At 35.8% G+C, this 72,089-nt stretch overlaps 1 protein-coding gene and 1 long non-coding RNA gene across 2 annotated transcripts; both read right to left on the bottom strand.

The window, feature by feature from the left end:
* Positions 1–39,341: 39,341 nt before the first annotated feature.
* Positions 39,342–39,708, bottom strand: LOC149220876 (uncharacterized). Its single transcript, XR_016248776.1, has 2 exons — positions 39,573–39,708; positions 39,342–39,436 (listed from the first exon to the last, which is right to left on the bottom strand). It is a non-coding gene; the product is annotated as an uncharacterized LOC149220876 (long non-coding RNA).
* A 7-nt stretch (positions 39,709–39,715) lies between these two features.
* Positions 39,716–41,402, bottom strand: LOC149220877 (uncharacterized). The gene is made up of 2 exons (XM_089387232.1): positions 39,880–41,402; positions 39,716–39,743 (listed from the first exon to the last, which is right to left on the bottom strand). The coding sequence occupies exons 1-2, from the start codon at positions 41,400–41,402 to the stop codon at positions 39,716–39,718; spliced, it is 1,551 nt and encodes a 516-aa protein (XP_089243358.1).
* Between the last annotated feature and the right edge of the window lie 30,687 nt (positions 41,403–72,089).

Consider the following 72,089-nt stretch of genomic DNA (forward strand, 5'->3'; position numbering starts at 1 on the left):
TGATGGACTATGTACTTACTTGACAAATAGAAAGACGAATGAAGGGCTAAATAATTCTCTCACCGAGAGTCGCGAACTCCGACCACTCCTTAGGTTTGGATCTCCATTGACGCCTTATACTCTCCAAGGTCTTTTGAGAATTGCAGAACTGTCCTCAGACAGGCGGCCCAACAGGCTTCTATATCAAATCAAACAAACTTGTACATCCCAAGTGAACAACATAAAATGAGAGCACAACTAACTGTGTTCTCCTTATAAAATCAAACATGTATTTATAGACCAAAGAAGTCTCTTCGAATCTAATGTCTAGATTCCAAATTTAACCTAAGAATCTATGATGATTGAGGGTCTTGTTGGGACTCGTACCTGCACAGTGTCTACTCAATCTTTCTTTTACAAAAGAAAATCTTTCTTTTTATAAAAGAAAATATTCTTATGTACAAATTTAATCACTATGACTGTAGTCACAGATGCATGGGTCCATTCCATAGTCATTGCAAGTCATATCCGCCTCTACCGCATTTTGTCATTCTAGAGCCTCTAGAATGTATTCGATGTCCATTTCTTCTAGAATAGGGTCCAGTTGAGCATCTTCGTACCAGGGTGGTGCTGGTGCATGAGCATCTTTATCGCTATATGATTGTCCTATTTCTATCTTATCTTTTGCTTTTGCTTTTCCCATCTTTTCATATCTTTCTTTTTTGCATAAAGCATCTGCATGTGCTAGGCTGTCTACTTCAAAGCTTTGAATCCAGCTTTTATCAGCACTTAGATGCCTAACATGATTAACAAGGAATTCGATACCTGTAAGATTAGCAAACTCAATTTTGCAATCTATTGACTGCCTTATCCATTGTATGCATGTCAGATTCAGATTTTTTCTTTGAAGCCAGTGATTATCAAACATTACATGAGTGCAGCTTCCTAAAGTTAACAATATATAGATTAAACACAGAGTGTCATCATCCCAATTTCCTAAACAAATTATTAATGTGATTAAAGATTTGACATTGATAATAAATCTGATTATTTTCTCTTTCCCGATTATTTCTTCTACTTCTTTGATTATTGTTCTTTTATGGGGGCAATGCTTTTTCTGGAAAAGTTATGAACCAGTCTAAAAACTCTTGAATTAATTTTTTATTCTGAACCAATCTGAAAGCTCTTGTTCTTGTATCTGAATTTTCCCAAAGCTGATCAAATGGGTTAAATGAAATATCGTCTGTTAACCCAATGGTTTCCCAAGGTGTAGACTGTAATATTTTAATGACCTTTCAATGCATTGAGATATTCGGGTCTCTTTTTTTAATACATCTACCATCCTTAATGATCCAGTCTGCAAAGGGTTCAATAATATTGAATATAGGGAAATTGTCATCTCCTTTATAGTCATCTCCCCAACTTTGATGAAAATCTTGATTTACTGCTTCCCACAGATTTGAAATTCTTAAGGAAGTGAGCCATCTTGAGATCTCTTCTTGTATCAAAATTTGATCTTCATCTAAAAACTTTGCTGAGTTATAAATTCCCATTCCAAAATCAATACATTCAACTAGTTGGTAGTAGTTTATGGTTTTCAAAACTTTCATGATTTGTGGTGTCCAAGGAATGGACCACATATTGGTGACGGCTCTGAATAAGATTTTGACCTTCATCCCTTCACATGGATAGATTTTTCATAGTTTTCTATTGATGCCCAATTGAGGGCCAATGTTTTTTGTTTTGTATCCTCTGATTTGATTTATCCATTCATTTCTTCTAATTCTCATTCCTACCAGCTTTTTAATTTCGTTTACAAGCGTGGGTAGTTGTTGCTCTAGTTGTTGAAGTTTTTTTGCCAATGTTAACTGGTTGTCCTCTTGGCGCCGAATGAACATTTTGTTCATTTCTATTGTTAGCACATCAGCCAATCAATTTGAGTTTCTTGGTATCCATTGAATTTCGAATTCATATTGTTGGAACCAAATTTGCCATGATAATAGCCTGCCTCTAGCCATTTGCCTTCCAATTTTTGCATTTAGGAAAAATTGAAAATTTTTGGAATCAGTTCTGATGATAAATTTGGTAAGTGCCAGATATAACTCAAATTTCTAGATTCCATTAAATTTGGCCAGGGTTTCTTTTTCTGCTGTGAAATAATTCTTTCGGCTTGAAGAAATCTCACCTGACTTATAGGTGCAAAAATGTTCTTCTTGATTTTCTTCTTTTTCAAGTAATATTACTCCCCAGTATTCGTCTAATGCTTCAGTTTGTAGGATTAATTGCCCTGCACTAGGAGGTTTGAGCTTTGGTAAGCTCTGCGCTTCCTTTTTTAACTTTTCAACAGCTACAGTTGCTACTGCACTCCATCCACCATTCATATTTTTTCTAATGGCCTCTGTTTTTCCAAAAATCTTAGGAATCAATTTATGTACATAATTCAGAATTCCTAGAAATCTTTGGATTTGGTTTTTATCCTGTAATTCATCTAGGAAATTTGTTATTTTCTGAACTATGTGTGGCTGCATCTAGATTTTTCCATCGATTACAATGATTCCTAGAAACTCAATAGTCTCTTTGAACAAATCTATCTTTTTATCGGATAACACAATTCCATGGGCTTCTAATTCCTTGATGAAAATATACAAATGGAGAATGTGTTCATCAATATTCTCACTATGAATTAGAATGTCGTCTATATATACTATTATGAAATCATACCTACTAAGAATGTTGTCCATTCTTCGCTAAAAGAAAGCAGGTGCATTTTTTAGACCGAAAGGAATGACATTCCACTGAAAGAAACCGACCGGGCATGAAAATGCTATTTTGTGTTGATCTTCTAGTCTAATCTGTATCTGACAGTATCCACTCTTCATATGAAACTTTAAGAAGATTTTGGGCTTTTGTATTTTTTGCATTATTATTTCTTGTTGCGGTAGTGGATATTTGAAATCCTTTGTGATTGCATTAAGTGGCTTATAATTGATCACCATTCTTTCTTTTCCTTGAACCACTTCTGCATGATTTCTTACAATGAAAGCAGAGCATTAATATTGAGAGTTTGATTCTTCAATCAAATTAATTTTAAGAAGCTCTTTTACCTGGGCTTTCATTTCTTGTTCATCCTGAGGTGTGCATGGGATAATACCTCCTTGTAATCCATTATCGTGGAGCGTTTCAATGTCCTGCATCGGACTTTATTTATCCCAAAATTCTTGGGGATTACTGGAACAAAAATTGAGTAGTTTCTTTTGAATTTCTTTTTGTTCTTCTGACTAGCCTTCTTCTCTGATAGCTTTATTAAGATGATGTTGTTTCTCTTTTATTTCATAGGCCTATAAAACGTCTTGCCAATCATTTCTATCTTTTTCTGGTTTTCTTACTTTTGGTTTTTTGTTGACTTTTTTGTTCTTTACCTCAGAATTTTCTAAAGAAATTATATTTACACAAACTTCCTTTTTCTTTATATTGCAAATTATTTTGATCTTTAGCTATTGTCATTAGGAGGGCTGATGTTAAGAAGGGAATTCCTAGTATTAGACTGCTTGACTGATCATAATACTGAATTGCTGAGATCTTTATAATGCTCCCTCCCACCTTCATAGGAATATTATCTACATAATGGGTAAAAGTTACATTACCACCAATGGTTTCTAAATTAGTGATATTTCTTAATGGTTTCCATGAGGATTTGAAGAAACTTGTCCTGGCCAAATTATTTGATCCTTCTGAATCAATGAAGGCGTCTACCTCAACCCAATCTTTTCCTAACTGTAATTCTATTGTTATATACAACAAATCATTTGCTTTGACAATTTTCTTCATCAAATTTGTTTCTGCTTCTGAATCATATTGTGGAGTAGATTGAAAGCTTGTAGAATAGCCAATATTTTTCGGTATGGGACATAAACTTGGAGCTTTTGAGTAAATGTCACTCACCTTTTCCTTTCCTTTGATTTTTGTTTGTTTCATAGATTCTTCATTGTCCTCTGATCTTTCTGAGATGTCATCTGTTTCGCTGAACTCTGAAATGCTGGTTTCATCTATGGTTTCTGATTCGTACTCTATCTCACAATCTGAATTAAAACATATATTCATTTTTTGACTTGCCTTGATATCAGCTTCTTCCTCTAAATCTTCAGCTTCAGATAAAACATAAACATCAGAGCATTCATCTTCACTATCAATGATAGACTAATTATCTATGAAATCATCCATTTCCAGACATTTCTTTAATTTAGATGATGTATTTTGAGGACATTTAGTAGCAAAGTGTCCCTTTTTTTACAGATAAAGCATCATCCATCTTTGACTGGAGCATTTCTTCTTTTGATGTATCTATACTTTGGAAATGGTTTTCTTGGATTTGCTACTTTATTTACCCTGTATTTCCCATAGTATATTTTCTTATGATGTCGCTTTTTAAGAGGAGTCCATGGGAGTATTTCTTTACAACAATATTGTGAGGGTTTAGTAGCGTTTTTTTGAGCATTCTTTTTCCAACAGAGATATTTCAATTTTTGTTTACAATGGTTTATCAGATCTACCCAATAAAGAGCCTGCAGATTTTCACCCTTTTCTTCAAGATCTTTCATTACCAAGTCACCTATGTTATGTGGAAGTTTTGACAAAAATGTGACTTTAGTCATTAAATCATTGCTTAATTATGAGGTTATTACTAACCTGAAATATTCTATGGAAAATTGTTCTAAATTCTTTGCATCTTTTAATTCCATTCTGGCTAGATCAACCATAGCCCCTTTTTTTGAATCCTCTAGTTCTATACAGAACTGTGTTCTGAGTAATTGTTCAAAAACTGGCAAACCAGCGTTTATGATTTCTTCTCTTTCATTCTGAGATGGCCCTTGCCACCAAATATAAACTATTCCTGTCATTCTTTTTTTCTTCCAAATTAAAGATTAAAACATTATCTAATTTGGTTGTTATCTGCATTTTCCATAAAGCACCAATCCAAACCTGAATTGAATCTTCAGGGTTATTTGAATGATCTAAATCTAAAATGTATCCATTGTTGTTTGATGCCATTAGATCTTCTTCTACTCTTGGAAATTTTGGTACAGAATGGAAAACGTGTGCTTTGTTTAGACTGGCACAGATAAAGCTTGGAAATTTCTTAGCTGCTTCTTCTAGCTTTATATTCCCTGTTTTGAAATCAAGAAATTTCTTTTCTTCTTTACTTATTTTCTCTCCCTCAGAAAAAGAGAAAATTTTTGTATTTTGTATAGACTCAGAACTTGTAGCTTCTGACTCTTTTTCTTGATAATCTTGCCATGAACCTAAATTTTCAAATTTGTTAAATGCAGATTGTTTCTTCTTTTTAAGTTCTCTTTTCTTTCTTCATTCACTTTTTTCTTGTCCGTCTAAAGTTAAATTGTCTTGGATTAACTTTAGATTCTGTATAATTTCTTCAGTTTCACATCCTAAATCATCTATAGCTACTTCAGCATGATTACACCAATTTGAAAGATGATTTGTCAACTGGTAAGATTCCTCTAAATCTTTTGGGCATGTCACTGCGTTCTCTATTAATGGAGCGCAGTCTGCGCTTGTTTTTTGTTTCTTTGATGTATTATCACTGGAAACGCAGTATTTGGTCTTGGGTGGCCATTTTCCACCTTTGTGAAACCTCTTATTTTGAAACTGCCATTCTTCCACTAGGGGTATAGAGGATGTACTTGTAGTCCTGAGAGCTTTTTGATTTATAGAGTCTGCTAATGACCTATAAACTTTTGGTAAGGACTACTTTTGTTCTTAAAATATTACCCCTTTAAATGTGAATGCTTTAACCATGAAAGGTTTTTCTTCTGAAATGATCAGACGATTGCTGTTTTCATACCTATGTGAATGACTGCTACCGGGTCGACTTGACCTTTCTGAGTCTACCAGGTTTTGTGGGATATACATTGATAACCTAGGTTGTCGAAAAATGGGTCGTTCTATCTGATCTAAGTGTGAAAGAACAATTTGAATCCGTCCTTCTGATGAAACTATCCTCTCCAGACATTTTTCTTTCTTTACTTCCTTGTTGGATGCCTGATACTCGAAGTACCAATTTTCAGGCAGTCCTACTTCCTCATATGTTACTCCTTGGGTGTCCGTTGTTGCTAAACCTATGGTAACACAGTCTTTAAGTATGGACTGTTTCATTTTGGTATGAGTTGTATTTGTCAATTTGAATAAGGCTTGCATAACAATAGACAAATATTATGATTCTGGTAACATCCTTAGATGTTGTACTCCTACCATTAACTTCCATGCATCTTTTAGATACATATCAAACAGGCTCATTGTGTAATTTGGATAGATTGTACCATATTGACAGCCTACAATAAGATTTCTAGTTATAGACCCAATTCTAGCCTATTCATAGTCTAGATGTCTTGAGTTGAAAAGTTTGGCTAAAACTGGAGCATTTATTCCATTTCTAAATAATGGAACCAAACCTAATCTAACGCCTCCAAAATACATATATGCATACTTCTTGGTTTTTACATATTCTTTTAATTTCTCTAACTCTTTATCCTGAAAGTGTTTTAGACCAGCTATTTGAGTTGCTTCCCTTGAGATACGAATCTTCAATTCTACTTCTTTAAGTACGATTTTTTTTATGAGTACAGGTATAGTAGTATCTTTATAGACCTGAGAGCTTGTGAGCTCTGAGGGATTCCATTTGGATGGGTCTATTAAACACTGGTCTTCAACATCATGTTCAGCTTTTCTACTACTTACTTCATCTATACGAGTTCGATTAACCAAAGAAAATGCTTTCATCATTTGATCCATGTTAAACCAGCAACAGAAAGAGGCTCTAACACCAAGAAAGATAATGGACTATATATATATATGACAAAAGTGTTGGATATATATATATCCAATACTTCTGTCAATAATACTATGGTATGAAAGTACCTTTTTCTACAACATGTTATAGAAAAAATCTCATTGCTAATTTCTATCACTCCAAATGTTTCCTTTCCTTGTGATAACGTACTTGGTCAATCCGGCATAGAAGCTCTTTCTGTCTACTGTGCAATCCAATATTCAAGCTTAGACAACTAATTCAAGTGACCCCGATTATCATCTCTGTTACAGTGCTATGTCTGATTTACGGTTTCCAACCATAACTTCTCACTTTGCAGGTAGTGTGAAATATGTTATCACTTGGTGGGTTATTTTGCCTGCTTTCGGATATGCAGGTATCACTTGGTGGGTTATTTTGTCATGCTTTCGGATATCCGGGGCCGGCAGGTTCTACATCGTTATTTGAAACATTCAACTGTAGAATTTCCACATTGTGTACGACCTCGGCCATAACAATCTTTTGCTCACACTAAATGCGCTTCTTGATAATTGAGTTATAGTGTTTGTACTAAGCTTTGTAGGAGCATATAGTTGTATCTTTCATGGTTCGCATACTAGTGTTTGTAATAAGCTTTCTATCAGGATATATTAGCATGGTGAGCATGTTATAGTATTTAAAATAGGCTTTATTCTCTAAGTGTTTGTACACTCCCGATCTTTACTTTTATTTTGTTTCTACAAACACTATATCCATTCTATATTGTTTATCCTTATCGTCTAATCGCATATGTCTTCCTAGAATATTTTTTTATAAATCCGCGCATTATGCCCCAGCCTTGGTGCATACCTCCTCAATAGTCATCTATTTTATTGTGTGGTGCAGATCTCCTGATTTTTTATTTTTTTTTTACACTAATTTATTATAATTACATTGTCCAATTAGTAGTGGGACAATTGTTACTCATTAATGCAAGTTGGCTCATCACTTTTATTTAAAAAAGCCTCTGCCATTTAAAATTATTAGCTCATGATTTTAAAAAACATGCTTTTATTCACAAATACATCCAAGTCTTGACCATTACCCTATTTTCTTAAAATCAACTCTTAACCAAAAAAAAAAAGAATTTTAAAATATATTCTAAATCCTCAACAACAATTTATCTTTTATATATATATATATATATATATATTAATTTATTTTATTAAATTTTTAAAATTAAATTTATTTACTAAAAACCTATTTTAAATGATATATATAACTTTTTAAATAATAATATAACCAGATAACATAAAAATAAATTTTAAATTAGTTAAAGCATTAGATGGTGAAAATTTCACTAATTCACCCATCCCAACAGAAGTTAATACGACCTAAATGAGATGGTATTTTCTTAAAATCAACTCTTAACAAAACAAAAACAATTTTAAAATATATTCTAAATCCTCAACAACAATTTATATTTCTTATATATATATATATATATATATATATATATATATATATATATATATATATATATTTTAATTTATTTTATTAAATTTTTAAAATTAAATTTATTTATTAAAAAACCATTTTAAATAATATATATAATTTTTTAAATAATAATATAATAGTATAACATAAAAATAAATTTGACATAGCCTAAGCCGCATCTACCCACATTATGCAAATAAAATTGCATGTCACACTATGTCTCAAGAATTTTAATATTCCTGCCTAGTAAAACCTTCACAAGTCAAGGTTTAAGCCTCCTTTAATAAATTCTATGCGGAAACATTTGATTTAACTATCCAAAGTCTAGACCTTTATAAACCTTTGAGCAGAACCTTATAAATCCTTCATAATATTTGGTTAATTCTTACTACCCCGCATATTAACCGTACCATGGATTTTAGACCTTGGTTAAAACTCAACTTAAACCATAATACATTAATCTTTCTTATTTCTATTATAATTCCCATATAATAGAAATGTTTCATAAACCACACTTAAACCTTACCTTTCTTGCATTCCACAAACCTTTGCACATATATCGATGCTCTCCTTAGTGCATTCAATGTTGGTCATCGATCTCATTCCCCATTCCAACGGTTATAACGTCACTCGCTAGCCAACTAGCTAGGCCGATCTTCACCGTCGATCAATCCCATTCGATCCAAGGGCTATTGCGCAATCTCGTGTGAAATCTTGCACGACTAATATCAAGTCGGGAGCGTGCGAGAAAAGTGGTTTTCTCTTTCCATCGTGTGCTACGTGTCAACCCCTCAGGTTAATTGTGTGAATTTTAGAAATACCATTTACCAGTTTGAGACAGCGCGAGATACTACTTACCGCTTTCGTAGACCGCTCCATTATTCTTCTATCACATGGCTTAATATGATCTCTTCATTTCATGACTTTATTTTGCGCGACTTAATCCTAGCCATCCATCTCACACAATCTCGTCCGTTGATCTGACTGATCCAATGACTGTACTTTGCTGCTACGTACTTTTGTTTCTTACTGTGTAATAGCCCATTTGGCTTTTTACATGTGTATTTGTTCTCGTCTTACGGTCTTCACTTGTTCTGATCTCGATCTCCACTCTGTTGCTTCATTTCTTCGTGCCTTTACTCTTCCTTCATAAATCCTTATGTTTTAGGAAACCTTGCAGTTATACCTTTGCTGTAACATTGAAGTTTTTCTCCAATATTGTCTGTATGCAAACCCGTAACACTCTTCTCTGCACTTTTTCTCTGATTCTACACACGTGCAAACCTATGTTATGCAAAATTACTCTAATCAACACACAATTTATAATTCAATTAATCAATACACACCACACAACTCATGAATCGAATTTTTTTTTCTTTATAAAAAATTATTTACATAATGAATCTCTCTCTATGGCCTGATTTGTTAATCAGTGGCCTTTTTCCTTTCCTGCCCATACGCTTACAGTCAAACCCTATATAATCTCTGAACTCCAAATCTCTAACTAGCTAACTAACTCTCTAACTAACTAACTAGCTAACTAGTAACTCTCTCTATGCCTTTTAGGCTCACATTTATACAAAAGGTTCTGTAACCCATTTTGGTTCAGATCCTTAATCTTTTGAACTAAGTCCACTTTTGACTCAACTAAGCCCTAAGGATCCTCTCTAGTTCCACAAATCATGAAACCAATTCCTAATCTAATATTTACAATTGATTTTCAAATCTTTCAATCCCTATGGAATCTTAACTAGCTTAAATCTTTCATGTTCTCCAACATTCAACAAAATTTACAATATTCCTCACAATATCTGATTAATTCTTATTCTAAATATCTCTCATAAACTTACTTAAAAACCTTAATAATTACATTAATTTAATACTCAGGAAACCAACTTCCTTGAAACACAAGACCCCCATGTTTACTAAAATACAATGATATTTTTGAGTCAGATGCTCCTGCATCAGACTCCCGAGGTTCAAAACATTCATGATCTCCAGATCAAGTGTTCTGATATGTTGATAGAAAACCTCCAGGGTCCCAAACTTTAGTTTGTAGTTGCATGAATGCTCTGTTCCTTTGTTACTGTTGTATGTTTTTTGTCTTCTGTTTCATCTTCCTCTCCTTTTCAATCAGTTTCAAATTCTGATTGATCATTTGTTGAGTTATGCAATGGGTATGTATTTACTCTTAATTCCATCACCTTTTTCCTCTTTTCTTATCTTTTTCATATCTTGATACGCTAATATATTGATGGATTATGATAAGAAATGAATGAACTACTCTCTATTAAGATTTAGCCACCATAACTAACTCTTATTCCTTTTTATGCAGAGAAATGATGAAAGGAACATTTGTTGTTCCCTACAAATGAAATAGCATAAACCAACAAAGGAAGAATGAGGCACGTCAGTTGCGGTTAGGTCAGAGGACGAATCAGGAGGATCAACGCTAAATATGAAGGGTGTCAGAAGATAGCATTCAGTTGTGAATCCCTTAGGATCTCCCGATCCTGAGGGATCACATTTATCTTTTACCTCTTTCTGACTATAAAAGTAAAAACTGTAGGAGGAAAGGGGATCGACTTTCTATTCATTTCAAATTGTAATTTTATAGTACAGACTCTTGCTTTGGAGGAACATGACCATATTGTAATGAGAATTGAGTTCAATGGTTAATATATAATTTACGTTGTTGTTCATTCGTATTCTCTGAAGTAGCTCAGTAGTATTCGCTGGTGGCTAAGGGCCCGGCCTCTGGTGGATCAAACTGCTATCCTTTGTGTTATATATTTCTAATTCACGCAAGTTTGATTGGTTTGATATTTTTCCCATTTTCTGTGAGTTTATCTTATTTGCTATTTACCAATTTCCTATATTGAAGTTAGTACATTTTCTTTACATGCTTCGCATCATTGTGTGGTTAGTATCTGATTAGCTGAAAGAGTTTGGTTACCGCTACTCAACTCTCGGTTGACATCATTTCCATTTTAATTTCCGGTTTGAGATTTGATTACAGTTTCAATTGAAGATTAAGTCTTGATGTAATATTTCCATTAACAGTTGTAGTTTCTGAGTTGTATCAAAGTTTTATATTTCATTTTGAAGAAACATTACTCTCTGGATTCATAGCATGCACATATTATGTACACTCTTGGAATAAAAGGAATTGCTTGGGTTGATGATCAATGTGAGGTAATTAGGAGTTTTAAAAGACACCTTTTAGCACCCAACATTTTGGTGTCGTTGCCGGGGACAATGTTGCCATTTTACAAAGAGTGATGTATATCTGATAATTGTTGCTAGGAAAGAATTGGGTATTGAAAACGGAAGGTAAGAACCTATGTAACGAGCAAGTAAAGTTCTTGCTCCTCTGCCCACTTTTCAGCACAATTACAAAAAAGTAAAGTAGGTGTTTGATGTTTGTCTGCTGAGAGAGAACTGGGTATTAAAAACAAAAGGTTAGAACCTACATATGGAGCAAGTAAAATGGCTACTCCCCCGCCCACTTTCCAGTAGAATTGCTAGGAATTTAAGATAGAAATAAACATTTGAATTTTTGCATGAATGACTAAGAAGAAAAGACCAGAAAACAATACAATCCCACACCCCAAACCTGAAAAATCTAAGAAACTGGTGACCCTTGGATGATCAACTTTTATCAACGACATCTTAAGAAAAGTTGAATCTCAGCCATCAATAGGTCCCTGAACCGTTGCTTCTAGACATCCTACTGTCTCCCTTCGGGCCACAGGCTCACCATCTGTAGCCTACACTAAGGTCCACAGTAAAACTGAAGGGACTGAATAGAGTTTTCAAGATATTGAAAATTCGCGATCAATTCCCTCACAAGAAGGGAATTCTTGCAACGTCCGTGAAGGAGAAGGAGAAATAGGGGAATCCGAGGTTAAACCAGCAAAACCAAGATCTCCTGAGGTAGTAATTGAGCAAAGGACACCCAGTGTCCCAGATCAAGGGAGTGCTATTAGGATCATTCCCACCTCTTCTAGACATCCTAGGGACAACTCTCTAGCTCCAGAGATCCCAGAAGGATACTGGCATATCTTTGATCCAATGGCCAATAATCCACAAACACCCCAGACCTCTACATTATAGTATCCTATTGTTGACACAGCTGTCAACGCCCCCATGAAAGTTATCCCTCTACAAAATATTCCCACCTTTCATGGACTCACTTTAGAAGATTCGGATGCATTCCTGTTTGAATTTGACATCCTATGTTGGGGTTATGATTACACTACCGAACCCCAGAAACTGAAGTTGTTTCCCTCCACTTTAAAGGGAGTATCCCTTTGTTGGTTTATGGGACTGAGTGGAGGCACCATCAATGATTTGGACCAAATGAAAATTGCCTTCCTTAAAAAATATCAAGATTATTGCATATCTAGAGAACTAAAAGATGAGATACTCCAAATGGTAGCAAGGCCTAGCGAAACTTTGGAAGAGTATGTGGAGCATTTCCAATATAACCTCCAAAGGTCTCCCTATGAAAATTTGCTTAATAATGTGCTAAAAACCACGATGATTAAGGGGATGAAAGACCAGTGGATAGAGACACTAAATATCATGGGTAAAGGTGATATCTATCAAGAAGACTATGCTAACATTATTGATTTTTGTATCAGGTGCTCGAGGGGTAGTACAAGACTGAAACCAACTAAACACGATGCGATCACCAGGGACAACAAAGTCTCTGGCAGAAGCATTACTTGTACTGAAATCGGCAACCTGCTGGAAGATTTCAAAATGGATATCCTGGGAACCTTGACAACACAATTAGACATCATGCAAGCCAAGCAGAAGCAGGTCGAAGTAGAACAGAACCTGGTTATTTTTTTCCCTCGATGCAGGAAGAAACATAGTCATAAAGAATGCCCATTGGATATGGTACAGACCTGTGCCATATGCACTAAAGAACATGCCACAGAAAATTGCCCATTGCTCCCAGGATTAAAAGCGGTCTTCAAGGAGGCAGAGGAAGAAGCGAAACCAGTCTACCTATTAAACCAGCGTCGCTAATGGCAAGCACAACAAACAGGTATGCCTACCGACCCATCTTCATTCTTTTAGCCTTCACAATATAATTCTCAGCAATACATAGGAGCTACATGGCAGAACCAACCACCTTTTCCTAATTGGTCACCACAAGAATTTTCTATGCCACCTTGGTCCAATCAGTCAAATATGAACAATAGTTGGCCAAATTCCTCTTACTTTCCATCATTCTAGCAGAACAATCCATATCCATCTCAATGGTCCCCCTCCACTTCACAAAACCAAAACTGGCAATCAAGCTGGCAAAGACCTACGAACTAGCTAGTAGGGACAGTCCCCCTACCTCAACCTATGCTACCAGCACCTTACACGTTGCATAAGAATCCTCAACCCAATCTACGACCACAACTCCCAGCCCAACCCAACCTAAATCCTAACAACAGACCAGTCCAGTCGGTACAAATTATTGAAGGTCTGGATTCAGAAATCGAGTTGAGATAATGTAATGAACTCAAATTGAAATCTGGATGAATAATCGCACCAGAAGATGATAAAAATATGCAATTGGAAGAACCATTATCTATAGAACAAACACCTCAAAGGGAGAATACAGTCAAGCAAAAAATCCATGAACATACTATCACCTCTTCTTCGCCATTCCTAGAAAGATTGATTATACCTCACCCAATCAAATATCCTGAATTTGATCTCCTAGGAGAATTAAAAAATCTTTGCGTAAAAATACTCCTCCTCCAGGCTAATCAGGAAATTCCAATCTATGCAAAAACCATTAAGGAATTGTGTACCAAAAAGCCTACGAGGAAAATAAAGGTGACACCAGCTGTCCATGTAGTCGGAACTTTTTCTGATTTATTATTAGGTAGATAGATACCGGTGAAGTATGAAGACCCAGAAAACCCTATTGTCACAGTACAAATAAATGGATGCTCCTTTCCCAATGTGTTAGTCGATCTAGGGGCAGCTATTAATATTCTCACAACAACAACCTGTCAGAGACTTGGAATCACAGCCTTAGATCCAACTATGACCTTGCTGGAACTTGCTAGTTGTTCAGTTATTAAACCATAAGGGACATTACAGGATGTAATGGTGTCTGTAGATTCTTGGGAGTACCCAGCAGATTTCTTGATTATTAATCCTAGAAACCAGCTAGATGGACATCCTCTAATATTAGGAAGACCTTGGCTAGCGACCGTAGATGCTTATATAAGCTGTCGAACAGGCAGTATGACTATAGCTAGAGGAAATGATGTGAAGAACCTAGCTTTATACCCTCCAGCTCAGCCAAGCCTAACCATAATAAAAACTAGGAAGCAACCTGTAACATATTTAACCGAAAATATTTGATCACCACTAACTGTAACAGATGCTCTTGAATTTAAGAACCAAATAGAAGATGATATTATTAACACTTACATTAACCACCCAGCTGCTATATCTAATCTAAAATGTCACATGATTGAAGCAGTCCTTGATAATGAAATTGAAGAAGATCCTTTAAAAGATATCAATGACCAAACAATACCAACAACAACTGTCTATAATAGCAAACCTATTGAAATTGAGCCAGGGAAAGTCCTTAACATTAACAAAAACTTGAGTGATGACCAGCAGCAGAAGCTTATTCAAATCCTTAGGAAATATAAAGGGGCTTTCGCTTGGGATTACCCAGATATGAAAGGGATTGACCCCCAATTATGTATGCACCACATCTACACTGAAAAAGATGCGAGACCCATTCGACAACCTTAGCGAAGATTAAACCCTCACCTAAAGGATGTTGTTAAAGACAAACTACAGAAACTGTTAGATGTAAATTTCATCTATCCTATATCTGATAGTAAATGGGTTTCTCCATTAGTTGTGGTTCCTAAAAAGAATGGGAAATGGCATATATGTGTCGATTATAGAGATCTTAACAAAGCAACACAAAAAGATCATTTTCCCCTTCCGTTTATCGACCAGGTTCTAGACACATTGGCAGGTAAAAAATTCTTCTCTTTCCTGGATGGCTTCAGTGGCTACAACCAAATCCAAATTGCCCCTAAAGACCAAGATAAGACTACCTTCACCTACCCCTGGGGGACATTTTCTTACAGGGTATTACCTTTCGGACTGTGCAATGCACCTGCTACATTCCAGAGAGCCATACTCAGTATTTTTACAGACTTGATAAATGAGGGATTAGAGGTGTACATGGACAATTTTACACCCTATGGAGATGACTTCAAGCAGGCATTACAGACACTAGAGAAAGTCTTGGAAAGATGCATTGCTACTAGGCTCTACTTAAGCCATGAGAAATGCCACATGATGATGACAGAAGGCCTAATCCTAGGTCATTACATCTCAGTAGCTGGAATTCAGGTAGATCCAGCAAAAATTCAAGTAATCCTCTTACTACCTACCCCCTGCACTCAAACAGAGGTATGTAGTTTTTTGGAATTTTCTGGATATTATCGGAGACTTATAAAAAACTTCTCCCAAATTGTTGCACCATTGTATGATTTGACATGAAATATCGATTTTATATGGACTGAAAAATGTGACATTTCCTTTGCAGACTTAAAATGGCTAGTATCAACAGCCCTAGTACTATGGGGCCCGAATTGGGATTTACCATTCCAGATTTCATCTGATGCATTAGATAAGGCCATTGGAGCAGTTCTTGGCCAAGAAGAAGATAAGAAACCCTATGCGATATACTACATAAATAAAAACTTAACTCCTGCTGAATTGAATTACACAGTGACCGAGAAAGAGTTTCTAGCTGTAATCTATGCTATTAACAAATTCAGACACCCTATGGTCCTATATACTGATCACTCTACTATCAATTATTTAGCTAATAAACCTATTCTGAATGGAAGAGTGACACGATGGTTAATCCTTTTGTAGGAATTTGACATAACAATCAAGGATCGACCAGGAAAGGAAAATCTGGTGGCAGACTTCCTCTCACGTGTGCCAAGAACAGACAACGCAGTGGCGGTAGAAGACCAGTTCCCCGATGAGAACCTGTTTACTATGACCATGAAAAAACTGTGGTACGCAGATGTCACAAATTACTTAGCAGTGGGAAAACTACCCAAACACATGACACCCAGAGAAAGAAAATTAATAATGCAATGTAGCACTGAGTTCTTTTGGATCGAAGAATACCTCTTTCACATAGGAGTTGATATGCATATCCACAGGTGTATTAGGGAAGATGAAATCTATGATATCCTAAAAGCCTGCCACAATGGACCTTGCAGTGGACACTTTGCAGACCGCAGGACTGGACATAAAATCTTACAGATGGGCTATTATTGGCCCACAATTTTTAAGGATGCCAAGAAATTTGTCCAGGCATGCGACAGCTGCCAAAGAATGGGTCGCCCTGGCCAGTCTGACGAGATCCCCCTACATCCATAGTTAGTCATTGAACCTTTTGAATGTTGGGAGTTAGATTTCGTTGGTCCAATAAATCCCACATCTAATCAAAAGTCATATATACTAGTTGCAACAGAATACGTGACTAAATGGGTGAAGGCAGTAGCATTACCAAGAGCAACAGAGGAAATAGTAATCAACTTTCTTTTCAAAATTTTCGTGCGGTATGGCTTGCCCAAAGAAATAATTACGGATGGAGAGCCACAATTTGTAGGCCATAAGATTGCTGCTACACTAAAAAATCATCACATTTTGCACATAATCACATCTCCATACCACCCGCAAGCAAACGACCAGCTAGAAAGTACCAACAAAGTAATCGAGGCCATTCTAACAAAGACAGTCGCCTCGCATATACGCAACTGGGCTACCCCATTGCCAGAAGCCCTATGGCCATATCGCATGACTTGGATGAATACCACAGGATACTTCCCATATCAGCTGGTGTTTGGTAAGGAACCTATCTTCCCCATTATTGAGGATAGCCCAAGAAGTAGGGTTGGATTTCAATGAAGCACAGATTAACATATTACAACAAATAAATGAATTGGATGAAATCCAGCTATCATATCTTCAACATACTGCACTTATTCAACAACAAAGAGCAAAATGGCATGACACCCTCATCAAGAAAAAGATATTCCATGAAGGCGACTGGGCACTTCTGTACGATTCCAGGTTCTAGGATTTCCCGGGCAAACTCCAAACTAGATGGTTAGGTCCCTACGAGATAAAAGAGGTGCACAATAATGGCACCCTTATATTAGCCACCATTGATGGGTCTAGCTACTCTTTTAAAGCAAATGGTCATCACGTATTCCTCTACCACAAACCGCTTACAAGGCAATCCTTTTGCCAACAAATACGCAAATATTCTACGATACAAATTCTCGCTACAGAAGGCAACTCTTCGACAGCACCAGTCCCATAAAGAATTTATTTTTGAAACTTGTACATACAATTGTTTTTCTTTTTTTTCTATTCGATTGTATTTGCTTAGAATAGTAGAGATGATTGTTTGCCGGTTTTTTCCCTATTTTCCTTTGTTGTTCCCTACAGGGAACAGCTGTTGTTCCGTATAGGGAACAACACTTTTCGTGTGTGTTTTTCTTTGTTGTTCCCTACATGGAATAGTTGTTATTCCCTATAGGGAACAACACTTTTTGCATGTATTTTTCTTTGTTGTTCCTTACAAGGAACAAGTGTTGTTCCCTACTGCTGTTCCCTACAGGGAACAACACTTTTTGCATGTATTTTTCTTTGTTGTTCCCTGCAGGGAACAGTTTTTGTTCCCTATGGGAACAACACTTTTTGGGTGTGTTTTTCTTTGTTGTTCCCTACAGGGAACAGCTATTGTTCCCTACAGGGAACAACTGTTGTTCCCTATAGGGAACAACACTTTTTGCGTGTATTTTTCTTTGTTGTTCCCTACAGGGAATAGCTGTTGTTCCCTATAGGGAACAACACTTTTCACATATTCTTTTCTTTGTTGTTCCCTACAGGGAACAACTACTATTCCCTATAGGGAACAACACTTTTCGTGTGTGTTTTTCTGTAGGGAAAAACACTTTTTGTGTGTGTTTTTCTTTGTTGTTCCCTACAGGGAACAGTTGTAGGGAACAGTTGTTGTTCCCTATAGGGAACAACACTTTTGTGTGTGTTTTCTTTTGTTGTTCCCTTCAGGGAACAACACCTTGTGAGTATTTTTTAGAACACCCTTTCTTCCCCTTGCATGATCATTCCTAGCCCATCCCAGTTCACTCTTTATGATCCTCTTTATGGCATAAAAGTACAATACATATCTAAGGACAACAAGTATGGAGTCTACTGAAGCAGGCGAATATCTTGAATATTATCATCTTTAACAAGATTGCTTTGTGATGATCAAAAAAGAAAGGACACAATTATCTATATCACTTCACTATCCTCATTTCCACTATAAATGAAACTGATTGATTATCTTTACCATGTTGGTTCTCCCCCGTCTTGTATAATTCTCTCTGTTTATTATCAATAAGATTATGGGTATATTTTTTTCTATTGATATGTTCAAACTTCTTCCGCCATCCCTACTCTTAAGGAGTATTGAGCCACCCTCTATATATAAAACGGGAAGTGTTAAATATATATATATATATATATATATATATATATATATATGTATATGTATATGTATATATATGTATATGTATATGTATATATATATATATATATATATGTATATATATATATATATATATATATATAGATACATATATATATATACATATATATATATATATAGATACATATATATATATACATATATATATATATATAGATATACATATATATATATATATACATATATATATATACATATATATACATATATATATATATATATATATATAGATATATATATATAGATATATATATATATATATAGATATATATATATATATGTATATATATATATATATATGTATATATATGTATATATATATATATCTATATATATATATATATATATATATATATATATATAGATATATATATATATAGATATATTCACTAACAATTTTATGATTTTTTCTCCACAGATGGAGGATAGGGGGTCTCATTATGAGCCAACCTACCATGATCATAAGGAAGGAGCGAAGTTGCATTCCCACTATGGCCACCACACTAGGGATATGATTCAATGGATGCATCAAGAAACAAAGTCTTTGGAACAGGAGGTCTCATTACAAGCTGACTTGACCACTTTCGCTACTTCCCAGTGAATGGCAATGTGTTCATCTGGTTACCATGCCAGCACATTGGTCTCTACTATGGACATCATAATGCACTTCCCCAATTATACATAGAGGACCATGGCTCCCAAGGGTTAGAAAGCAACTCTGTCGAGGCTATGGATGCCTGCAGGCAACAAAAGCTCTGCTTATGGTATTGAAGTTTTATTTTCTACATCAATAATTATTACAATGCCCTCTTCTTATTTTTCTATTTTTTTCTACAGAGAGATTATTTCCCTAACTTACCTTGAACCTTTATGCATGAGTTAATCTTTTAAAATCAATCACAACATTTTCAAGTGGAATAACAACGGTAAGGTATCATCTCCTGCATATGTTGTCCTTTTTATTTATCGCATCACCTCATGGCATCTTATCACTTATTAATAATTCTCGTTACACGCCTTGTTTTCATTACTCCAATATCCTTTTATGATCCTTTCATTAATATACATACCCTGCCGCTTTTATTACCCAATCCATCACCCCTGTACTTCGCCGCCAGTGCGTCATCTTTTCATCCATTCAGTCGTAGGTGACCTATCATTTCGAGAGGAGGCAAGGACCTCCAGTATACTCATGCATGTGCTGTCATCTTTTCATTTGATTTTGTAGAATAATACGACATCCCATAATCACAGAGCGTGTGGTATTATAACAATCCTCAATTTAATGGTATTTATGTTTATAAAACATCACCTGATAGAGCCATTACAACCATTTTTTTTCCATCTCTTGGCTCTGCTTGTTGCTGTGCTTTCTCCACTACACTAATCGTTTGCAGAAGTCAAGCATCATGGGAGGAAAAATAGTGCATCGAGAACCTTTAACACTGGCTGTCTTCGATGAAGCTAGGGAAATTCTAGCTCGCGCAGGATGGACAACATATTTTACAAGATTTCAACCCCCTAATGAGGAAATCGCCATTGAATTTTTACAGCATCTACAAAATGGAAAATCCTTGGTGAGAGGTAGACAAATCACCGTAACAGATGTTGTGATAGCAGAAGTGTCTGGGTTGCCGGCAGAAGGACCAGTATGGGCTGACAAGCGATTAAGGCTGCATGACGCTATGGAGATTTTTAGGGACGAAGGACAAGAGCTAATCAAGAAGGGTAAAGGCATTCGGCCATCTTCTCTTGGAGAGCCATGGGGAGAATTGGCATGAATTTTCTAGAACTATATTACCTGCGATGGGCATAGAGACGTGGTAAGGCCGCGACAACTCAAACTTTTAGCAGTTTTAAAACAAAAATGCTTTGTTAATTTGCCTGCACTGTTGAATTCATTATTGCATGACACTGCCAAGAGGCTGAGACGGTCTCAACATCCAGAAACAGTAGTTAGCCACCATTGTCTGATCAGGTTAATAGTTAGTCACAACCTTTCCCAACAACAATCAATCTGGGATGATCTCATATCAGCCCTCGAAAGAGGTGAAAACCTGCCAGCACCTAACCCTGTTCCAAAAAGAAAAAGGACTACCCTTTCAGGAAGCAGATCTCACAAACGCAGACAATCTACAAGGTTGAATTCAGACCAAGGAATGTCTGAAAATCCTCAAGGCAGCGCTAGTCAACCCATAGAATTATCCAGCCCGGTAAATGTACAAGACTTGCAACTAGAGTCAAGAGGACAAGATAACCTTGAACCAGAACCTGAGGAAGGAGCAGGGCATCCTGACAATGAACGAAGAAACAAAGTGGGGCCTCCTCCAACACCAAATATGAGTTCTCAAGATGATCTTTTGCATGATTTTGAGGTAGGGATGGCCCAGGTCCTAGCCAAAATAAACGTTTACATTCAGCCTGAAGAACCGCTTAATCCTAACTTAGGAGAAAACCAATCTCTAGGGGATTTTGGCTATACCAGAATTATGTCTTCCTCAAAAGATACAAACCACGAAGCGGAAACAGATACAGAGGCTATTCAGGAATTAGAGAACCAATCTGGTGACACGCTCCTAGTGGAAAACAGTCATGAAGGTCTAGACACAGAAAACATAGGCCAAGAAGAGGAAGCACACACAGAGGTTATTCGGGACTCTGATAATCAATCTAGAGACACGATATTATTGGAACAAATCCAGGGTGAACAACGAGGCTCTTTAGAGACAGAAGCTATTAACGAGACTATTAGCAGACCAGTTACTCCTCAGATAAGGCACAGAGCCGGAACGAAATTAAAGAAGCTAAGAAAAGAACACTAGAAGCTTCGTAAGATGGTCAAGAGGCTCCGATAAAACAAATCACAATGGGAAAGGTTCCAAACAATACCCTTGAGGTAGTAAATGTGGTCGTGCAAACAGAATTATGTGAAGATAGGGCTACAGGAATTCAAACTAAGCTCATACCTACTCAAACAATTGCCACTCAAGAAGAACTGCATGCAGATTTAGTAGACGTAGCTACTCAGACGGAGGTTTGGACCTCCTACAATAAAGAAGTACAGACAAAAGATATCCCCTCTTATAGAATAGGCACTCAGATGGACATACAACCCAAATACATTATGATGCACCATGACCCCATTCTACTAAATCTTTAGGAGGGATTGGCACAAGCCCGACTTGCGTTGGAACGATTTGAACAAGAGACCATTTCTTGGCAGAAATATCAAGAGTTTTAGAAATAGCTTTGGGAACTAACTATAATAGAGACCAAGACTTTTGACAGGTGTAGAAAGGCGGAAGAAAAAATGGAGAAGATCAAGTTCAAGCTAGACAGAGTCATAAGTCAGACAAACACCATCTGCTCACTGTATTCGGATGTCCTGACATGCAGGTCTCCCGCCACCAATTATGCCTTGTTTCTATTAGAATGGTACCTGTTATTGAAAATCAAAGCCGTAAGAGCTGGTAAACCAATTGAATTAGGGACAATTGAAGATTTTATAAATTGTTGCAAGCAACATGGTGTAAAGGTCCAAAGGCTTCTTTATGAGTTTTATCTGCACAATTTCATATTAGAAAACGAGGTGGAAAAGAACCCTAACCCTTTGTAGGAGATGTTCAATTCCAGGCTTTTATTTTGTTTGTAGTTAACCAACTCAAATGGTTTAAAGCTTATAATGCATTTCAAAGACAGGAACATGGATTGGATCTTTAGGTGAGAAGTGAACCTAAACACCCCTTACAAATTTTTGCCAACCATAAGAGTCTGATGAAATAAGAAGGGGTGATTAAAACTTTAGGGCCCATACATAAGGAGATTGTGCAGAAAGAAACATCATATTTCCTCTCCATTCAAGAAAGATCTCTGACTGCATCTAAGCTCAGATGGACGATCTCCACTGATAATGTGAAAGATAGGGAACCATTTAATTACATAAATTTTAAAGTTGTTGTGGCCTGTATGGTCACCTACAACAATCTTATTTTGAGAGAAGGACCTTATTGGTTAGGATGCCGATTTCGGAGTCCCATTATTTGGTATCCCCCTGAAGGGTATCGGGCTGACTACGAATTGCCTGAAGGACAAGAAGGGCCCACCTTTGCACTCCTAGCTCAACATCATGGTTTTAGACCAATTTTTGACGCTTTCTCTCTAGCCTACTCTTTAACTGCACTGCATAAGAACTATTTACTTTTCATGAGGACATGAAATAGGGTAAGCAGGGGAGTATGTTGAGTTACGCAATGGGTATGTATTTACTCTTAATTCCATCACCTTTTTCCTCTTTTCTTATCTCTTTCATATCTTGATACGCTAACATATTGATGGATTATGATAAGAAACGAATGAACTACTCTCGATTAAGATTTAGCCACCATAACTAACTCTTATTCCTTTTTATGCAGAGAAACGACGAAAGGAACAGTTGTTGTTCCCTAGAGACGGAACAACATAAACCAACAAAGGAAGAATGAGGTGCGTCAATTGTGGTCAGGTCGAAGGACGAATCAGGAGGATCAACGCTAAATATGAAGGGTGTCAGAAGATAGCATTCAGTTGTGAATCCCTTAGGATCTCCTGATCCTAAGGGATCACATTTATCTTTTACCTCTTTCTGACTATAAAAGTAAAAACTGTAGGAGGAAAGGGGATCGACTTTCTATTCATTTCAAATTGTAATTTTACAGTACAGACTCTTGCTTTGGAGGAACACGACCATATTGTAATGAGAATTGAGTTCAATGGTTAATATATAATTTACGTTGTTGTTCATTCGTATTCTCTGAAGTAGCTCAGTAGTATTCTCTGGTGGATCAAACTGCTATCCTTTGTGTTATATATTTCTAATTCACACAAGTTTGATTGGTTTGATATTTTTCCCATTTTCTGTGAGTTTATCTTATTTGCTATTTACCGATTTCCTATATTGAAGTTAGTACATTTTCTTTACATGCTTCACAGCATTGTCATTTGATTCTATTTATGCTTATTGTAGATTAAATTAATTAGCAGTTAAGACAGTGAACCTTATTGATTACAATAAGAGTGTGGTTAGTATCTAATCAGCTGAAAGAGTTTGGTTACCGCTACTGAACTCTCGGTTGACATCATTTCCATTTGAATTTCCAGTTTGAGATCTGATTATGGTTTCAGTTGAAGATTAAGTCTTGATGTAATATTTCCATTAACAGTTGTAGTTTTTGAGTTGTATCAAAGTTTTATATTTCATTTTGAAGAAACATTACTCTCTGGATTCATAGCATGCACATATTGTGTACACTCTTGGAATAAAAGGACTTGCCCGGGTTGATGATTAATGTGAGGTAATTAGGAGTTTTAAAAGACACCTTTTAGCACCCAACATCATTCCTCTTGTTGTTTTCAATCTCCTCCATCTCGACTGATTCATCATTAATTGCCATAATTCTTCAATCTCTATCTCCAACACATCCTTGGGCTGGTACATACTCTGCCATTTACTGCTACCTCTTTCTCTTTTCTTCAGTTTATTGTTGCTTTCCACTAGCTCTTGCATCTTCAAATTCTGCATTTCTTCAAGTTATTTTGTTCCCTAATGTTGAAATTGAGATTTCTCTTCCTCTTTCATGATTATCTCTTTCTGCATCAAATCCTGATTCTCTAGCATTCTTTCCAGCAACATAATATCTCTGTTCCATGGATTAAATACTTCCATAGAAACTTCCTCTTCCATATTTACTTGGCTGATCATCTGTGCCAAATTTTCTCCAGCATCTACAACAAAACCTGCATTAACAAAAAAATAATTAAATTAAAAAAAAAAGGCCTCAGTGCATCTTCTTCCTTTGGCAACATTTCAGTATGTTTCTCTAATTTTTCGTCTTCTATCAACACATCAATATGTTCATTCAACCTCTATAAATAATTCTTTAAAGGACTCTTGAAACTATTAGCAAATCTCTCTTCCACACCATCTGCTTCAATGATGTCTTTCTACTCTTTTCCATTGTAGTGAACTCCTTCCTCTACAATCACATTGTCATACTCTGATTTTTCTAGCAAATATTCCAACAATTCAATTTCTCTTTGACACTTCATAAGTACTTCATCATCACTTATAATTCCTGCATGTGTACACAAATTATCAATTTGAAAATTACAAGGTTCAACAGTGTCAAATGTTGTTTCACATATCAGCTCTTCAAACTGAATCTTGTGTCCTTCTTTCACAAGAAATTGTTCTTGTGTTGTAACAGCTTCAAACATCAATGTATTACTAAATTCTTTCTGCTGCAATAATTCACTACTTTTCCCATTTAAGAGACATTCTCCATCCTTCTTTACTTCAGAGTATTTATCTTCTGAAATATACTCTTCCATACTTTTGGTAGCTTCAAAAGACTACTCATCTTCTACAAAACCTGTAATCACATCAAAGTTATTAGATTCAAAAATACAAGGTTTTATAACCTCCTATTGATCTGAAATTGTCCAACAGTTTAGAAAATCATCAATAATTCTTTCCTCAGCAAAGTAAACTTCTTGCTATCTTGAATTCGTACAATAGTTCATAAGATATTTCACAAATCTCCAGTGTTCATCTTCACCCATAACTTCACCTTGTTCTACTTCACAAATGGAAACTTCCATTCTCAACTCAACTTCTCTAAGTTCTTTAGACTTCAATTTAGCATTCATTACATGTTCAAGTTCATCAGCTCTTCTGCTAACTGAATATTCACCTACTGATTTCTCTTCTCTTGTAGCCTCTGCCACCTTACTTTCTTCCTTATGACACAACCATGCTTCTGGTCATCCTTATTCATCTGCAACATCTTCATCAATATCGCAATACTTATTCATCTGCAACATCTTCATCAATATCTCAATATGAACTGCAATCTCAGCCTTCTCCCTCTCATATTCTTCTTCACTTAATTGTCTCTGTATGCCATTTGCCTTGACATCCTCTTTCTTCACCTTTCTTCTATTTTTGTCTTCCTCAAAACCTTTACTATGACTATTAGTAGTTATTTTCTCCTCTATCTTCATGAGTTCCTCACTCACTTACTATGAGCTGTATTAAAGCCTCTACAATAGCAACTCCTCCCTGTTGTCACTTACCTCACCAAGCTCTCCTTTGTACTCGATCTTCTGGCAAGCACTTGGTTCTCTATTCTCTTGAACCTCTTTGAGCACTTCTCTCTGCTCCTTATAGGCTTCAACTCATCTGCACCTTTCAAGAACACAACTGTCCTCTTGTATTTCAATCACAAATGGAATACTAGGTTTCGGCCACCTCTTCTTTCACTCAGAAATTCTTACCAACTTTCTTAATTACTGCTTCTTTTCTTTTGCTGAGAAACCTTCTTTTATATACAACTTAAATTCTGCAACCACAATCTTCAAACCAAATTAAAACAAAAAAACATATCATCCCACCTTCAAGATATCTGCATGATCTTGTTCTCCTATTCATCTGCATTTCGAATGGATTGTTCTCTATTTCTTTGCATCTGCAAATTCTGCTGCACTTTATCTCTGTGTGCCTACTGTTTGTCAGATTTAAAATTTGATCTCCTCTTGCTTCCTCTCATCACCATTCACCTGTAGACATACCTTCAAAACATAACTCTATTCTAAGTTTTCTCAAAGAATTTTTACACGCAAAATTTCCTTGTTCAACTCTGATACCAAAAATGATGCAGCTTAAGCCGCATCTACCCACATTATGCAAATAAAATTGCATGTCACACTATGTCTTAGGAATTTTAATATTCCTGCCTAGTAAAACCTTCACAAGTCAAGGTTTAAGGCTCCTTTAATAAACTCTATGCGAAAACATTTGATTTAACTATCCAAAGTCTGGACCTTCATAAACTTTTGAGCAGAACCTTATAAATCCTTCATAATCTTTGGTTAATTCTTATTACCCACACATATTAACCATACCATGGATTTTAAACCTTGGTTAAAACTCAATTTAAACCATAAAACATTAATCCTACTTATTTCTATTATAATTCTCATATAATATAAATATTTCATAAACCACACTTAAACCTTACCTTTCTTCTATTCCACAAACCTTTGCACATATATCGATGCTCTCCTTAGTGCATTAAATCTTCGTCGTCGATCTCATTCCTTAATCCGATGGTTATCGAGTCACTCGCTCGCCAACTAGCTTGGCCGATCTTCACCGTTGATCAATCTCTTTCGATCCAACGTCTACTGCGCAATCTCACGTAAAATCTTGCATGTCTGATATCAGGTCAAGAGCATGCGATAAAAGTGGTTTTCTCTTTCCATCGTGTGCTACGTGTCAACCCCTCAGGTTGATCACGTGAATTTTAGAAATACCATTTACCACTTTGAGACCATGCCAGATACTACTTACATCTTTCGTAGACCACTCCATTATTCTACTATCACATGGCTTAATCTGATCTCTTCATTTCTTTATTTTATTTTATGCGACTTAATCCTAGCCATCCATCTCACACAATCTCATCCGTTGATCTGACTAATCCAACAACTGTACTTTGTTGCTACATACTTTTGTTTCTTACTGTGTAATAGCCCATTCGGCTTTCTGCATGTGTATTTGTTCTCGCCTTATGGTCTTCACTTGTTTTGATCTCCATTTCCACTTCATTTCTTCGCACCTTTATGCTTCCTTCATAAATCCTTAGGTTTTAGGAAACCTTGCAGTTATACCTTCGCTGTAACATTGAAGGTTTTCTCTAATATTGTCTGTGTGCAAACACATAACACTCTTCTCTGCACTTCTTCTCTGATTCTACACACCTGCAAACCTATGTTACGCAAAATTACTGTAATCAACACACAGTTTATAATTCAATTAATCAATACACACCACACAACTCATGAATCGAATTCTCTGTCTTTATAAAAAATTATTTACATAATGAATCTCTCTTTCTAGCCTGATTTTCTAATCAGTGGCCTTTTTCCTTTCTTGCCCGTAGGCTTATAGTCAAACCCTATCTAATCTCTAAACTCCAAATCTCTAACTAGCTAACTAACTAACTAGCTAACTAGTAACTCTCTCTATGCCTTTTAGGCTTACATTTATACAAAAGGTTCTGTAACCCATTTCGGTTCAGATCCTTAATCTTTTGAACTAAGTCCACTTTTGACTCAACTAATCCCTAAGTATCCTCTCTAATTCCACAAATCATGAAACTAATTCCTAATCTAAGATTTACAATTGATTTTCAAATCTCTCAATCCCTATGGAATCATAACTAGCCTAAATCTCTCATGTTCTCCAACATTCGAGAACATTTACAATATTCCTCACAATATCTAATTAATTCATATTCTAAATATCTCTGATAAACTTACTTAAAAACATTAATAATTACATTAATTTAATACTCACGAAACCAACTTCCTCAAAACACAAGACTCCTTATGTTTACTAAAATACAATGATATTTATGAGCCAAATGCTCCTGCATCAAAATTTTAAATTAGTTAAAGCATTAGATGTTGAAAATTTCACTAATTCACCCATCCCACCAAAAGTGAATACAACCTAAATGAGATGCTATCATCCTTCATATTCATTACTTTAGTGATCCATTCGCAGGAGATTCTATTTTGACAAATATTTTTGTAAATTTCATCAAATTTGTTTGATTGGTTTTTTTTAATATACTTGTTTGTTAAATATTAAATATTTTTAGCATATACATTTATGTGTGTTTTTAATATAAATATTTGTTAAATAATATTTCAGATTATATGTTATATGATTGAGCTAAATTTAATAAAAAAATTTAATTAAATTAAAGAAAAAGTTTATAAGTTTGGTTGTGTGAAAAATATTTTAGGATTTAGATTTAGTTTGAGTATTAGATAGACAATATAAGAGAGTGTTTTTCATTTTCAATATTCTTAATGCCACTAACTCTTTTGTCCCTTAAGTTTTTGAAATCGATAAATGTTCATTTTATTTTTTACACTAATCTATGTAGAGAAATAATTTGATTTTTTTATTTTCAATATTTCCATTGACCACCTCATAATACCTTAGTTCCTCTTTCTTAATAACTATTATCACCCAATAATTTCTTCTTAAATTTTGATGTAATATAATTTTAATATTATCTTTATTCTGCACAATAATTTCTTCTTCTCTCCCTTAGAGGTCTAGCCAAGATTGGGCATCCTTATATCATCCTTGGTTGAGCTAAAGGTGGTTTTGGATAGAGTTAGAAGCAATTTAATGTAACCTTTTGTAATCCGTGTTGTTTAACCTTTTTCATATACATAATATACCTAGTAGTGGCCATGCTTTCAATGGGAATGACTTTCTTTAATAAGGAAGATATGATAGGGTGTATTTACCCTAGTCTTAAAAAACCACTTTTGGATTTGTTCTATCTTTCTCCACTACTCTCTAGTGATATGGCATCCCTAGGCCTCACATCCATATAAAATAATAGAGGCATTGAAAGTCGAGGAGTGATGCAAGAGCATCACTTCACATTTTCTTTCAAAACCAAGTTTGTAAATATCCTACCGTCGTTTTCTCTTATGTGTCTGTGGTGTGACAACTAATATAATGTGTTTTCTTTCTATGGGTAGACATGTCCCTTTTACGAGATAATTTTATTTTATTTTTTATTTTTTAGTAAGAAAAAAACATTTGTATTATATATAGAAAAATACAGTACATATACTCGATCTGATATATCCCATTTTGGATCAAACTGTTTACATAATGATCCATAAACCAGTCCATATGCAAGTCATCTACTTTGTACATTCGGATATGCTAAGCCAAAATATACCCGGCACTAGATATGAACCATCTAAATTGTTACCAACCATAGATCAATATTAAACAAGAGTCTTTCGTTGCCATATCAACAGAATATAAGCAAAGTACTAAGTACCAAAAAACATAGCATGCAATATCATGAAACTTGCAGCATATCATCATTTTAGTTCTCACAAGAAAACAAAACAACAGTTACTTATATGTGAATCCCTTGTTGTAGTTGTCATTTATCCAGGCAAAGGAAGAATTCCAGCATCCACTTTGTGCACACCCCTCACTATTTCAATATGCATCCCATCCAGCTCATCCTATAACCCCATCTTGGACATGAGATCTGCATTTTGATTATATTCCCATCCAATATGTTGTAATGATGAGTCCCTTAAATTGTTTCATAGGAGCTCAATCTCGCAGTGCCATTCATGTAGCATAGGTTGTTTAATTTTGATATTGCCTCGAATGTGCTCAATGGTGATCATAGAGTCTCTGTATATATGAATACAGGAATGCTTAAAAATGTAGTGAACCATAATAGACCCCATAAGGCCATCACTTCTGCCTTCATATTCGTTCCTCTACCTACCCCCCAATGTACCCAATATTCTGCTTCCTTTGAAATTAGGATCCAAAATCCACATCCGCATATACCTTGTTGCTTCGCCCTGTAAAAAAAAATAGTCGGATACGTAATCTCTGTCCAGGGCCCTTATCAGCAGCGTTTTTAGGACCATTGTCATGAAGAATACCAACCATATACCACCTCTTAATTCTTTCCATCATCAGTTATTCATTTCCCACGACATCCTCAAATATAATTTTATTACATTTGTTCCATATTTCCTAGAAAATAGCAAGGGGTACCATATGCCATGTTGGTTTTTGGTTGCTCCACCAACACAAACAAGCATCTATATTATCAAACTGTATGAAAGGAAATCCCACACAATCAACAATGTTTCTCCAGATCTGAATTGTAACTGGACATGTTAAAAACATATGTACATTATCTTCCCCTGCATGCCTACATAATACACAGTGTGTTGGCCCCTGCTAGGTTCTCTTTTGCAAGTTCCCCCATGTTAGATTCTTATTATGCCATATAAGCTAAAGAAATGCAATAATCTTAACAGGCATCTTGGTTTTCCAATATTTGTAAAACCAACATACCTCATTTGATTGTGCCTCTTGATAGCATAGTGTTTTGTATGCGTCCACCACCACCACGCCTCCAGCATTCATCTTGTCATTCCATGTAATTTGATCTCCGCCAACGTCCCATCATATACTTGTCAGTTTCATAATCTTCTTGATTTGTTCCCATTCTTGTGTCATCCGGTCCGTCAGTCCTAAATCTCTTGCATTTTTCCATATTGGTATATGTCCATTCCATTCTTGGATCACTTGATTCCAGAAAAATAAACCCCTCCTGTTTAATTTATGTTTAAGATCCTCAAATATAAATCCATGCCTTTCGATGCCCATGATATGATCCAGTCCAATAATGACTTGATGTCCTATACCCAGAAGCCAACACAAGTTCTGCAAGAAAATATTTTTAATTTTGCACAAACTACGCCATATTGTCGAGCCCAAGGAGACCCCAATAGTCCCAATGTGCATCCAAGCAGTAAAGTTTTTTTCCTCCAGGTAATGTTTTTCTGATTATGCTGCCTCATATGCCTTCCCCAAAATGGCCCTCCACAACGTCTTCAGCAGCAGTTCCCATCCAAAACGTCTTACCATCCACCCATGCATTTTGGTAAGGAGATTTGTTACAATCTAGCAAGAAGATATTTGTATGTGTGAGACACACCTAACCATATAAATTGTGCCATAAATCGATTCAGATGTTGTATAATGGCTTGGGGGAGATGGTATAAATGAGCCCAATAAACTCCCAATTGTGTGATGACAGATTGGGTGAGGGTTATACGTCCTCCCAAGGAGAGACATCTGAATTCCCATCCAGTAATCTTCTTATAAAATTTATCGACCAACCACATCCAGTCCTGATTTCGATATCGACAGGGTTTGATATGAAATCCTAAATATTTTGTGCCACCTTCTAGGAAATCCGCTCCAATCCCAAAGATATTTTGAATGTATGCAATGTCATCCATGTTGCAAGAGCCATATAATATGGAAGATTTGAGTAAATTCATAATAAGGCCCGATGCATTCTCAAATATTTTGAAGATATGGTATAATACAAACTAGTCAGTGCACTTAATCATCCCCATTATCAATACATCGTCCATAAAGAAGCTATGTGAAATTTTGATGTTTTTTCCCAGGGCCAGTGCCCCAAAATTGTTCGTCTCTACCGCCTTTTTAATCTATAAGATGAGGCTGTCCATCGTTAATATAAAAAGTAAGGGAGAAAGAGAGCACCCTTGCCTGAGCCCCCTCCCAGCACCAAAAAATTGAGTTGGATATCCATTGATCACAACAAAATATCGAACATTCGTGACACATGCCATAATCCATTCTGCGCCTCTGGTTTGTATACCAATTTTATGAAGTATCATCCTTAGATATCCCCAATCAAGACAATCATATGCCTTCTGTAGATCCACTTTCATAACAGCGACATTCAATTTTTTTTCATGAATCATATGAATGCTCTCTAGAGAAATCGCCACTGCATCATGTATCTGATGGTCTTGTAAGAAACCATATTGCTCTAGAGATATAAACTTTGATCATGTGTTCTTAAGCCTGTCGCAATCGTTTTGGAAATAATCTTATAAATAAGATTACATAAAGATATGGGCCTATAATCAACGAAAGAAGCAGGTGTGTCCTTCTTTGGAATAAGAGAAATGTATGTTGAATTGATGTGAGGATGTATATATCCTTTGTCTCTCGTTTCCTCCACCATATCCATCAAATCTCCCTCGAATAGGTCGAAGAAGTGAGTGAAGAGTTCCAACGTCCAGCAATTCGAGCCAAGACTTTTATCACACTTTACAGACTTGAGAACCCCCAAAATTTCATCCCTTGTAGCCACCTTGCATAACTTATTATTATCATCCTCATCGAACATGAGTGGATACTCCTCCACCCCCCACATTTGATCTTTTACATAATCAAGATCCCTGCGTCTGTAAGCCCACTCGAAATGATGAACCGCTTCACTGCAAATCTCCTGTAGTGTCAGGTGTCTGTTACCCTCAACATCTAAAATCTCCCAGATTATGTTAACTTTCCTTCAATGGTTAGCATATCTATGAATTTTTTTTTGTATTTTTATCTCCTTCTCGAATCCATATTTCTCTACTCTTTAAGCGCCAAGTCGCCTCCCTGTTTTGCAGGATTTGTTTTCTCTTATGCTCAAGTGAACGAATTTCATCCCGAACCTCCAGTATGAGTTGATACGTTAACAGAAGTGGTCGGAGAGAAGACACATCCACTGTTATCTCATTCAGTTCTATTTTCTGTTGGGCAATCCGCTTTTTCTCCCATATCTTAACCACCTTCTTAAGGGCCCAAAGATTTTCCAACATACGCATCATGGTAGAAGGGGAAAAAGATATAGCCTTTGCCCAAGTGTCCCACGCCATCTTGCCAAAATCGGGGTCCTCCAACCACACCCGATTGAATTTAAATGGCATCCCAACTCTAATATCCCTGCGGTGCCAGCCGAGAATAATGGGCTGGTGGTCGGATATGTAATTATCCACAATGTCCGATTGGACCACTCCAAGTCTCTCAACAACATGTTCCTGAAGCAGAAAACGATCTAATATTTTAGCAACATAATCATTACCTGATCTCCCATTGTCCCAGGTCGGCGCAATATTGCATGGTCGGATGTCAATGAAGTTATAGTCAATGATGATATCTTTTATCTGGGCACTAACAAGATCTATCCTTCTGTTCCCACCCCACACCTCATCCAAACCAATAATACAGTTCATATCCCCTGCCATGATCAGTGTGGCAATTTCCAACATCTGTGTTGCCACTAACTTCCACCAAAAAGAGTCCCTATCCCTATAGAGGGCATAAATGTTCAGTATGTGGATACACCCTGGCAAACCTCTAATATATCCAGCGAATAGAATACCAGCAAAACGTGAAAAAACCTTCATCCTTACCCATCGAGGATCCCATAAAGCATCTAAGCCCCCTGAAAGGTCATCAGCAACAGTAGCCGCCATATACCAGTCAGGGAGCATCTTCATAAAATATTTGATCACCTGGTGTGCCGGATGCATAATCTCTTGCAGTAGAATAATGAAAGGGTGAGTAGTGAAGAATAGCTCCTTTAGGGCCAAATATTTGTGGGATGGACCCAGTCCCCGAATGTTCATGGACAGAATGTAATTCATGAAGGTCCGGCTATGGGCTTCTTTGCTCTAAGGGCCCAGGGAGAGGAGGACGAAGCAATGGGGACATTTGTCAAGGAATGAGGATCGAAAGAATCAAAAGGGATATTCCAGGGGCGCCCCCTGAAATGTCGACTATCCCGGTTCTTTTTCCGACAAATAATAATATTTGCAGCTGATAAAGTGCTAATGATAAGGGACGTGGAGCCAGGTGGCTTGTGGATAGTAAGCATATGTAAGTCCAATGTCTTTCTTTGTAAGAGAAATTCCAAGTCATTGTCTACCAAGTTAGTAGGCGAGACAGCGGGTGAAATGGGCGAAATAGGTCGGTCTATGGATGGCGGAACCGGGAGAATGGTGCGGTGTGTAATAGAAGTAGAGATATTATGAAATATGAGACATGGAAGGGATGTCACGAGGTGACATATGAGTTGGCATAAAAATAGTAGGGGCCGATTCGGGGCATGATAGAAGAGGGATCCTGTCCGAGAGAGACACGGAAGTCTCCCCAGCATCTAAGGTGCCAGAATCCTCAGATGTCCATGAGGAGGATTGAACCAAAATAGGTACAGACTCAACACAGATCAATGGATGTGAATCAACAACAGGAGAAGTAGGGTTGTAATGAGGATTACCTGTAGGACTCATAGCCATATCCGAATGATCCATCCCGCCACGTCCAGTCATCCGGATAATAGGTAGACCGCGAGCTTTCCCTTTTACATCACATATCTGTCACCTGTGATTCATGCGACGTCCTCCCCTCCTTCACGAACATTGCACCATAAGGTGACGAGTATGATGGCAGATAAGGCAACGAAATGGAATGCCCCAAAAAAATTGTGTGTCCTCCCTTTTAAGTTCAATATGATCCGAGAAGCTACCACTGTAGTCCTTCTCAATCAAAATCCATGCTATTCTCTTATCCTTGGCCCCTAGACACTGTGGGTCGACATATACGAACTGACAAATGGCGTTTCCAATATCCATAAGTACTTGTTTAGTCGTGAATTCAATAGGTAAACATGATAATTTTACCCATATAAGTTTGTTCTTGGGTGTCTCCTTCAGAGGATTGAACCAAACATAGTTGCATGCAAAGCCAAAAAACTATACCCCTTAATCCATGGAATTTTCTTAATTTTGAGTAAATCCTCCTCACTGAAGAAGTGGAAACTATACCAACCTGCCATCCGTCTCACCACCGAAGGCATATACCCCAATAGTAATTTCCACTTCAAAGCAACCCAATTCCGCATCTCTCCCTTACTCAGTGAAATGTCATTTACCCACCAACCCCCGCTCTTGTAAGCTCGTAACTCTATCGATAAGAACTTCGTGGCTGAAACATACCATAAGAGTCAGGGTAGCCATATTAATCGAACGATGATTTATTTTTCTCTGTCTATGACCATCCCCATGTCCATGGACATGCACGCCAAGGGATGCATGTTATCCACCTGGCCTACCCAAAGGAGTCATCTCCGGGCACGAAGTGTGCAAGTCAACTCGCCCCCCATCCCTCTCAGACCTAGTGTCGTGTGGATACTTTGTCTCGGCGTCCATCGTGGCCCGGATGAAAGCCTTCTGTTGATGTAATCGATCCATCGGAAACGACACAAGTGAGAGAATAAATAGCAATAAATGAGTGACAGATAGTTAAACCGCAAACACCTGCGAATCCAGCAGCAAATCCCAACAGAACGTTTTGGGATTGCAGCGATTGATCATAAGATCATGAGTTGCATAAAAACCATACCTACATAACACCCATCGAAGGACCACGCTGGACCAATGCACCTCAAAATAGTATTAAAACTAAAAACAAGTAATAAAAAATATACAATATCATCCGCCGCTGCAACACGTATCTAAACTGAGACCAGGTCCGACAAATCAGGTATCTAAACTGAGACCAGGTCCGGGACAAATCAGTCAGCGGAATATAATAAGATGTAGACCCTTGTCTAATCACTTAATACCCAATCCCACCAAGAATAATTTTACCCATATAAGTTTGTTCTTGGGTGTCTCCTTCAGGGGGATTGAACCCAACATAGCTGCATGCAAAGCCAAGAAACTACACCCCTTAATCCATGGAATTTTCTTAATTTTGAGTAAATCCTCCTAACTGAATAAGTGGAAACTATACCAACCTGCCATCAGTCTCACCACCGAAGGCATATACCCCAATAGTGATTTCCACTTCAAAGCAACCCAATTCCGCATCTCTCCCTTACTCAGTGCAGTGAAATGCCATTTACCCACCAACGCCCGCTCTTGTAACCTGGTAACTCTATCGATAAGAACTTCGTGGCTGAAACATACCATAAGAGTCAGGGTAGCCATATTAATCGAACGATGATTTATTTTTCTCTGTCTATGACCATCCCCATGTCCATGGACATGCACGCCAAGGGATGCATGTTATCCACCTGGCCTACCCAAAGGAGTCATCTCCGGGCACGAAGTGTGCAAGTCAACTCGCCCCCCATCCCTCTCAGACCTAGTGTCATGTGGATACTTTGTCTCGGCGTCCATCGTGGCCCGGATGAAAGCCTTCTGTTGATGTAATGGATCCATCGGAAACGACACAAGTGAGAGAATAAATAGCAATAAATGAGTGACAGATAGTTAAATCGCAAACACCTGCGAATCCAGCAGCAAATCCCAACAGAACGTTTTGGGATTGCAGCGATTGATCATAAGATCATGAGTTGCATAAAAACCATACCTACATAACACCCATCGAGGGACCACGCTGGCCCAATGCACCTCAAAATAGTATTAAAACTAAAAACAAGTAATAAAAAATATACAATATCATCCGCCGGTGCAACACGTATCTAAACCGAGACCAGGTCCGGGACAAATCAGTCAGCGGAATATAATAAGATGTAGACCCTTGTCTAATCACTTAATACCCAATCCCACCAAGAGCGATTTAAATAAATGACAGAGAAGCTGTCAATCGGACTGTCGATAATCTAAAACCGCCCGGGATACAATTGATCAATACATTGGAATAGAAAACCGGTAGGTGCAGAGCCAACGCCGCTGTGAAACAGAAGAAAAAACACTAGCAAAACCAGCAGCTTTTATCCCGCCATATCAAACCCAAGCAGAATTATCTTAGTAATATACCGACAGCGTGGCGCCAAGTCCTTTTGACTCATAATCAGCCTTCGCAACAACAACAACAGCACCACCCCCACATAGTCCACCCGTGTTACACACACGGAAACCAAACTCTTTGCAGGGTCTAGAAATAATGAAAGAGTTAGTCCACCTTCTCCAGAGTGTATAATAATTTTTGGTACTGATACAAGATCCTTCCTTCTGAGAGAAGTGAGGGCATGCCAGAAAGATGAGGTCAGTCCATATTGGCATCTGTCCGCCTGTGACCAGATAAAATATGTGTTCTAATGATACAAAAAATGATGTAGGTTGCAATAAGAAATATCATCAGAATCTGAGAAATCTCAGATCGTACGTAGGAAAGAACGTAATCCAGAAATGTGCCGGGCATATTAGAAGTCACTATAGGCGAAGAGATACCCCATACCCCGATATGCCGCGGTACCCCAAACTATGGCGAGGGAAACAAATCAAGGATGGGAAGTATCTAAGGCCCGCACCGTATGCAGCGCAAACAAAATAAAAAACTACCAGACAGATATATAATATACCTCAATCCCAGCCAAATCCATGTAGTTTTGCCAAAATAGTGCATACCTGATCCTTCTACCATCGGGCAAATACACTACCTCCTGTGACACTCTTTACGACGCCATTGCTTTCTCCAGCTAAGCCTTCGAACGCAAACTTCCTCACATACTGTCCTGCCTGTGATAAAATGGAAGTCCTCTGAATTAGAAAATGTTTGAATAAAATTCGTCGTGTGGCAGTTAAACGGTCTAACAAAGGGCTTCTATAAATAGACCCAGTTGTCGATTTAAAAGAAGTTGTTAGCAACCTTCTTGTGTTCATTGATGGATATTTTCTCTTTTAGGATTTTATAAATATATAGCCGGACGAGCGCGAAGGCCGAAGAAAAAAAAGAGGAACTATTTCTCTCTGCTATGAATGGTTTATCTTGTGTTTTATTATTGTTTAATCTTTGGATTTCGAATTAATTTCTTTGGTCCATTCTTGGCTTGAAAAGCTCTGCTCTGAACACTCTTCAGTGAAGCGAAATGGATGGCATCCTAGTTTCGTAGCAATCACCAAATTCATGGAAATATTTATGCTAGAATAAATCTATGTTTTGTGAGAAAAGGTAAGTTGAAGCGCTGTTGAAGGGAGTTAAAAAAAATTAATTTTAAAGAATAAATACTTGCGGAAGAGTCAAGTTTCATTAATGTGAACATTAATTTTTTTTGTTTCAATCATCACAAGTTGAAGTGATAGAGAAATGTTTCTTGGCCAGTTCTCCGACCTTTCTTCAGCTCCATCGAATTCACAAACAAATCCCAACCCCCGACCTCATGTGTAGGCCCACCAGAAAGTCGATAGTCGGGACTATCAGCATAGAACTTGGTGAGTAGGGGAGTGAGTGACCGGCCCGGACCTCAAGTTGGGTCTGACCCATAGTCAGGAGGGACATTTCTTTGGTGAATAGAAAGAAAGCACTAACCTCGACTTATATTGGGAATCTATGTTACCAGAAACGAGAAACGGGAAACGGAACGGAAAACGAGAACGGTACGAGAAACGAGGTTTGGAGGTTTCGCATATAAGAAACGAGGAGAGAGAAAAACACCATATTAAAGGTGAATAATATAAACAAAGCATTAATCATAAACCTGTAATGTTTCTGCTCATGAAATTGTAAAAAAACAATTGTAAATACTAATTTAGTTTTAAGAAGGAAGTGATAATTTTGTAGATCAAAAAATTTAGCCATCATTAATTCCAAGAAAATAGAAAACATTGATAAGAATAAGAGATTTGAAATATAAATAATTAAATTTGTTCTTTTGAATATATATGTATCTCTAAAGTCACTTCCAACAATTCATATCAAAATGCAAGTAAACTTAATAATCTAGATTTTGAAGCTCATTTTCTGGAATAGTTGTTGAGCTTGAGCCAATTCCAAAAGAATTATTTTGGTCAGTAGACTTCATGGTATCATCAAGCATGTCTTCAGCATTGTCTTGTAGCACCTCAAGTGGAAGCTCATCATTTTCGTCATCTTGTGAACCACCATAATCCCACATTCTCGTGGGTCCAGTTTTGTATTCTAGTTGTTGTCGAGATAACAAACGTAGATTTGAGTGTACAAACACCAAATCTTGTGCCATTTTTGTGCCTAGGCGATTCCTCTTCGTTGAATGGATGAAAGCATATTCACTCCAATTTCTTTCACATGCAGAGGAACTAGTCACCTGTATAATAAAATTAAAATTATGTTAGTCATAGTCAATCAATAAATATTATAAGATAAATAATCCAAAATGAGCTTTAGAATTAATTGTTTAAACAATAAATCAATACATTAAAGGTATTTGTTATTAAGAATACCTGTGAAAGCAAACGGATAGCCAAACGATGAAGCAAGGGGGTCCCTGTACCATATTGTATCCAGAAGTCGATGGGTCCAAGTTGTTGTCTGTTGTATGCACAATCTTCATTTGCAAAGTGGTCTTCTGATCTCAAATACTTTCCTAGCTCAAACCGTAAAGTAGTGCGATCCTGACGATCGTAACACCTACTTATAAAAGTGTTCCAGTTTTGCATAACCTCTACATCTGACGATGGTTTTTTATGAAACCATTTAGGATTGAGTAAAAATGCAATTGAATGAAGAGGGCTATGAAGCATTTTCCACCTTGTCAGACTAAGTTCCCACACTTCATTTCTGGTGTCTTTGTCAATCCTAGAATTTTCATCTTCCATTATGTCATGAATCTTCTCTCTCATTTGATCCATGCTCTCAAAGACATCCCCTAAGCATGGCTGATCACTATCAAATATGCGAAGGGTGGAAACAATAGGTGTAATAAGGGTGACAATATCCTCCACTCTCCTCCAAAAATTCTCTGAAGAAAGACCAATAATGATGTCCTCAACTTTTAGGCCATCCCCAGTATGAGAACCCTTCCACCTTTGCCAATCCATTGATACCACCATCTCTCTCAAAGATTGATGCATTTTAATAAGGCGTTGAAGCATAATGAAAGCAGATGCAAATCTAGTCTCGGCACATCGAAGAAGCTGAAGTTTTGCATATTTCCTATAAATTGCTATGGATGCTGCATGATTAATAATAAAGTGTTGTAGCATCTTTGCTTCAGTTATAGTTTTATCAACCCATGCAATGTTATTAATATCTTTCAGGAGCAAATTCAAGCAATGCACAGAGCAAGGAGTCCAAAAAATTGTTGGATATTCATCCTCAATCAACCCACCAGCAAGGATATTGTTTGAGGCACTATCTGTAACAATTTGGACCACGTTTTCTCTACCAACCTCCTCTATTGCCTCTTTGAGGAGACCTGTTAGATATGGACCATCTTTTGTCTTTCCTGTAGTATCATAGGATTTTAAAAACAAAACTCCTTTTGGGCTCGAAACCAAAATATTGATAAGGGGACGATGGTTAACATCTGTCCAACCATCTGAGACAATGGAGACCCCAGATTCCTTCCAACTATCTCTAATGTCTTGAAGTCTAGCTTCAACCCGAGCCCTCTCTTCAGATAACACGGTTGTCCTCATCTTTTCATAACTAGGAGGCTTGTAACCTTTAGGAGCATTACTAACTAGATCCCTTACCATTTCTTTCCAATAAGAAGACCTACAAACATTAAAAGATATGCCATTTGCAAAAAAAAATCGTCCAATGGATGCATCGAGATTTCCCCTTCCTTTTACATCCCATAAGTTTTGAAGGTGAGAAACAGAAACTTGATGTTGAGAATAAGAGTGTGGACCACCAATTGTCAATCCACTAGGATTGTTGTTAGCTTGAACTAAACCTTCAACAATATGTCTAAGCTTTTCAAGTTCATTAAATTGCTTAATTAGAGAAGCTTTTTCTGTTTTAGGTACACTGTCACATAAAGCTGATTGTTCTTTTTTCCCCATTCCAAGTAAATGCCATCGAACTCTTCCTACATTCCCCGTTTTTTGTTTTTTACAATAAGGGCACAACCAAACCTTTGAACCAGATGATCCACTTGATCCTCCACTATAAGATTGAGTGCATTTCACAGCGGCCCATAACCTTGCCTCAAAGGCTTTTTTTGCTTCTTGATATTCTTTGCTTTGGATTTTTTTGGATGCCTCTATGGAAGATTTCTGTTGGGAAAGGGGCGGTCTACTTTGTGACATTGGTGAACTTTCTTCCATTGCAATGAGAAATGAGTGAAATAAAAAATAAATGATTCTCCTCTGCAACCAATTTTAATCTGCACAATTTATATTTGAAAATTAGTTACAGAAAATAAAATTAAAAAATTGACACCTAATTAGAAAAATATAATTAACTAAAAATTTGAAGAGAAAATCAAAGAAAATTTTGGAAAACTTAAACAAAATAAAATTATTTATCTTTTTTCAAATTTTCAAACATCTAAATCACCTTACTTCGAGCATTGGAGGGACTAGCTCGAGAGAAAAGGACTAGCTCCTGATCTCATTCATTTTACAAAATCCCATGATACATGGCTTCAGCGATATTTTAATAACTTATAACTACTTGTTCCATAACTCACTCTCTCTCTCTAAATATATGTGTGTGTGGGGCTATGCACTAGCAATAATTAGGTATGTTGATTGGTAACATTGAGTTTTCCTATTGATTTTTTCTTTTTACTCAAATACGAGTTGGATATTATATTAAAATAATAGATATTATATAATTTCAAAGTAAAATTCCTAATAATAATTCTCATCACTTTATTTAATTATATTTATTTTAAGTTTTCCAAATTAAAAATCTATTTACAAAACTTCTAAATCTTCACAACATTTGTGAAAATTTTACAAATATAAAATACCATTAAAAAAAACGTAATTGGAAAAAATCTCTAACCTAGTGGAATTTTAAGCATAGCCAAAAAAGTGTTGGGGCAAAATGGTCAACAATAGCCCACAATCTTATAAATAAATTATTTGGTAATTGTGACTATTGATCTTTACTAACTATGATTGATTGAGCTGCTTAGAGTAAGCTTTCACGATTTTTTCATTAACTTCTCACTTAGTTACAAAGAATGAATCTGCCATAGTAAGGTTTGATAATTTTGGTTAATTTTCACTGCCTTACGATTAACGGATCACAATGCAATCCATATTTTGCTTTATATTTTATTTATTGTAAATATAGTAATATTTTTCCCAAAAATTGTGAAAAGACATATTCAGTGACACTTCCAAACAACAATAACAAAATTTTTTACATCTAATATACAAGTAAAAATAAATATGAAACATCACACAAATCCCAATCTTAAAAAAAAAACTATCATAGAAAATTTACTTCATAATCAAAATTCCCCGTCAAATTTATATCAGTTATGGAGAAGTTCACTTGCAATCCTGTTCCGACTTAGATTTCTACGATTTTATTTCTATTTGTTTTCTGTCTCCCGGATAGCTTCTCCATTTTCCTATGTAAAGTCAGATTCGTTGACAATTTCCCATCAACTCCATACCTATTTACATCCTCAGCATTTCGGATTATCTCTGTACATGCTGGAATCTTTGAAGCTTTTCTTGTAATTTCCTAAACAAACGTTCGTCTTTAGCCTCCTTGATGAATTATAAAGAAAAATTCGTGTTATTTGCATGCTTTTATGTGTGAAACTATGTTTGATCTCCAAGTTGAAGGGTTCATTGAAATAATTCATTCTTGTTAAAAATGAATTACATTTCGCAGATTCTCCTGCCAAAAGAGCAACCTTAATACCTTCCATTCTTCTTCAACTGTAATATAATGCTCTTCCAGAGGATCTGTCTCTTATATTTCACTTAAATTGGAAAAAATTTAAGCAGTTTTTTTTTTCAATGTATTGAACCTTCAAGCATTTTATCTAATTTATATAAATAAATTCGATTCTATAGAAATTTATGTGATTTTTCAGATCTTTTTGCATTTCGGTTTACAGAAAACCAATTGAGGAATGTTAACGATTAAATTTTCCAAGAAATTTCTCTGTATCAAGTTTCATTTTAACAGATGTTCTTTTGCATTTTAATTGTGAAGCAGCAGATTGACAATGTCAGGTGCTGCACTAAGGCATCCCTCTTTTGTTGTCTTAAAAACCAAAGATTCAAACATGTCCTTCATGTTGATTATGTCAAGTGACAAATCATCTACAGTATCAACAAGCCTACCAAAACCCTTCGACATCTAACTAGATGTTATTAGACCCTCCTTGGCAACTTATTTCAATAGAGCCAAGATATGTGGCTGTGCACTTCTTCGTTCCATGGATAAAATTAAAACCCTGTTTACAACTTCATGATGAAAGAAAGGAACATTCAAGTCTTTTATACAACGACAACCATTTTGTTTATCACCACTCTCAACATACTCATTCAACAAGTCACTTATCTTCTTTTTTACTTAACTGGCACTAGTTTCGTTGGCTCTGTGGAGAGAGAAGTTGAAATCTCGTTGAGCTCATGAAGACATGTCCCCATTAAACTGCAGGATCAGAATTTGTGCCATAAGTGAACGATGACACAAGCCAACAATTCACTTTTGTGCCCTGGCATATAACATCATATTTTAGGTACAATTGTTGGGCATTCTTCAGTGGTAATGCTAGACCATGTAATGCATTGAATGCTACTTCAAATACTACGGTACAAAACCTTAATCCACAAAAGTACCTCAACAACTGGCATAAATCTGTTGGCTTACCTCCTTTGGGGTATATAATGTTGCGATGGTGGGTGCCAAATAAACAAATGAACATAATCTACACTTCCAAATAAACAACGCAACTCCATAAGACTGGGTATCGAATTAAAATGATATCACTCATAGTATTATGAAGTTGCTCCATATATCGCTCCATATAATCCATAACCAAATAAACAATATTATAACAGTGCTTCCAAATAAGGGTTGTCCATGCTTGTCAGTATTGTTCTCGAGAAGGTTGCGTCCAAAACGTTTTACACTATTTCTGAATTCGAGGCGGATTTCTTCTATCTATATTTACACACAAAATCGACTTTCAACGCCAAAAGTGGCTTTGGAACAAATATAGATTTTGTATCCAATTCAAAAGAGACTCTTATCAGTATTGCGCCCAATACCTTTATATACTAAAATCAAATGAGGAGCCATGCGATACAATTTCGTTTCAATATATGCTTGAAAAATGAATGATCTTTTCTCGAGATCCTTCAAAAACTATGTGAATCTTAAGGAGGATTCCAGAAAGGATTTAGAGGCGGGGTATGATGTGGAAATGGTAGGCATTAACGAAGAAAAAAACCTAGGACAATTCTTTGAGGAAGTTGAGGATGTGAAAAATGATATGGAATCGGTGGAAGGACTGTCAAGGAAGCTGCAAGCTTCACATGAAGAAAGCAAAACCATCCACAACGCGAAAACCATAAAGAATTTGAGAGACACGATGGATAAAGATGTGGAAGCAGTATTAAAAAAATCTAAGTTGATTAAAGGGAAGCTTGAAGCTCTTGATAAGGCCAATATTGCAAGCAGGAGACTACCAGGCTCAGACCTAATGCTCTTGGAGTTTTTTTTCGTTTGTTCCCTGTTTCCCGGATATTGCCAAGCTCGGTACACAAAGGTAAATGTATTGCAACTATTTTTAACATCAGGCATGACATCTCATTAAAAAAACCAGAGATTGAAGTTCTTAGGCAGTACCTTTTGACAATAGAATTGACAATGCTGTTGAAGATAACTCAACGGGGGCCTGAAGCTGCTTGGCTCTGATTGTGCCTTGCTTGTGCCTGGCTTGCATCTGAGTAATGATGGGTTCGCTCTGGTCTTCTGCTTAAATCCTTGACAACTGGTGTTTTTCTTTGACAGCTCTCTCTGTTCTCTCAAAAATACAGCAGTTTTTTCTTCAGCTGTCGCTCACAATAAACTGGAGTGCTTAGGCTTAATTTCCAGAAAACTAATAGTCCACTGCACCAGACTAACAGTGAACTGCGAATTAAACTCGATTCAACCTCTGTATCCAAAAAACTAACAATCAATTGCTAATTAAACTCCATTTAACGGACGGTTTGAAAAAATTACATTTAACCCGAGTTCGAAAAAATAAATTTAACTGAAGTCTATCTGGAAACGGTGAGAAGAAACGGTTTCGTTTCGCGGGAAACTGTTTCTTGCCCGTGGAAACGAAAACGGCCGTTGCAGACGGCGTTTCTAGCTGGGTTGCGTTTCGGTGAAGGTTTCGGCCAGAAACAGGGGATAACGTCCCGTTTCTGGTAACTAGGTTGGGAATCATAAAAGGTTTGGAAACTGGCCGTGAACCATTTCTTTGAACGTTTGTTTTGTTGAAGATAATAGAGAATATCTTAGGATAGGTAGAATTGGTTCATGTAACTTCAAGATAGGAATTAGTTTATATTTTTTAGGATGTTGTTCTAATTTCCCTAAAACCATGTATTCTATTTAATGTGTAATGTGCATGAGCAATGTAGAGCGTTCTGCAGAGCCAGACTCTCCTGGTTCAGACTCTCTTTCATAGAGTTGACCAGTGCGTTTTATTTCTTTAATATAAACATTACCATTGCTTTGTTGAAGATAATGGAGAATATCTCGTGAAGACTATGAGGAAGTTAAAGGAGGACCACAAGGTCAAGTATTGTGTGACGAGGCTAATAGGACATGCAACACTATGGTGGGATGAGCTCTAGGTAAACCAAAGTAAAAAAAAGAAAAGCCAAGATTAAAAGCTGGGATAGGATGGTGACTAAATTGAAGAGAAAATTTATGGCTATGGATTACCAACCGATTTTGCTCAAATAATTACAAAATTCGAGACACAAATCTATGACAGTGAAAGAATCCATGGAGGAATTTTTATTGGTTGAACATAAGAGCACGTCACATTGTGGAGGTTGTGGAGAAGGTGGTGGCACATAAATGGCATGGAATTTGAATTTGAAAATGAAATCAACCTCTTACCCTTCAATACTATGGAGGATGCCTATGAGGTAGCATTGAGGGCAGAAGAAAAGTTGGCAAGGAAGCATAGCCAAAGCAACAAAGGAAGGAGTATAGATAGAGGGAAAGGGTCTCCCAAAATGGGAAAATCCGAGAATCCAAGAGAAGAATGACATGAAGAGAAATTGAAGAAATTAGGAAATGCGTCCTTGAGCTCTTGGACAAAGGGATGATTAGAGAAACCTTAAGACCTTGTCCTATAACAGTTGTCTTGAGTCCCAAAAAAGATGGGGGTTGCAGGATGTGCACTCATTTTAGATCTATTAATAGGATAACCATCATGTATAGATTCCATTTTCTCTACATGAATGACATAATGCATTGTCTCAGTGGTGCCAAATATTTTTCCAAAATAGATTAAAAGAGCCAGTACCATAAAACTTGAAGTGTTATTTTCTCCAAACAAAGTTAAGTTTATTTAGGATTTTTAATTTCTACTTAAGGGATGAAAATGGTGGACCCTCAAAAGGTAAAAACCATTAAGGATTGACCTTATCCAAACAACATTCATGAAGAGAGAAGCTTCCATGCATTGGCCAACTTTTACAGAAATTTATTCAAAATTTCAACTGAATTTGTGCACATATAGTGGAGACAATTAAAAAGGAACAACACCATTTTAGATGGAAAACAACAATAGAAGAAGAGTTGCAATTGTTGAATAATAAAATCACATAGTAACATGTTTTATCTTTTCTTGATTTCAAAAATCCTTTTCAAGTCCAATGTGAAACTAATGGAATATCGCTCGGAGTTGTCCTTATCCAAGATGAAAAAGCAGTTGTGTATTTCAATGAGAAAATGAATGACACCAAACCGAAGTATTCTACCTATGGTAACGAGTTTTATGCAATAATTCAATCTCTCAAGAAAGTGGAGCCAATATCTTATTCCTAAGGAGTTTATTATGTACACAGAGAACAAAGCATTGCAATTTATAACCAAATACGACAAGCTAAACTAAAGACATGTGAAATGGATTGAATACATGCACATCTTTTATTTTGTTTTGAATAATATTAATGGAAGCACTAACAAATGTGTTCATGGTTTGAGTAGGAGATGTTTAATTTTGCAGGAATAAGTTAAGACTGTTGGATGGAAATCTATGAAGCATGTGAAAACCCTGTGATCTAAGATCGAAGCCCATGGCTTGAGTATAATTTGGTTCCGGAAGGGTTGTTCTTTAAGGGAAGCAAGCTATGCATTCCCTGAGGATCAATGAGAGATAATCTGTTGAAGGAGAAACATAGTGGAGGACTTGTCGTCATTTCAGCTACAACAAGATCTATGCATAGTTAATCTCTTTTTATTATTATCTAGGCATGAAGGTAGATGTTAAAAGGTTCATGGATAGGTGAAATGTTTTCCAACATGCTAATGGGAGATATAAGAATGAAGGGCTATATCAACAACTTCCCATATCTAACAGGCCTTCAAAAGCCATATGTATGAATTTTGTTTTGGGTTTTCCAAGAAATGAGAGGAAAGATGACTTAACTTTCGTAGTAGTGGACATGTTTTCCAAAAGGGAACACCTTATACCCTATTAAAAAATAAATGATGCTTCTCATATTGCAAATATGTTTTTCTGAGAAGTGGTGAGACTACATGGACTTCCTAGGACCATTGTCTTAGGCCGAGACACCCAATTTGTTGGACATTTCTAAAGAAATTTATGGAAGAAATTGGGGCAAAACTTAACCTATAAGTGAGCTTATCATCCCCAAATTGATGGACAGATTGAAGTGGGTAATAGAAGACTTGAAAATTTACTAAGGAGTCTAGTTGATGAACATAATAAGAAATGGGATCAAGTTATCCAATAAGTTGAATTTTTTTATAACGATTCTCCTATTAGGAGCACATGCAAATTCCTTTTCAGATTGTGTATGGAATGCATTTGAGGGGTATTTTTGAACTCCAACACTTTGGGAAGGAGTATATCAAAGTGTTGATGCGGAAGAGTTCGCTACAACAATGCAAACGATGCATGAGCAAGATAAAGGGTAGTTATATGAAAGAAATATTAAATATAAGCGGAGAGCTTATCTCAAGTGAAGGGATGTGCATTTTGAAGTTGCGGATATGATTTTAACACATATGAGGAAGAAAAAGTTCCTGAAGCATAAATACAACATGCTAAAACTAAAGAAAATTGGTCCTTGCAAGGTCTTGAGGAAGTTCTTGGCAAATGCTTATGAGATTGAATTACCCCCTAATATAGCTATTTCCTCTATATTTAATATTGTAAACTTGTATTCTTATAACAACCTTGAGAAAATGAACAAAATGAAAAAGAATAGATTTCATGGTACATCCCATAAGTTATAAATGGAACTAACCCTTCATAAAAAATTCATAAAAAAAACCATAACCAAAATTTATTACGAGTACTTGGTGAAATGGAAAGGTATTTTCGTTGAAAATGTAGTTTGGATGGATGAAGCAAATATTCATGGAAACATTGTTGTAGACCTCATGGGCAAGATTCCATGAAACCTTTTTGTTCCAAGGGAGTTTGATGCACGAGCATTACTTCACATTTTGTTTCAAAACTGTTTTTTTAAATATATTATACTTACTTTCTGTTATGTGTCTGAGACACCTTATCTAATGTGTTTTCTTCTAGTAGATGTGTCCCTTTTAAGGGACAATTGTTTTGTTTGTTAGCAAGGGGCTTCTAGGAATACAACCAATCTTTTATTTAGGAGAAGCTTATATTAGGATCCTACCTTTGTTCGTTGTTGGATATTTTATCTTTTCAAAATTGATATATATGTATGCTTCCAGGTCTCCCGAGCACCAACATCGGAGAAAAATAAAAAGAAACTATTTCATTGTGCTATTAATGGTTTATGTCATGTTCTATTATTTTCTGATCTCTGGATTTCAAATTAATTCCTATGGTCCATTCTTTACTGGAAAATATTTGCACCAAATAACTATTTAGTGAAGAAAAAAGGACGGTACGCTAGTTTCTGACAGTCAGCAAATTCCTGGAGATGTTTATGATATAGTAAATCTGTGTTTTGTGAGACAAGGCGAGCTGAAGCCCTGTTGAACGGAGTTAAAAATAAAAATAAAAAATTCTCAAGCATAAATCCTTGTGGAAGAGTTGAGTTTCACTGATGTAAAATTCTCCGTTTTATTCATCTAAGTTGAAGTGATAGATTAGTAGTTGGAGGTCGTGTTAGAAATTCTACAGTTTTAACAATGATTCTGCATGCGGAATAAACTCAAAGAATCATTAAACCTTATTGCCCAGGGATACGAGTTACCTCCAGCCATTGGTGATTTATTGATGCAGGCCACAGTCCACAAGCTTCTCCTTCAGCACTCCAGCTTCTGTCCAAGCAAAAGAACACAAAATTCTGAAGGCACTTCCGAGCTCTGCTATCTCAGCTAGATGGTGTAGAACTGAAGGGGATTGAGATCTGAGCTTGGGGACCAACAGATAAACATATAGCTAAGCTTCCATCAAGCTTCCAAAGGCTATGTGTTAGAAAAACCACAAATCAAGGTAGAGATGAGATCAAAGTAATGGACCACTTTAGTAGCTCCCAATTATTAATTTAGTAATTGCAGTTGATTTTCTTAACTCAAGGAAACTACTGCAGTTGGTTTCCATAAGTTAAGAAAAGCTGCAACTCCATAAATCAAGGTAGCTTTTGTGTTAAATTAATGGAGCTTAACATTCTCCCACTTGGTCCATACTTCCAAACTTAATGTCTCAACTTAAAAACCATTGATAATCTGTATTAAGTAATAGATACATGAATCATGGCGATAAGTCCTCTAATGACGAGTATTACCTTCCATGTATTACTATGCATTTATTCTTATTATAATTTATGTGGCAACAATTTCTTAATGAATAAACCCTATGTTTATTCTTGGTCCTTCTTAAATGAATTTTCTCAAATCAACTTAAGGTGCACATAATATGAGAAAAAACATCACAATAATTAAGAATTTCATTAACATTGTCCATACAATGAAAAAACTGCATAATGGAACCAAGTCCCATATTCAATACATGATCCTTGAAATTAACTGTGGCATGCCCTTAATCAAAGGATCATTGATCATTAACTCAGTGCTGACGTGCTCAATGACCACTTTCTTTTCTTTAACACGTTCCCTTATAGCTAAATACTTAATGTCGATGTGTTTATTTCGACTCCCACTTTTTTAGCCATAAAACCAGCAGCTGAATTATCACAATATATTCTCAATGGCTTAGATATACAATCCATAATTCTAAGCCCAGAAATGAAATTCTTAAGCCATACACCATGTAAAGCAGCCTCAAAACATGATATACATAAGCATGTAGTCTTTGGTCCCTTGAAGGTACCTCATTACTTTCTTTGCAGCTCTCCAGTGGTCTAAACCTAGATCACTCTGATATCGTCCCAACATTCCCACAACAAATGCAATGTCAGGTCTTGTGCAGACTTGAGCATATATTAGGAATTGCTGATCTCTTAGGTCTAGTAGATCTTCTTAATGTTGTACCATCATCTTCCTGAGAAGTATGTGGTTCAACTTGTTGTTCAAAAGTTCTTGGAAACTCTTGAACTCCTTGATCTACTGGAATATCGTCAGCAGCTTGTGGAACTTCAACAATTGGTTGTTCAACACCAGTTTGTACTTGAGGGGTGCTACGATAATAACCAATCTTTCACTTGAAGTGGAAGGTTGAGATTCTGAATGATCTTTCTCAGAAACTATGTTTCTGGTTTGATCACTCCCACTGATCAAGTCATTTTCAAGAAACTTTGCATTTCCTGATTCCACAATCCTAGTGCTGTGAGATGGACAATAAAATCTGTAAGTATGTATGATTTCTAATATGTCTGAACTCCTATTGGCACCTTTCTTTGACTTGTTGGTCTGCTTTCCCTTTATGCAGTCCACACAAGTCTCAAGATCAGTAAAATCTAGAGTATTAAGTATTCCTTCATTTACCAATCCTTTAATTCTATCTATGGAGATATGACCTAGTCTCCGGTGTCATAATTTAGAGGAATCTTCATTAATAACTTTCATGTTTTACCAATGTAAATCATGCTAAAAAGAATTGAATCAAATGACATGAAAATTGCCTGTGGGCTAAATTTTCAATTCAAACAGACTCAATAAAACTTTATGAACTTTCATGTTTTACCAATGTAAAACATGCTAAAAAGAATTTGTTTCTTGGCCAACACACAGCAAGGCAGAGGTAAAATTTCAGCTCCGATACCAAATGTTAGAAAACTAATAAACTTGAACAGTGATTCTACATGCGGAATAAACTCAAAGAATCATTAAACCTTATTGCCCAGGGATACGAGTTACCTCCAGCCATTGGTGATGTATTGATGCAGGCCACAGTCCACAAGCTTCTCCTTCAGCACTCCAGCTTCTGTCCAAGCAAAAGAACACAAAATTCTGAAGGCACTTCCGAGCTCTGCTATCTCAGCTAGATGGTGTAGAACTGAAGGGGATTGAGATCTGAGCTTGGGGACCAACAGATAAACATATAGCTAAGCTTCCATCAAGCTTCCAAAGGCTATGTGTTAGAAAAACCACAAATCAAGGTAGAGATGAGATCAAAGTAATGGACCACTTTAGTAGCTCCCAATTATTAATTTAGTAATTGCAGTTGATTTTCTTAACTTAAGGAAACTACTGCAGTTGGTTTCCATAAGTTAAGAAAAGCTGCAACTCCATAAATCAAGGTAGCTTTTGTGTTAAATTAATGGAGCTTAACAGGTCGGTCCTCCAACCTCTCTTTCGCTCAATCGATTTTGCAAAAAAAGTCCGGACTTGTGTGTAGGTACACTGAACATTCGTTAATTGAGTGAATAAAGTTGAAGTGATAGTACACGGATAAGCTTAACGGTAAGTTTACTGGGCCAAGCTCAAGAGACCATGGTTCAAATCTCATTGAGTATATGACCTGCTGTGATGGCCCCCCTTGACAGCATAAAAGTCTTGCTTTACTAAAATCATAAGATATAGTGACATCCATGAGAATCCTGCCTCTCATTTGAAATTTGAAACTCCCGCCTATTTGAAATTTGAAAATGATACATAGCGCCTTCCATAAATATGGCAAAGACCGTCCTACTCGTAATTTGTTTTTCCATCTTTCTGCTAATCTTACCAGCTCAAAAAATACATGAAATTAACGGATGTCTTTTCGAGACACACAGACTTCAGCGAAGACAGTCACCACTCCACTTGTTAGTGAATGCAGCAATAACAAGTTTATGAACAGGTTTTTCTCGTTGATATTATAAACAATTTGTTATTGGTGGTTTTTTTATTTTTTATTTTCTTTTGGCTGGTACTATGAATATCACTGACCTCCGTGCTCGCTCAATGTTTTAGCGGGTCCAGCATCAGAGAAAGTCCTTGGTTTTAAAATTATGACCCAATCGGTGGCATTCTTAGGGTTATTTCTACTTTTAGTTTTTGGTTTATAAATAATTCTATTTTGCTGAGAATATAAACAGTTTGTTCCCGTTATTTTTTATATTACAAACCATGTGTTTTTGCTTATATTATTTTTGACGGCATTATAAACTGAAAATCTCTTATTTCTTTTTCATTTTTACAGCTATTGGCTACCGTTATTCCCACCTCAAGTTATTTTTTCTTTCAGTGTTTTTTTCCAATTATTTTTGAGTTACTCTTTGCTTTTTAATTAGGGGATAATAGCAAGTGTGATTAAATGTTGGAAGGCTAGATAGTTGCAGAAGTTAGAATTCAAATCTAGATTTGTTCTTTATTTACAAATGTATGTTTTGATGTTTCCTTGTATCTTTATTTGCTAACTAAACAATTTAGGGAGTTTTTGCTCTTAAATTTTGAAGTACACAAGTCTAGAAGTAAAGAATTGTGTTTTTAACAATTTATTCTTATGTGGGAAATTAAAATAAACAATTATGATGATATGTAGCTATGCAAAAGTAAGCAAATAAATATAATAATTCTTATTTTCAATTAATTCATAAAAACCCTTGTTCCAATTTAAATAGATATTTTTGTGTTAAAAATTGGTATATGATTTTTTAGTGTAAAAAATTGGTATATCTTTTATCCTTAAAAGATCACGTAAAGAATTGACAAATATAATATAATATGTTCTTCTTATGTTGAATTCACCAGTCAACTAATAGTGAAGATAAACATCTTGCCACAATTTTAGTATTTAAATTAGCCTTTAGTTCATCAAGGAAAAGCATTATATTATCTTACCTTATGTAATGTTATACTTAAAAAAACATAATTTTATAAAACTACTTATTAGTGTGCTTAAAGGTTAACATTTTTTTATTACTACATTTCAGCCCTTCATATTGTAATTAAAAATAAGAAAATTTTATTATATAATATATATTTTTAAATATATTTAAAAACTAAAATTTATTAATTTATTACTTCTACATATTTTATATTATTATTTTAATCAAATTAAATAATACAATTTTTTATATTTATTATTAATTTTATTTAAAATAAAAAAATATATATAAAGTTATACAATTTATTTTATATTTAATTAAACTTATTTTTTATAATTTAATTGAATTTATTTTTTATTTATATATATATACACCATTTTATAAACTTTTAATTGATAACTAATATGAATCACTATTCACATAATTTTTTACGAACTGAGATACTTATTCAATGAGTATATTCAATGAGAATACATTATAACCATCCAACATGTATGCATTATTTTTAATATGATGCTATGCACAAAATAGTGTATAATAATTTATATGTTTATTTTTAAAAGGATAAAATGTATCCATAGATAGTTATTATTAGCTACTTGAATGCCACTTGGGAAACTAAACCAATAATATATGTTCAAAACTTTACAATTTTGTATTATATAGTCTACCAAGTAGTCTCTCAACATGGAAGTAAGACTAGAAAGTAAAATAAAACATGAGTTGATAGATTTAAAAACACTACATTATGACTGATTTTCTTCTTGAAAGATATGACTCACTTCATCATCATTCAGTTGGAGAGTCCACCAGAGTGGGTGGCTAGAGCAGTGTCATTTTTTGAAGAGGAAGTAAAAGTTTTCCAATTTCTTGGCTAGAATCGAGACTTTGTTGAGTCTATCCACCTTGTCCATTAATTTTTCCATGTAGATGGTCATTTCCTGCTGAGAGTATGCTCTATCAGTGAGAACTTGTTGTAGAAATATGGTGGTAGAATTGCAACTGCTCAAGAAATTTAATCTAAATCAAGAGACACAATTCTACTCTACTGATCTGCAGGAATTAATTCACAATTTAGAACAACATTCACAAACATGCATCAATCACATACATAAGTACATAGATGTATCGAAGGGAAACCAACTGGTAAAAACCCCTTAAGCTTACTTGCATTATTCAAATTAATAAATAATCTATTACAATTGCTAGCTCTAACTCTAAGCTCAACTTGCAAAAAAAATAATTGTTCTCTCTGCTCAATTAGAAGTTCTGACCCAGACTTAATCAATTTATGCCCCCACCAGGGCTCTTATTTCCTTGTGCAAATCTTGAGGAAATTAAACCCTATTCTTTAGGAATTTCCTCTAAACTGATTGTGCAGTTCCCAACGATTGATCATTGATTGCATGCAACACTTGTACACTCCATACTAGTCTATAATTGATGTTACACTACCTTGGAATCTCCACCACAACTAAGTTATTCAAATTCCTTGTATGCATGACTATTTTTGGTTGATTGATCAGTTAATTGGATGATCTCTGAGTTAGACTAATGTCCCATTGCACAACTGACCTCCAACTAGTTCTATCAAATGTTAGAACTAGTTTTACTGAGTACAACTGGAAATAACTGAACTAGATTGCTATAAATTAGTAACCAACACATGCAAACTAAAGTCCAAGCCCACTAACACAAATTTATTGAGCTAACTGATTGACAAGAGCCATGACACACTAGTTAACTGCTTCCAAGTTGTCCGTTGATGTGAAAATTTTGAATTTTCTCATTCTGACCAAGGCTAAGTCAAATTAAGCCTTTCTTGCTACACTTCTCAACACTCTTCCCATGAGTGTTTTAGTATGTTAGTAAATATTAATGGTTTGCATGTAAGAGGAGTTGCATTCTCTTGTAGAGTTACCCACGCCAAGTATCCATTCACTGGTTTCACGGTCCAATTTCCTCCATGGAATTAATCTTCTGGCTTCTTAGTCTTGTTCCTCAACATCAAACATTACTCTTTGGACTGTTTCAGGGATAATTTCTCTCAGGGAAAATTTTAAGAACCACCCTAAATTTATATGTATAATAAATGGGCTAATCCCCATGATACATAGGAAAAGTGGGAGGCGATTTTATCAATAATATAATATGTATATATAATTTTTTTGGCGAATCTTTCACCAGATTATATTATCAGTGATGGAGAATCTTTCACTGAATTATAAAATCTTGTAAGATCTTGGCAAATCTTTTGCTGAATAATAAAACATTGTGAAGTCTTGGCAAATGTTTTGTTAAAGTATGAAACCATATATGATAATAAGAAAACATATTCATTAAACTGTAATATAATAACATACATGTTTGGAAAAAAGAAACATAATTTTCTCTTCCTACAAACAATGTTCCAAGTTTCAGTGACCGTGTTTGTCAAGGTTCTTACAATACACTCTTTCATATCCTTCTATTAGTTTTGATAATATTCCAGAACAAAGTTCTTGTAGGTGTTGATATTGACAACGAATTCTGTCAAGGTAGGAGAGATTAATCTTTTCTCTACAACTTTTGTCAAGCTACCACTTTTTTCAAGTTATCAAATTTCTTTCTTATTTCATAGACTCCAACTGCGAGATTAAAAAAAAAAACACATCAAGTTTGTTTACCCCAACATGCCAACAAGTAGCAAGCCCCAGCTATATTATATAAGAAAGTATTAGGTATCCCAAAGGCTTGAAGGGGATCTAATTGAAAGAAGTGATCATTGTGAGAATCCTTCCAATCAATATATGAATATATAAATGTAGATTTATTATTATTTTAATTGGAAATATTCAATTAAATAATATGAATAATATAAATGTATATTTATTATTATTTTAATTGGAAATATTCAATTAAATAATAAAATTTAATTAGGTCTCTCCCAATCTAAATTGCTTATTAGCATAATTCACTACCCTCATAGCTCTCGCATTTTTTAACAATATTGTAACATGTAGATTAATTTCCTTTTTGGTGAACAATCTCCACCTTTTAGTAAAATAAGGTGTAGTGGCTCCAACCCCTACAGATCATTAGGACACACTAAGAATAGCACAGAAGATGAAAGGTTGTACAAACCAGCTTATTTTTCAAACAACTAATCCAACATCAGTACCTAAACTTTTTCATGAAGATATCATATTGAGAATGTTTGAAAAATTGTGAGAAATCTTCTGCGAGGGTGATGTGGAAAGAGTGATAAGGTTTCATTGTTTTGAATTTTTTTTGTTAAATCAGAAAAAGTTAAAAACCAATATTAATGGAGATATTGGTATTTTTTACTAAATTTTGTGAAGTGACTAAATGTAGCTTTAACCATTCACCTTAAAATGTTTTTAAAATATAATTTCCTAAAGTTCATTATCATAAAAACCAACCTATATCGATCTTAACTCCACATCTACCACTCTTAGGGGGATGAAATATAATTATCCCTCTGAGCACTTGGTAGACCCAGAATTAAGATGGATCTAAGATGATAGAATTTCCCCTTTAAATAGTCTATGCTCACATGAATACCATGGTATTACCATGGATTATCATAAACCTGGAACTTAAAAATTACTATTAGTAATTTATAAAAATTAATAAAATTAATAATTGATTTTTATTTTATTTTTTATTTTAGCCAAGTTAAAATGTTTAACATACATTAAATTACAACATCCATTTTTACTCTTGATCCACCAAGCCCCGAGAGGGATCAAATATTTTTTCACTCTATGCTAGTTTGCAAATCACGATATTTGATCCCTCTATCACGATATTTGATCCCTCTCGGGGCTTAGTAGAACGAGAGTAAAGATGGATCTATGCTGGTTTAATTCCCCCATTTAAATAGGCTACATTCCACATGAATACCATGGGTCAATACCATGTGCCATTTTTTTTTATTAATACTAATATTAGGGTTAATAATGTTTTTTTGCATGGTATTAATAATAATCTAGCCCATGGTATTTGGCCCATAATATTTTTCCCATAGGTTTCACCTAAATATAACACATTTTTTAAGTGTTCGTAAATATAAGGTGACTTATGGAGTAAATATAAAAAAATGTTTTATTTGTTTACCATACCTCTCGTTTATTTATATTTTTATTAATTTACCATACCTCTTTTACAAATATGGTATTTGGCCCATAGAATTCACTTAAATAAAACCTCTTTTTTGAGCCTTCATAAATAGAAAGAGGATTATGGACTAAATATGAAATAGGTTTTATTTATTTACCATACGTCTAGTTTATTTATATTTTTATTTATTTACCATACCTTTTGAGTAAGTATAAAAAGAGGTTTTATTTATTTACCATACCTCCACTTTATTTATATTTTTATTTGTTTACACCCTTGCATGTATATAAGGCGACTTATGGAGTAAATATAAAAAATGTTTTATTTATTTACCATACCTCTCATTTATTTATATTTTTATTAATTTACCATACCTCTCATTTATTTATATTTTTATTAATTTACCATACCTCTTTTATAAATATGGTATTTGGCCCATAGGATTCACTTAAATAAAACCTATTATTGAAAATTAGGGCGAATGGAAGGTTGTAACTCCTAATTTCAAGGGCTAAATTTACCTTTTTTACCCTCCTCCTTAAAATAAGGTGGGCTATAGAGGCGATTTGTAAAAATGTACTATGGTACAGAATATTCGCCCACTAAAAATTTAAAACCCCTTAATTTCGCCTAAGGGCGAAAATTCGGCCCTAAAATTTTCCATGATTTCTCTATATTGGGTCATAACAACTTGAGCTATTGATTGGGCATGGGTTTGGCTAAGAGGGGAAAGAAAGATTAGGGGCAAGGGAGGGGTCGGGTTGTTCTCTTCTGCCTCCATGGTGAATAGAGGAGAGACCACCTCTTGCGATGACCCAGGGTAACCAGGGAGGGGTTGAATGAAGTTTACGGTCCTAGGGAGGGAAAGGGAAATCAAATACAAAGTTTAGATGGGGAGGAGAGGAAAAATAGAGATAGTAGGAACTCTAAGAAGGGGCACAAGGAGGGTGACTAGGATGCCAGAGAAGGATAACCCAACTTAACAATGAGTAAGGCACTCCCAACAAAGAGAAACATTAGAGGTAGGGGGTGAAATGGAGGTTGAAAAAGCTCAAATTAAGTCATAAAAAACACACCTCCTCGAATTAGAAGTTCCTGAGAGGGGATAAATATCCAAAAGATGATTAATCCACAACTCCTGCAAAACTTTGATAGAAAAATGTCTACAACTAAATGGTTGTGCAGAACATAAATTACAATTGCAGCAAAACTGAGAATCCTTATCTAATTTTGCAACGAACTAGAGGTAGTGCACTCTAGACTGAGTATTTTCTAATTGAAAACTATCAACGATCTTGCATGAAGCGACAATGCTATTATAGGATTGACTTTTAATTTCCTCTTTTCCAAACCTATAATATTTGACAATAGTAGGACTATAAAAGGCTATGAGTGCCCATGAGAAATAGTGTCATGCAACTCAATAAACTATACCAAGAACTTCAACCTTGCCTCCTCAATTTACATTACTCCATCTTGTGTTATTATATGTTATTTCCTTCTTGTTAATCATCATAATTAATACTTGAGTGCTCTTTCCTTTAGAATTCAAAACAAATTTCCCTTCACTAGACTCGCACACAATGAAGGCTATCATCACAATGCCCTCCCATGAACTAAAAAAATACCATACAAGCATATTTTTATGCTAAGCTATCCATATCACATTTGATGGGAAGCCTACCACCCATATTAAATAGATGGTTGTCATCTCAATGCAAGGAGGCCGCCTCACCTGATGTGCACCCACCTTGGGGAGCTTTGTCCATTTCTATAATTTCTTTGCACATGGGTCTTAGCACATCAAGAAGAGGATGGAGATTTTCTTTCCAACATATCTACTTGTATTGTAGACCTTTGTTAGCTAGTTTATTTTCCAACTTATTTCATGTTCTTCGTATATGTGATAGTACAAGGGAAACTATTACTTTTAAGACTTTGATTCTTGTTAAACCTACCATTAGTCTCCATCTATTAGAGGACTTGGGGGGCTGGATCCATTTTGTAGTTTCTTTATCATTAGGACAATTGTTTTATAATCCCCTTATGTTATCAATTTTTGATAATTAAGATGCTTGGATATTATTAGACCTTGCTCCAAGGATGATAGTTTCACCGCATTATTAGTTTCATTTCCTAGAATTCCCATATAAATGTGAGTGATTTACACATGATAATTTCTAAATACCCCTATGAAACTAGCAAGGCCAGATTAATCCTAAAGGCTCTATCAAATTTTAACTTTAAGAAACTAGGAGAAGGTGGTTGCTATTTGTTAGGACTTCCGGGAATGGGCTAGGGTTGTGTTGCTTGAAAATATGTAAAATATTGGTTGAGCCCCAAAAGTGTGACAGTGCGTGATTCCTTGGAATTACATTCCCAATCTTGTGTAGACCACTTGAGATTATGAGGATTTTTTCGCTTACCCTTCCCATTATGGATCTCTAATAGTGTCCACATTTAATGACTAATATTTGAATATTCTTCTACTCCTTTCCTTCCATAATTCCCATGCTATAAATATCAGGAAAATTTCCATGTTCAGTTCACTATAGTACTTTTAAAAGGTCCAAAATTCCATTCATCAAGTGTTGAATGAATATTGGTTTCGTTCCAATTTTGATTGTCTAAAAAGTATGGCCAAGTGATCCCATATTTATAATGCAAATCTATAATTGTTAAGTAGATGATCAGTTGTTTCTATGTTTTCCTAGCAGAGGCTACATCTAGATAGACTTTGAAAACCCAATTTTGGAGATTTTTCCAAGTTAATATTTTGTTTTGCATGAAAGCTAGAGGAAGAGGGTCACCTTTGGCTAGAATTTGGAGTCCCATAGCTTTTTCCATTTAGTTTTACTAAGGTGTCCTTCTATGCTAGATATTAATCTACAAGGCTCCTTTAAGATAAATATCCTTTAGGACATTTCCCCTATCGAAGGATATCTTTCCTAGATTGGATTTTAATTCTTCTAGTTTTTGTTTCATTTGTGATGGCTAATTGTGTTTCTAATCTTATGTCCACTGGCCAATGTGTGCACTTCTTCCACTGCCTGAGGTTGCGCCCAATACTTCTAGAATAGTACTACACCTTACAATATCAAACAAGTTTTTAGCTCATTTAACTCTCCTTTTTCTAATTTGGGCCCATTGCTACTAAGAATCCTCTTAAAAGAGGAATAAGTTCATGTTTTGATTCCACGTTCAATTCTAGAGATGAAATCCCTTAATTCCACCCCCTTATCCAAATTATCAAACTATCATTTGTTACTACCATGTATTTTTGATTCCATACATTACTCCATAAAGATGATGGTATTTTAAGCCACCACCAGTGAGTTTTGGCCCTTAGTGATTAATTGAGTATTTTAGGGTCTCTCAGTCCCAAACCACCAAGGTGGTTAGGATAGCATAATTTTTCTGAAGTGATAAGGACACATTTTTATTGTTATTTAGCTCCCCCTAAAATAAGGATATTTGTATGTTTCTTATTTTTCCCATAATGGCTTTAGGGGTTGCCGAGGATGAGAATATGTACATAGGGATGACTTGTAGAACTAATTTAAGCAAGGTAATTATAATAGCTAGGTTGACCAATACTGAAGGGAATTAGTATATCACAAAATTTCTCCATCTCAATGACACCTAAACCATAAAAGGTAGATGCCAAAATTCAACAATTTAGAAAAAAACCCTAATAAAAGAAAGAAACAACCATGGAAGAATCACATGTACGAAGAAGACCTCCAAGTGTTTTTATCAATATTAACTACTTATTTTTGATGGTATGCCAATTTTTTTAGCTGGAAATATTGCATATCATATTACTCCATATTTATCAAATATTTATATAACTGATGGGTTTTTTTCCCTATGTATTCAATTTGAAAAACATCATCAAATAAATAGGAAACACTAGATTTGTCTTCCCTTCCATGTAAACCAACAAAAATATCCATATATTCTTGAACATCTTCAAACATGACATCCATATTGTGTACATAAAAACTAATCTTTAGCCTTATCAAACAATTCTGATTTGGCCTTTGGTAATTTTTCTTGAGGACTATCATATTGATTCTGAACACTAATAGATCCTATACAAACAAATTTATGCATATCATGTATGTGATTTTGATGATCCTCGAATAGAATAGGTAAAACTTATATACTCAGCTCTTCATGTAACTCGGGTTTACCTAACAGTGAAATTTCATGCACTTTAACCGGGACAACATCATTATGATCTTCAATGGAAAGAAGTTCTTGTCTAGGTAGACAACTTTCATCACATGTTACCTTATTGTTCTTAATTTTCATGCATGTATTTTCAATAGCTTGATCTTGAGGAGTTTCTTCTCGACATAAAAACTCAGAAAAGGAATGGGATGAAAAATGATTTGAATGATTTTCCTCATACCTTTGACTACATATAGATTGACAAGGTTGCAAATCCTCATGGATTTCATGTAATATGACTTGACTTTCAAATTCCTCATCCATTTCATCTCCAACTAAATAAAAAACATCTTCTTGTTAGAAAACTTCTTGATCATCATGACAACTAGCTTGAGAAGAAAATTCATAAAGTGCCTCTAACATCTCCTCATCCATACATTCTACATCATCATCAATACTTTCAAGATATTGAATGAAACCCTTACAAAAATTACAACAGTTTTGAAACAGTGGTAAGGAAGGATGAGACTTCCCATAATGTCCAAAGAATATTCTATGGAAATCTTTAAGAGAACACAAGCTTCTTGATGGAAACCCTCCATACCATACTCTAGCTTTGTCTTCAAGGGTAGCCATAAACATCTTCATGATACAATCCTCAAGAAACTCAACCCTTAGTCTATGTACATGTATATGGAATTTAACCAAATGCATACTAGCATCATATTTCTTTTCGTCTTTGAACATAGGAAGATGGTTTGACAAATCAGTAGAAGGAATAGGATTTGGAAAACCATAGATGTGAGACCGATCCATAGGACCATACCTGGCATATCTTCTTAAAGTAAAACTCATCTTGGAACTTCTTCAACATATTGATATTCAAGTAGTGGAGTCACCATGAAGCTTTGATCTTGTGTATATTTTTAGATTGGAGTTTCCAGGGTAATATCACAACCTTCAGAAAAGTATGATTTTCTGTTACTCTTGGGAATCAGAATGAAGTGAGTCAAAGAAAATCCGGGAAAATGAGCTTTTCATTTCCTAGTAGATGCACCAAAATGTTATCACTAGGATAGAATAAGTTTGGTTGTGTCAACCTCCAACCAAGTGTAACTATTTCAAACCAACTTTTGACTCAAAGTTAGCCCTTCCAATCTGAGAGGGCTCTCTCAAAACATTATATCAAATTTCACTTTAATCAGCTCAAAACTACAGATGGCTAACTCTATTTTTTTTTTTTTGTATTTTATGCAGGTGAAAGGGAGTGAGTACTACAACCATTTGGCATGGGGTCAATTACAAGAAAACTTACATAACTATTTTCTGAGGAAACTAAGGCTTCCTTTGGCTTAGAAAGGAAGTGAATAAAACCCTTTAACAACAAATAAAACATATGAAGAAAGTTGGAGTAGACCTTAACACTGAATTCCAAGTGATCATAATACTTTAAAAATAGATATCAATGTAAAAGACAGAACAAGTAAACATATAGACCAAAATCTGTATCTCAGGTAATGAAAACAGAGTATGCTACTAAATGTATATTAACTGAGAAAATTTACATATGGTAGCTTCTTCACATCCTCGATCCACCCCTCCCAAAGTAAAAAATATATCTATTTATAGAGAAAAGATCTATTTACTTCAACTTTCCACCTAGGCCATATTCGATCCACTATCTAAGAGACTTATTCCTATTTTTCTTCTAACTGACAGAGTTCTCGTAGGGAATTTATGTTCTACATAGTTTGAATTCAACTAGGACTCTACTAGCTTTTAAGACTTTAACCATTTTCTATTGATGAAGTTAACCAAGCCCAACTATTTGTGGAATTTACAGGAGCTGATGATGTGTCTCATGCCACATGGATGTTGAATTGGTTGACTTGCTGACATGGACTTCCACTAGGTCGAATTTCAAAATTTTTGGCTAGGAAAAATATATAAAATAGGCCTCAAAGATGAGGGCATATCTTCCAATCCCTGATGTTTGTGTCAAAACGGAGAGAGGCTTTTGTAGATAAGCTCGGGTTGAATGAAAAACCTCCTTCAGATTTTAAAAATTACTTTGAATTTATCAGAAAGTGATTCTGACGTTGACTACAAAAACAATCATTTCCAAAATTTATGTAGCAAATTTTGGTAGAAAATTTAAAAAATTGCCTTTCTGACAATGCTGAAGTTTTCATTTATATTTATTAGCTAAGTCCCTTAGCTAAGATTTTTACTTGCATTCTCCTCCATGAAAAGCTACACTAGTTTCATGGCAAATTTCTTGCTTCATTATGGGGAGTTGCTACGAAATTTTTGAGTTTCTGTGTGTTGATGTTTTTTTTATTTTTATCTTTTCTTATCACCTCTATAAGTATATTCCATCATGTATAATGCTCAAAAAGGTTAGTTAAGAGATATAATGGGAAAAAATGTGGATTTGATCAGCTTTGACCATTTTCAATGAGTGTCCTCCTCTACAACTTATAATCTTGAGTTTCTTACTTAAAATCTCAGATTTGATCTTCTCAATTAGTTCTTCCAATAATTTGACCCTATTCTGCAACTTTCTCCTATATTCTTGCAGCCAAGTATTCCTCTCGTAGGTGTGCTTTAACATCGTATGCAGAGGTAAAGATCTCTTCACCATTTTCCTAGACTTTTCTGTCACTTCATCATAAAAGTCTATTTGTTGTGCCATCTCTTTATTGAAGTCTTCAACTTGTAGTTTTTTCTCAATGGGTTCTTCCCTTGCCTCACTTATCTATTCTTGTAAGACTTCTTCTTAGCTTTTCTTCTAAAAGGGCTCATAATGCACCACAAAAGCTCGTTTATAATGTTTTTGGATGCCATGCTAGCAACATGTCAGGAGCTACTTGTGAGCTGCTTCCTCTTCACCTAAAAATCAAGTTAAGAACACCTACACCACACTTACACCACAACTAGATTCGTTTTGACAGTGTAAACCACTATTACAATGAAAACACTTGTGAACTTTCGTAGCAACAAATGGTATAAAGTGGAAAAATAAAAGGTAAGAATGAATGGAAAGAAGTGGATGGCACGAGGATAAAGGTGTTTATGACACAACACAACTTTGACTCTCTAACACTCATTTAAAGTAATACCATTACACAACAACAAACTTCCATAGAGAGACAAGTGCTAGGATGGACCATTTTGCTACAGAAATGACAGAAACTTTCGTACTAAACCCTTGTTTTGTTGAACTGGAGTTGTTGTGAAATTTTGTTAAACTATCAAGTGACTCAATTATGAAACGATGGCCTCTATACAAATGGAATTATGACCTTTACCCTTTTATGATGACCCTACCAAACATTAAATGTACCATATGACAAATTCTACATGAACCTAAACATAAAAACCCTATCTAAAATGACTAATCAAACTGAAAATTATTTCTAGGGGTTATCATGGATAACAACCCCTAGCCAAACCGAACACTTTAGGAAGGCTAACTTTGGGCTAAGAGGGCTTCTCATGGTGACCTAAAAACGTAAATCAAGACATTGGTTGGAATTCATAAAAAAAAAGAATGGAGAAGTCCTAGATGGAGGTGGTCAAAATATCACTTGCCTACAGATCCAACAGTCCTACAACATCACATGCACCTATTCTTCTTTTCATTTGCAAAATATTACAATCAATGGTGGAAAATATGAGTTGAATTTGGAAACTATCTAAGTGATGCTAAGAACTTGATTTATACAATGAATTAACTTCTAAGCTACAACAATCATATGTAAAGAAAGATAAAAAATGTAGACTTTTCCAAGAAATCGTAAACAATAAATCACACAATGTTTTTGGGTTGTGATGGTGGAGTCCTCTAATCATGCTCCCATGAGAGAGATGATATAGAGGCCACAATCATAGACTTTTTGAGGAACTAAACTCTACTGAAATGCAACAACTAATCAAACATTCTAAGCTAAAATAAGTATAAATACATAATACGGACCTAAGATACTAGGGTTGGGACCAAACCCAAGAGCTTCAACCCTCTGGACTAACTTAGTGATGGATCAAAATGAAACTTCTCATTATCATTCCAGAAATGTCAAATACATCATCAAAAATAGCAATCACAAGTGCTTGAGCTCAATAGCCTCTTATCTACAACAAAAATTTGAATCCTAATGAGTTCCTTAGCATGTTTATTTATACAAAATGGTAGCTACCAATAACTCCCTAGAAAATAGATATGTTTGTCTCCCAAACTCGAGAAAGGTGGATCTAGATCTTCCTTGAACTGCACTGGCTTGGCTGCTAATGACCTCGAGTTGATGAGAGTTAAGGTAGTGATATTTGATTGACTAGTAGAGTTAAGGAGGTGGACAACCTCCTAGAATCTCTCCTTGTTGTCTACTCCGATCTCCTACACTCAAAATATCCTGAAATTGCTTGAATTCCTACAATTTGACATATTGGGCAACATGGCATAACAACACATCTTTTACTGCTTGAACTAAGAATAATATAAAAAATGTAAATAAATGTGAGAAAGAGATGATTTTAAAGCTGGAGGATGGAATTTTGACCCTTATGATATACCTATTGATGAGCCTCATAATATGGCACAGGGGTGATTGGATGAATGAAATATTTTGTTCAACTCAATCTATGGTTGGGTGGTACGTAGAAGTCCATGTCTTGGTTGGATTTTGCATATGGTTAATAAGATCTAAGTTTCTCTTGTCTTTGATGAGTAAATATACTTATTACTATGTGGCTTTAATGGTTGTTTTATCATAATTATCTATATGGTTATATGCTAATTATAAGCATGCCTATATGATAGATTCAAGTATGGCTCTTATCACATTTTAATGAATGAATGTTTATTTAATTAATGCATGACCTAAATGGTGTTATGACATCTATTTTGAGAACTTAGGCATTGATCCTTCTTGTTAAACCTCAAATAAGTTCTAGATCCCTATGTTTAGATATGCATTCATGACCTGTAGATTGCATGTTTACCATGTGTTTAACATAATGCTTGTCCTCGTTGGGAGGTGCAGATCAATTCCTTATTCAATTTTTAGTATACAAGCTTTGTTTCTATGTCATTTATCATTTCTATATGTTTCATGGAGTTTTGGGGAGAGGCCTGAGTCCCAGCCTTGAAAAAGTGGTTCAAAATTCAAGGTCACTGGCATAGAACTGAGCATAAAAGTATGAAGTCACTGGGAGGAAAACCTATGGGAGTGACTGGAGAGTTTTAGTCACTTGGAGGTCTTATGATGGGAGTGACTAGGGTTCTAGTTTAGTGAAAAAGAGAGTTAACTCAGGGGTTATACACCTAGAGGGGTTGGGTTGCTCGTGGAGGTTAGTAAGGTCTTAAGTTGTTGTCTCCATTTCCTTAAGGTCATATAGGAGGTTCAATATTATCATGGTGACTCTCAGCTCATGTTTAGCCTAAGAAAACTAGTGAAAGTGGTTAAATATGGGAGGACGCAGTTAGAGGGTGGTATCAAAGTGGGTTGCACTCTCTTTGGGTGATATCTGATACTAAAGGGTGGTATGAGAATAAGTTGCGCTCTCTTCGAGTAAAGTTTTATTTTGTTAAGGTGATGGTTGTCATGCATAGGGTCATGGTATATAGTTGGTATGGTCATGCATGATGTTGTTATATCAATATGATTATGATTATGATTATGATACATGTGCATATCGTGTTTTTGGAGTGATAAGTAAATTTTTTTTTTGAGAAAAGTCAATCATATACTCCAAAGTAATATTTTATTTTGAGAGAGATTTTGAGAGATTTGAATCAAAGTTGCTTCAAGTATTTGTGAGCTTGACATTCTCATTGCTTGAGAAATTGACGATTATGTACTCCAAAGTTTAATAAATATATCATTTTTTGTGTTGATTGTGTCCTAGATCCGCCCGAAATTGAATAAGGGGATCTTAGGTACACCATGTGTATTTGTGATGGCATGTGTTTTATGGCTTCATGTTTTTGATTTCTATTTGTGTCTAGTTTTGACACATAAATGATCACATTTACCACACACATAAAGTTCAATGCAATCAAGCACAACACTTGTAACAGAATAGCACCAAGGAAGGATAATTAAGCTCAACACATGCATTTACGTCACTACAACAAATAATCAAAGTTTTCAACATCGGCATTCTACCTCAACAAACAATTTCACTCAATACAATCAAGTTCATGAATCTGCACACTCCAGCATTTCAAAACAATGTCTACATCACTACAATCAAGTTAATGAATCTGTAAACTTCAACGTTTCAGAGCACATTCTACATCAACATTGTTGAACTTGTAATCAAACTCAAATCACATTGAATTGTAAAGGGTTCATTCTCGGTTGAAACCGACACCCAAGTCTTGAATTGAGTCAAACTGAATTCATTATAGTGAGTCATTAAAATCATTGTAAGCTTTTTTTGGGTGCATTTTCGACAGTGTTCGACACCCTTCCTTTAAGAAGAATCAAGTGAATGCACGATTTTTAACTCTAAAGCAAACAAGCAACAAGTTCACATCTCCTGCAAGCGAGCGTGAGTGAAGTTCAACAAATCAAGCGAGCGTGCCATTCAAGTCCCATAGCAAGCAAGCCTGTCAAGTGAAACAGTTCAAAGCACAACATCTATGACAAGAGAGCCTGATTTCAAGTGAGCAAGTTCAGATGGCGCAACATATTCAGTTGTTAAATATTCTTCATAGTTTGATCATCTCCATTGATGAATACATGGTGCACATCAGCAAAGAAACTCTTGCTGATCTTTCACGACATCTACAACAAACACATGAAACCATTGAGTTTCTTCAATTAGTGTCGCAACTACTAAGAGATGAGTTGCAACAAAAGAGTACTTCTTCCAAGTCATTCAACCATACAGATGAAGATAAAGATGTTGATTCCAAATCACTCATCCAAACAACTTCAAGTGTCGAAGTTGTTCATGATCAAATTCAAATTTCTTCCAAACCCATCATCAAGCCCTGGGAAGAGATTCAAAATAACAAGAATCGACAAGGCTTAGGATATGTCACTGATGACACCAACTTACATATCCCAGATTATTCCAAGCCAATTCAATTCGTGAGTGTAGGATTTCTTGAACCACTCACCTCAGTAGGTTTTGAGAAAGTTCCAGACAAACAAAATTGCATGCAACCTGAAGTTGAAGTTCAACCAAAGTGTTCTCATTGTCAAAGAACTGGTCATATGGAAGATCGGTGTTTTGATCTCCATCCATGTTGCCATTGTGGTTTGTTCAGTTGGGTAAAAAGGAGATGAGTATTCTCCTGGTATAGTAGATACAATGAGGAGTCTAAGGGAAGAAATCAATAGTTGCAAAGTAGAAAATGACATATTAGTTGAGGCTCACGAAAGACTTGCAAGGGATCAAGAAAAGAATGTAGAAGTCAATGCAGTGATTCTTTAGATCTTGTCAGGCTTGTAGAGACAGGGACGGTTGAGGACCACTCAAGAGAAAGAAGAGAAAACTATAGGATCCCATGGTGGCAGGTCTCGGTCTGGATACAGGTTGGATAAAGGGGACACAGTTAGAGGCAATAGATCATTGCATACACCTGATAAGAGGACTGGTAGGCATGGGTATCCTTATAGTTCTTCACTTAGGATACATCATCATAGTTGTCAGCATCATCATCCTTATATGAGGAGTGAGTACTTTCCAGAAGAGTTCAAGAAGGTCAAGTCTCCTACATTTGATGGAGAGACAAGGAAGTCAAAAGATGCAGAGACATGATTTCTTGGGATGAAGAAATTCTTCAGACTGCATAGCTATTCAAAGAACATGAAAGACATGATAGCTACCTTTAGTCTTAAAGGGAAAGCGTATATTTTGTGGGAAGATGCGAAGAATGTCAAGGGCCTTCGGGAAGAAGATTTGATATGTGATGAGTCCAAGAAACTCTTCAAGAAGAAGTAGCTATATGAGAGGTATTATGATGACAGAGGTAAGGAGTTTTATGAGATGCAGATGGATTCTGTAATAGTTGATGAGTATACTAGCAAGTTCCTATAGTTGTTGAGTGATGCATGAGCATGAGACTTAGAGGGAAAAAGACTTCAAACTTATTCCAAAAATACAAAAAAATCTACAAGCAAAGGAGTGGGATCCTTTAGCCATCAATTTCCATGTTTTCTAATTTAACATAGAGATAGAATCTAGGAATAAATCATGTTGTAATAAATGTTAATAGTTAAACCATAGTGGAGGTTCTCGAGGAGAATACCTCGCTGAACAGATAGGATTAGTTGAGCATAGTGGAGGTTCTCGAGGAGGATGTCTTGCAGAATTGATAGTTGCAATAAATTAAGCCTCTATTTTAGGAACTGGTTGTTAACACAAACTAGTACATATGTAAGTTTGATGCTGTTGTAAAGGGATTTGGACCGCATGCTTTTATCACATATTTCTCAAAGGAAGAGGGGATTTCTCTGTGTATTGGTCCATCTCGGAGGTGTGGTGACCTCCGAGCCTTTTCTGTGCATCTAAACATATGTTTGTCTGTTAAACTGGTGTTTATGCGTCCTCTGGCTTCACGTAGTGTTTTCCTTTTGAATCTTTACAACGGGGGTTTGGCTCGGTCTTCCAGTTAATACTTTGATTGAAGTCTATTTGGGTGTGTTTCCTTCATATCGGCATGCTTTGTTTCCATTTTACACGTCGTTTAGTCATGCAAGCCAAATTCGGGTTTACACTAAGAAATCGTGGAAAACTTAGTCCGAATTGAGAATCTGGATTTGAAATATTGTTAAATGTGGCTAATACCCATATCGGTTCCGCAAACATTATCGCATCGTTGTGTTTGAGAAGAGGAGGACTGGCCTTTTGAACCGCCGAAATCTGAGGTTGCGACACTTTCGGACCTGAAACATTATAAGGGAGGACTTATAACTTATTGGTTCCGCGAAGCTTATCGCATCGGTAGAGGAGCTAGCAAGGAATGTTGAAACTCCCGATTGCGATCGCCGATATGCTACAGTATTATCGCATCGAGGAAGGACCGATAGTAAAGTGTCGATAGTGTTGTTTCAGTTCTCATGAAATAACCCACCGATAGTGTATTTAAAGTGCCCGTAGTGTTATTCCATTTCTTTGGAATAAAGCCAGCCGATAGCGTATTTTGTGGAGTAACGCATTTCCTTTGGTTTACAGCGTCGATAGTATAATTTACTCTTATTTGTGTTATTACCATTCTAAACCCCGCCGATAGTGTATTTCGTAATTCCCATGGAATGATAGCTCCGATAGTGGAAAAGAAGCCTCTGTTGTGTAATTTGTTTCTAATACCAACAGTTGAGGCGATTAAGGAGAAAAGAGTGGTGATAGTGGCAAAAAAGGGAAATTTATGAACAGTCGGTCTAGAAATAGATGATTGATACACTAGTTAGGATTGAGGAAGTATTTCAGCCAGAATTAGAGGAAATTATATTAGGATTAGGGCGTTTGTCTATATCGCCTACACCCAGGCCACCATTAGTGGTATTAGAGCAACCTTTTGACACTGAATTGAATCTCAGAAGCAGAAGAAGGAAAGTTAATATGGCTTTCAGAGTTGGAAGAGGATGAGGACGTGGTGGAAGAGGTCGACCAGTTGCAAATGTTGAAGTGATGGAAGCTGTGCAACAGATGCAGGCTAGATTAGAGGCATTAACAACAGAGAGAAATATAGATGATGGGGATATTAGTGAGCCTGAGGTTGAAGTTGAAGGAGAGGAGGAAACTGTAGTAGTTACTCCTGAGATGAGATTCTTCCAGTCAGTGTTGAGATCCATAGCTAGGCCAAAGACTGAGGTTTCAATATATGAAGGAGGACTGAATCCAGAAGAATTGATAGACTAGATTAATGGCATGGAGAAATTCTTTGACTATGAAGAAACAGAAGATGAGAAGAAAGTAAAGTTTGTTGTCACCAAGCTAAAAGGACATGCAACACTTTGGTGGGATGGAGTGCAGGCAGAAAGAAAGATACTTGGCAAGAAACCTATCAAAAATTGGAGCAGGATGGTAGAAAAGCTAAGAGGTAAGTTTCTACCAAGTAATTATCAGCAAACCTTGTTTAGACAGATGCAAAATATTAGGCAGAGGTCTATGACAGTGAAAGAATACATAGATGAATTCTATAAGGTAAGCATAAGAGCTCGAAAAACTCAGGATATAGATGAGAAGGTGGCTAGATATGTGAATGGACTTAGGATGGACATTCAAGATGAGATAAGTATACTATCTCCTAAAACAGTAGAGGAAGCTTTGTCTTTTGTTAGGGGTTATAGCTTATTAGATGGTACTGAGTGTTGAGGA

The sequence above is a fragment of the Pinus tabuliformis genome, chromosome Q (assembly GCF_031772625.1).
Source record: "Pinus tabuliformis cultivar Carrire ecotype Pingquan chromosome Q, CPIR1, whole genome shotgun sequence".
In the NCBI taxonomy this organism is placed as follows: Eukaryota; Viridiplantae; Streptophyta; class Pinopsida; order Pinales; family Pinaceae; genus Pinus; species Pinus tabuliformis.

What these genes read in the sequence shown, in the direction of transcription:
- LOC149220877 (XM_089387232.1), bottom strand. Translation starts at nt 41,402, where the DNA reads ATGGAAGAAAGTTCACCAATGTCACAAAGTAGACCGCCCCTTTCCCAA. An exon ending in TGGGAACTTAGTCTGACAAG is followed by an intron (nt 39,744 to 39,879) that starts GTGGAAAATGCT and finishes TACGATCGTCAG; the next exon opens with GATCGCACTACTTTACGGTT.